We start from the raw sequence: 60948 nt of genomic DNA on the forward strand, positions 1-60948 counted from the left end.
TGCCTATCAGGAATAACCTTAAACGTAAGTGGATTAAATGCTCCAACCCAGAGTCCTAAGGTAGTTGTCAGTCGGAGACGCACGTGCCTCTGAGCACTCGCCCGGGGCTCGACCTGGAAGAACACACCTCAGGGCGGGCCCTTCAGGCCCCCGGGGCTCATTACCCACAACCCAGCTGTCGCCCACGGAGCACGAGCAGCAGACCCGCAGGATTAGACAGCAGCGGAGCAAAACCACTGCGAAACACGGGTAACAAACTGAACACCACGTAGGACTGCGGGACCGTGATACAGGCGAAGCAAGGCCTGGAAATAAGACGGTAAACACACTAAACAAAGTAACGGAAGATAGCAACGACATGAAGCAAAGCCAATAGTTCATAAAGATAAAGAGATAATATTAGATGTTAAAGTAGAGCAATGTAAATGACAACTACTGCAGATGGAAGCAGCGAGGTGGGCGGGGCTGAAGGGCGATTACGGCTGGAGGGGGGTGAGGGCCGCGGCCAGGGACGGACTCAGCAGCCCGAGGCTCAAGCGGCGGCCTCTCGGTGAGAGGAAGAGAAGCAGCCCTGGCCGGGACAGTGACTAATGGACTTTCCAATGTTACAGAAAGAGGAAGGACCTCAGAACGAAGGGCTGAGAGAGCACCAAACAGGAGCGAAAAGAACCCCACACGCAGGGTTATAACGGGACAAAGAAATGCGCAGAAAGCTCGCAGGGAGAGAACAGCCTGCGGGCGCACAGTAACCATCAGGCGGGCATCAGGCGCTCGCAGCAGCGGGAGTGAGGAACAGGGCGTCTCCTCCACACCTGCAGGGCCGGGTGAAAGAAGAGGGGTGTGCGTGTGAGAGAGAGAGAGAGAGACTCCAGGTTTTAAAGTCTAGACAATATCCACTTGGTGGGGGGATTGACATTTGGGTGAAAGAAGGGGGGGAAATCAAAAGGGCAGGTGACGGGTGTGTTAAATTAACTTGACTGTGGTGGTGATCTCACAATGCATGTGTATATTCACTTACCACATTGTACACCTTTTAAAAAGTCACATTGTACAACTTAAATTTACACAGTTTTATCTGTTGTGCATACATCAATAAAGCTGGAAGACAATTTTAAAATAAATAACATTTTTAAAAGAAAACCAAAAGGATATATGAGTGTGCTAAAGAATTTGGGAGCAAGATATAAACATTAAGATATTTAAGAAATTAATAAAGATAAGCAAACATAAGCATATGTCTTAAATTAAAAGCAACCATCATAAGAACATAATCAGTATACATAACTTTTAATCCCACATAAAAATAAATTAGTCTATCAAATGGAAAGTGAGAAAAAGAAATATACAATATTTAATATAAGTACAAAATGTGAAATGAGTTGCAAAAGTAAGTCTTAATGCACAAATAAGTTACCAATGAAAAGACAGAGGCTATAATAATGGAGGGAATAAAAGGACCAAACAACTTATTATTTACAATAACTCCACTTAAAACAAGAAGACACATAAAGGTTGAAATTAAAAGGAGGAAAAAGATTTACCAGGTGGCAAATATGACCCAAAAGAAAGTTGGGTGACGGTCTCAATAATACACAACAACAGAGAATTTAAGGTTGAAATGAAAGTGCATAAAGGACGAAAGAAAAGATTTTCCTATAATTAAAAAACAGAGCAAGAAGATACAGTAATCATAAATATATATAACATCAACAATACAACTTCACAATTTATAAAGCAATAACTAAAAGAGCTACAGGTAAAAGGACTTTTTTCATTGCCGTTGGCGATTTTAACAAACCTCTCTCAAAAACTGGTGGGTAAGCAGAAAAATAAGCAGAGATCTTGAAGAACAGAAGAGTAAAATTGTTTAAGCTCAAGCTTATCAATCAAGCCTTAATAAACAGGAACCGAAGCCCTCCTCCAGGTCAGAAACCACGACAGAAACAAGAGAACTTACTGAAATGCGTGGTTCTGGTTTGCAGGGCAGGAGGGTGGGGGAGCGGGGGGCCACAAGGATCTTTATTGAGAAAACTAGTGGAACCTGATAGATAGATAATAGTATTATATCAGTTAAATTTCCTGAATTTTCTGTGTTTCTTTGTTCTTAAAAAATGTACTGAAATATTTAGCAGTGAAGGATCATGATGTCTGCAACTTGCTCTAAAATGATTAGGAAAAAACATTAAAGAGAGAGACAGAAGCAGAGAGGAAAAGCAAGCAGACAACAGAATATTAAAGTTGTTGAATACAGACAAAGTGCCATAGGAATTCTTATAACTTTTCTCTATGTTTGAAATTATTGCAAACTAGGAAGTTTAAAATTTTCATAAATAACATTTGAGTTAAAATAAAAATTATGAAGAAAATATAGAGCCGAATAGAAATTAGAACATTAGATAATGAAACTTCTTAGATATGTTTAAAGCAGAACTTAGAGGAAAATTTTTACCTTTAAATACACTTTCAAGAAAAAACTAAATAAAATGAGCTGAGCATTCAACTCAGAAGTTAGGTTGAAAGGAACAGAACAAAGCCCCCAAAAGATGGAAGGAAATAATAAAGATAAGAACAGAGATCAATGAGAACTAAAAGCAATAAAAAGTTTAGTGAAACTAAAGCTGGCTTTTTAAAAGATACATATATATGTTGTTCCAGAAAAGGGAATAAAGAATAAAATCTACCCAGCTCATTGTTTATAAGAATTTATATTGCAAAATAAACAAGGAAATACAAGAAAAGCAAGTTTTATGCCCATGCTTTATAAAAATAAACCCAACACCCCAGGTAAAATAGTAACTAAGTGAATATGTAACTATAGGGTGGTCAGAGTTCATCCCAAGAAAGCAACGTGTTCCACATCAAAAAGTTCTCCATATGACTCGCCATTATTAAGAGATTAAGGGAGAGACTACAAAAATACGTATGAAAATCAATCAATGCTGGAAAACTTATTTTTAAAATGTCAACATCTACTTATGTTTGCTTTTTTTAAAAAACTCTTAGAAGACTATGAATAAAAAGAAAACCTACTTAATTTAGTAAAGGTTGTACATAAAAACCTATAGCAAGAACTTCTGCTTCTGTAAAGATGAAATAGACATAATTTTCTCTATTCCTCCCACTAAATACAACTAAAACCCCTGGGCATTATACACAAAACAAACATGAGAAGACCCTGAAAGGTGGAGAGAAGAAGGCAGACCCCGCAGCAGGCCAGGACCTGAGGAATGACACCATGTTGAGCTCCCTGGCTTTGCTTTTGACTCCTGTGTCCCAGATTTGGAGCTAAAGAAACTGGCAATTTGGAAAGGCCACTGGCGCTCGCGCGCACGCACACACACACACACACACACACACACAGGCTGATACCAATACCCGAAAGACCAGGACAGAGGCAGTCTTTCAAGACAGAAAACTTTTGGAAAAGAACTGCTCTATTCCAGGCAAACACCATAGAAACAACCGTAGCCCCACCCCTACTCACAAGCAATCATAGCCCCACCCCTACACTTCCACTCTCGGGAGGCTCTAAGAGGCACCCTAACATCTCCCTGCAGTGGTCCCCGAGTAGACCAGCTTGGATGCCAAGAATTTTATTTCTTCAGACCAGTAGTGAGGTCTGCCCCCCAAGATGTCAGTGGCAGAGGAGATGAGGCAGGGTGGGGAGGGGGAGATAGCCCACACCTGTCCAGCAGTAATGATAATGGGTTAAAGAAGTCATCTAAGCAGAATGAAAATGACAAAATAGGCAGTTTGGAACATCAGGAAAGAAAGAACAATGTAAGCAAAAAATATGGGTAAATACAAAAAAATTCTCTTCAGTTTTCTAAGTTACATTAGGTAATTAAAGCAAAAATTAAAATACTGCCTGATGTGGTTCTAAATTTTTATAGAGGAAATATTTAAGACAATTATATTATAAATGAGAATAGGAAAGGGGACATAAAGAGAAGTAAGGTTTCTATACTTCATTCAAACTGGTAAATGATGACACCAGTAGACTGCGGTAATTATGTACGTATAATGTTACACCTAAAAAATCCACTGAAGTTGCTATACAAAGAGATATGCTCAAAAACACTATAGACAAATAAATATCAAATTATAAAACATGTTCAAGTAAGCCACAGAAAAGCAGAAAAAAATAAAGAGAGAAATAAAAAACAAAGAGAAAAAACAGAAAAAATAAATGGCTGAAAAAAGCCCTACCATAGTACTATGGGCTGAATTTTGTCCCCCAAAATTTATATATTGAAGCCCTAATGCCTAATGAATTTGGAGATAGGGCCTTAATGGAAGTAATTAAGGTTAAATGAGGTCATAAGTGTAGGACCCTGATCTGATAGGATTAGTGTCCTTATACAAAGAGGAGAGGAGAGACCAAACTATTCTCTCACTACACTCCGAGACCTACAAGTGAGGACACAAACAGAAGGCAGCCATCTGCACGCCAGGAAGAACAATCTCACCAGAAACCAATCATGCTGGCACTCTGATCTCAGGCTCCCAGCCTCCAACCAGCATTGTAAGAAAATTCACTTCCATTGTGTAAAATCCCCACTTCATGGTATTTTGTTATGGCAGCCCAAGTAGACTAATACACCTATCAGTAATTTCATTTAATGTAAATTGTCTAAGTACATCAATTAAAGACAGAGATTGGTAGAGTGGAGTTTTAAAAAGTGAACAAACCAAACATATGCTATTTATAAGAAACTCAATTCAACTAGAAGGTTAAAACTAAATGAATGGAAAAATTATATACCATGCAATCATTAATCAAAGGAAAATATGAGTAAGTATATGACTATCAGATAAAATAAACTTCTGAGTAAAGAAAATTATCAGAGATGAATTGGAACATTTTATAAAAATGGTCAATTTACCAAGAACAGTTGGCAATCTTAAATGTTTACATATAAATAACAGCTGCAAAATATGTGAAGCAAAAACTAATAGAATTGAAAGGAGGGGGGGGGAAATCCACAATAATGGTTGTAGACTTCAACATAACTGTCAAAAATTAATAGAACAATTAGAAAGGAAATCAGCAAGGATCTAGAAAAACACAGCAATACCATCAGCCAATAGTATCTAATCCACATTTATAAAACACTCCACCCAGCAACAGCAGAATACACATTTTTTTCAAGTGCCCATATAACTATATCAAGATGGACTATATCTGGAGCCATAAAACAAATGTCAATAAGTTAAAAGAATTGAAAGCATAGAGTGTGTTCTTTGACCACAGTGAAATCAAACTAGAAATTGGACTGAAAGATAACAGGAAAGCCTCCAAACACTTGTAAAGTAAGCAATCATTTTAAAATAATCTATCGGTCAAAGAGTCTCAAAATAAATTTTAAAATACATTGAACTGAATAAAAATGAAAATACAATATATCAAAATTTATAGGGCATAGTTAAAGTTGTACTGAGAGGAAAATTCATAGTATTAAATGCATACATTAAAAAAGAGGGAAAGTCTCAAATACCTCAAGAACCTAGAAAAAGATAAAAATAAACCCAAAGCAAGCAGAAGAAAGGAAATAATAAAGATAAGAACAGAAATCAATGAAACTGAAAAGAGAAAACCATAGAGAAAATCAATGAAACAAAGAGATGCTTCTTTGAAAAGATGAATAAATTGATGTACTTCTAGCAAGACCGACAAAGAAAAAAAGACAAGATAGAAATAAATAATGTCAGTAATGAAACAGAATACACTGCAGACCCTGAAGACATCAACAGGATAGTAAGAGAACACTACAAACAACTCTACAAACATAAATTTGACAATTTAAACAAAATGTATCACTTTCTCAAAAAAGACAAATTAGTACAACTCACTCAATATGAAATAGATCATTTGAACAGCCCTACAATTATTAAGGTATTGAATCTGATATTTAAATTCTCCAGAAGGAACTCTCCAGTCCACAAGAGTTTCACTGGAGAATTCTATCAAACATGTAAAGAATTACCATCGATTCTACACAATCTCTTCCAGAATAAGGACAGGAAACACTTTCCAGTTCATTCTATGAAACTAACAAGAGTCTGATACCAAGAACAGATGAAAAAAAACTATATACCTATGTCCATCATTAATATAAGCACAAAAATTCTTAGCAAGGTATTAGCAAATAAAATTCAGGAATATATAAGAACAGTATACACTACAACCACTGGGGGTTTTCCAGGGACACAAGGTTGGTTCGATATTCAATTATCAATCAGTGTAATCTATGATATTAGGCTAAAGAAGAAAAATGGTCATATTACCTAAAGCAGGAAAAACATTTTATTTCATTTAACACCCATTCATAATTAAAAACTCAGGAAAAAATATGAATAAAGGGGATGTTCTTAACTTTATAAAAAGCATCTTTAAAAAACAAACAAACAAAAAACCTAGAGCTAGCATTATACTTACTGGTGAAAGACTGAATGTTTTTGCCCTAAGACCAGTACAAGGCAAGCTATCCACTCTCACCATTCTTATTCAACATAGTGTTCAAAGTTCTAGCCGGTACAACAATGAAAGAAATAAAATAAAAGGTAAACAGATTGGATACGAAGAAATTAAAATACCCCCTTTTTCATATGACATGATTTTATATGTAGAAAATCCCAAGGAATATACAAAAACACTCCTAGGACTAATAAGTGAGTTCAACAAGGTTACAGGACATAAGATAAGCATACCAAAAAAATCAATTATGTTTTCATAAACTAATAATGAACACATGAATATCAAATTAAAAATCAATACCTTTTAAAATTGCTCAAAACTGAAATATTTAGGTGTAAATCTAACAAAACATTGGCTAACCTTGTGTGTTGAAAACTACACAACACTGATCAAGCAAACAAAACATCTAAATAAATGGGTACACATCACGGTCATGGATTAGAGACCCAACATGGTAAAGCTGCCAGTTCGCCCCAGATTGGTATATAGCTTTATTGCAATTCCTATCAGAACCCCAGAAAGATTTTTTATAGATCTAGAAAATGGTATTGTAAAATTTATATGGAAAAGCAAAAGAAATGAAAGCCTAAAACAATACTGAGAAAGGTTAAAGTGGGAAGATTCCATTTATCTGATTTCAAAACTTATTATATACCTATGGTAATCAATACTGTGTGGTATTGGTGAAGGGACAGGCACATAGATCAGTGGAACAGAATAGAGAATAAAAAATAGACCCACACAAATAGGACCAACTGACTTTTTAAAAAGTTACCTTTATTGTTGAAAGTATTACAGATGTCCCCCTTTTCCCGCCATCGACCCCCTCCACCCTGCTCTCACCCCCTACCCAGACCTTCACCACACTATTGTCTGTGTCCACAGGTTATGCATATATGCAAATGGAAGTTTCATTTTGTTAATCTCTTCCCACCCCCACCCCCCTTCCCTCTGAAATGTGTTAGTCTGTTCCATGCTTCTATGTCTCTGGGTCTATTTTGTTCGTCAGTTTATTTTGTTCATTTGATTCCACATATGAGTGAGATCATGTGACACTTGTCTTTCTCTGCCTGGCTTATTTCACTCAGCATAATTCTCTCCAGGTCCCTCCATGCTGTCTCAAAGGGTAAGAGATCCTTCTTTTTATAGCTGCGTACTATTCCATGGTGTGAATGTCCCACAGTTTTTTTATCCACTCACCTACTCATGGGCTCTTGGGCTGTTTCCTGATCTTAGCTATTGTAAATTGTGCTGCTGTGAACATAGGGGTGCATAAGCTCTTTCTGATTAGTGTTTCAGGATTCTTAGGATACATTCTTAGAAGTGAGATCACTGGGTCAAATGGCAGTTTCATTTTTAATTTTTTGAGGAAACTCCATACTGTTTTCCATAGTGGCTGCCCCAGTCTGCATTCCCACCAGCAGTGTACTAGGTTCCCCTTTCTCCACACCCTCGCCAGCATTTGTTTGTTGATTTATTGATGGAACCATTCTGGCAGGTGTCAGGTAATACCTTATTATCGTTTTAATTTGCATCTCTAATGATTAGTGACTTTGAGGATTTTCTCATGTGTCTCTTGGCCATTTATATGTCTCTTTGGAGAAGTGTCTATTCAGGTCTTCTGCTCATTTTTTAATTGGATTGTTTGTCTTCCTTTTGTTAAGTTGTATGAGTACTTTATATATTTTGGAAATTAACCCCTTATCAGATGTGTCATTGGCAAATATGTTCTCCCATACAGTGGGCTCTTTTTTCATTTTGATTCTGGTCTCCTTTGTTGTGCAGAAGCTTTTTATTTTGATGTAGTCTGTTAGTTTATTTTTTTCTTTGTTTCTCTTGCCTTAGATGATGTGTCTGTGAAAATTCTCCTACATGAGATGTCTTATATTTTACTGCCTAGGCTTTCTTCTAGGGTTTTAATGATTTCATGACTTAGAGTTAAGTCTTTTATCCATTTTGAGTTTATTCTTGTGTATGGTGTAATTTGGTGGTCTAGTTTCATTTTTTTTTGCATGTACCTGTCCAATTTTCCCAGCACCATTTATTGAAGAGACTGTCTTTACTTTATTGTATGTTCTTGCCTCCTTTGTCAAATATTAATTGAGCATAATGGCTTGGGTTGATTTCTGGGTTCTCTGTTCTGTTCCACTGATCTACATGCTTGTTCTTTTTTTTGTATTGTTTTTATTTTTATTTTTATATATCTTTATTGATTTCAGAGAGAGGAAGGGAGAGGGAGAGAGAGAAACATCAATGATGAGAGAGTCATTGATTGGCTGCAGCCCGCAACCTGGGCATGTGCCCTGACCTGGAATCGAACCCTGATCACCTGGATCCTAGGTCAATGCTCAACCACTGAGCCACACCCAACCGGGCTACATGCTTGTTCTTGTGCTGGTACCAGGCTGTTTTGATTACAGTGGCTTTGTAGTATAACTTGATATCAGGTATTGTGATCCCTCCAACTTTGTTGTTCTTTTTCAAGATTGCCATGGGGTCTTTTTTGGTTTCATGTAAATTTTTGAAGTGTTTGTTCTAGATCTGTGAAGTATACTTTTGATATTTTATAGGGATTGCATTGAATCTATATACTGCTTTGGGTAGTATGGACATTTTAATGATGTTAATTCTACCAATCCATGAACACGGTATAGTCTTTCGTTTGTTTATATCTTCTTCTATCTCCTTTTGCAACATCCCGTAGTTTTCTGAGTACAGGTCTTTTACCTCCATGGGTAAGTTTATTCCTAAGTATCTTAATTTTTTTGTTGCAATGGTAAATGGGATTTTTTTTCAGTTTCTCTTTCTGAGAGTTCATTATTGGTGTATAAAGATGCCATCGATTTCTGGGTGTTAATTTTGTATCCTGCTCCATTGCCGAATTCATTTATTAAATCTAGTAGTTTTTTGGTGGAGTCTTTAGGATTTTCTATGTACGATATCATGTCATCTGCAAACAATGACAGTTTTACTTCCTCCTTTCCAGTTTGGATGTCTTTTATGTTTCCTTCCTCTCTGATGGCTGTGGCAAGGACTCCCAGTACTATGTTGAATAAGAGGGTGAAAGTGGACATCCCTGTCTTGTTCCTGATCTTAGGCGAAATGCTTTTAGGCTTTGCCCATTGAGTATGATGTTGACTGTAGGTTTGTCATATATGGTCCCAACTGATTTTTGACAAAGGTGCAAAAGCATTTCAATGGAGGAAAGACAAGCTTTCCACCAAGTGGCTCTGGAACAACTGAACATTACTTTGCAGAGAAGTAGGAAGAGGGGGACGGGGAAGATAGCTCAGCTTTGGACTGTAGACTTACATGTAAAATATTTTAAAAAATTAAAGAGAAGAAAGTCTTAGGATGTAAAGCTAGAGGAAGAATGGAAAAACTAATAAGTTGGACCTCATCAAAATTAAAACCTCTTGCTTTGTGAAAGACAAGCTACAGGATGGAAGAAACGTTTGAAACTATGTATCAACAAGAGCTAGTTCTACAATATATAACAAACTCTCACAACTCAACAGTAAAAATAACACTCTAATTACAAAATAGGGAAAAGAAATTAGGTATTTCTTAGAATGAAGTACACAGATGGCATATAAGCACATGACAAGATGTTCAGCAATAGCCTTCAGGGAGATGCAAAGCCAAACAGCAAGGACATATCACCACAGGTCTGTTGGAATGGCTGAAATAAGAAACCATGACAGTACCAAATGCTGGTGACGACGCAGAAAAACTGGACCACTCCGACGCTGCTGGGGCGAGCACTCTGGAAAACAGCCTGGTAGCTTCTTTGAAAAACTAAACATGCCACTACCACACAATTCAGCAATTACATTACTGGGCATCTATCCTAGAGAAATGAAGACTTGTGTCCGCACAAAAACCTGTTCGTAAATGTTTGTAGCAGTTTTATTCATATGAGCTAAAAACTGGAAACAATTGAGACACCCTCCAACCAACTGTGCTGTATCTACACCATGGACTACAACTCAGTAATAAGAAGGTATAGATATGCGACAACCTTGTGTAATCCCCAGGGAAATATGTTGAGAGAAAAGGCCAATCCCAAAAGGTTATATACTGTGTGTTTCCATTTATAAAATATTATTGAAATGACAAAATTACAGAAATGGAGAACAGATTAACTACTGTTAGAGGTTAAGAAAGATGCAGGGCAATACAGAGGTGGGTATGGATATAAAAGAGCAACGTGAGGGGTCCTTGTGATATAGGAATGTTCTGTATTTTGACTGTACCAGCTTATCCAGGTCGCGATGACGTATCGTAATCCTGCAAGACGCCACCATCAGGGGAAATTGGGTAAAGGTACATGGGATCTGCTTGTACTATTTCTACAACTGCATATGAATCTACAATTAAAGCTTATTTTTAAAAATCTACGGCAAACACTGTAGTTCATGAAGAACATTTAGTTGTATTTCCTTCGACAGTGATGCTCATTGTCACTGCCACTGTTGAACACAGCACTCGTGGTCCTGCTCAAGGCTATGAAAAAGGAAACTAAGAGTTTTAAGGATTAGAAAGCAGCACTCTCAGTGTTTGCTGATGTTATTATCTACCTAGAAAAGGAGAGAGAGAAAATGATAGAGAAGGGAATGAGAGAGAATATCAACAAGAAATCAACCACTGAAATCAGCCAGAGAGCCCAGCAAGGTTGCCCGTATGTGATCAACCTACAAAAATTGGTTAATTTCTGATACTTGCAAATCACATATCTGATAAGGGGCTACTATCCAGAATATATAAAGAACCCCTACAACTCAACAACAACAAAGAAAACCACATAAAAATACAATTTTATTTTACTTACTTTTTTTGATCCATAACACATTTTCACTGATGCATAGTTTTTCTAAAAAATACAATTTAAAAATGGGTGAAGGACTTGAATAGACATGTCTCTAAAGATGATACACAGATGGCCAACAAACATACGGAAGGATGTTCAGCATCAGTAATCATTAGAGAAATGTTAATCAAAACCACATGAAGTATCACCTTACACCCATTAGGATGGCTACTATCAAAAAAAAAAAAAAAGCAGGGATTTGAGGAGATATTTGCACACCCATATTTATAGCAGCACTATTCACAGGAGCCAGGAGGAGGGAGCAACCCAAGTGTCCGCTGATGGAAGACTGGGTAACAAAATGTGGTCTATACAGACAATGGAAAATTATTCAGCTTAAGAAAGGAAAGACAGCCCAGCTGGCGAGCCTCTGCGGTTGATCACGGTTGGTGTCCAGTCAGGGCACAGGCCCGGGTTTCGGGCTCGATCCCCAGCAGGGGGCGTGCGGGAGGCAGCCGATCAATGACCCTCATCATTGATGTTTCCATCTCTCTCCCTCTCCCTTCCTCTCTGAAATCAATAAAGACATTTAAAAATAAAATAATAATAATAAAAAGAAAGACATCCTGTCACACGCTACAAGGTGAATGAACTTTATGGACATTATGTTAAGTAAAATGGGCCAGTCACAAGTCTACAAATATTGTATGATTACACTTAAATGCAGTAAATAAAATCATCAGATTTGTAGAAACAGAAAGTAGGATGGTGGTTACCAGGGGCTGGGGAGAGAGGGAAATGGGGAGGTGTTTCATGGGTCCAGAGGTTTGGTTTTGCATGATGAAAAAGTTTTGGAGATTCGTTGCACAGCAATGTGAATATACTAACACTACTAAAATGTACATTCAAAACTGGTTAAGACAACAAGCTGGCCGCGTAGGTAACCCTGGTCCCCGCTGCCTCCCACAGCCATGTCAAAATTACAACTAAAATACAGAACAACCATCATTCAGAACCTCCTGAAATCTAGCTGGACAGAAGTCCTACAACCAGGGAACCGAAGAGGCACATCGAGACCGCAACCTTGGAAGCCACGTTCTGAGACAGGGACAAGGGAGATGAAGAAAGCCTGGATCTCCAAGTCACCGGATGGAAGGGAGTCCTCCCAAAGCTTCCTAAGGAAAAAGGAGCCCAAAGCTTTCATCAGATCCTCAAAGGGTCCATGACACAAAACAGGACTGAGAAACATTTACCTAAAGAATCATCGTCAAGATCAATGAGGCATAATTCATAAATAGTACGGAGAACACACACAGTGCACAGAACACTTGGCAAATGTTTGTGCACTTCTCTTTCTCTTTCTCATTTATTCAAACTTTTCTAAGCTTTATTCCCCCAATTATGTTACAATTCTCTTAGGGGCAAAGACTACCTTATAATTCCTTGTATGGCTTCCATTGTAACTAAGTACCGTAGAAATCTGCTACAGATTGAATATCTGTGTCTCACCAAAATTCCAAGGTTGGCACCTAATTACCAATGTGATGGCATTAGGAGGTGGGGCCTTCGGGAACTGATTAAGTCCTGAGGATGGAGCCCCTATGAATGGGATTAGTGCCCTTACAAAAGGGACTCCTGAGAGCTCCCTCACCTTTTCTGACACGTGAGAATACAGGGAAAGGATAGCTGTCTAGGAACCAGGAAGCGGGCCCTGATTAGACACCACATCTGCAGGAATCTTGATCTTGGACTTCCTCTTATAAAAAGAAATAAGACAGTCAGACAAAGACAAGAATCACATGATCTCACTTCTATGTGGAATTTAATGAACAAAGTAAACTGACGAACAAAATAGACCAGAGACATTGAAGCAGGTGACAGACTGACATATATCAGAGGGAAGGGGAGTGCAGGAAGAGATAAGCCAAAGAATTTATATGCATATAGGCATAGCCCATGGATATAGGAAGCTGGGGACAGGGTGGGACTGGAGAGGAGGGAGTGCAGTGAAAGTCTGGGGAAGGGGTGGGATGGGGAGGGGATGCAGTGAAAGTCTGGGGAGGGGGTGGGACTGGAGGGGAGGGGTAGAGGGGAGGGGAGGACATCTGTAATATTTTCAACAGTAAGATAAATTTTAAAATAAAAATAAAAATAGCTCAGCTGGGAGTGGCTCAGCAGTTGAGCATCAACCTAGGATCCAGGCGATCGGGGTTCGAGTCCCGGTCAGGGCACATGCCCAGTTGGGGGCCTGCAAGAGGCAGCGAATCAGTGACTCCCTCATCACTGATGTTTCTATCTCTCTCTCCCTCTCCTTTTCTCTCTTTGAAATCAATAAAGATATATTTTTAAAATAAATAAATTAATTAATTAAATAAATAAATAAATGGTTAAGATGGTAAATTTATGTTATGTGGTTTTACCACCATTTTTTAAAAAGTGGTTACATTTTAAAAATTGGTTACATTTCTATACATCAGAAATAACTGATTGGAAAGTAAAAGCTACAAAATGTCTAAGAATTAACTGAACATACATAGGACCTCTATGAAAAAGTGTATTTTTTAAAGCATAATAAAGAGTAAACAAGATGATTTGAATAAATGGGGAAATAGCCGCTGCTCTTACATGGGGTAACTTAATGTTAAAAAGAAATCAATTACCCCCAAATGGCTCTATAAAGTCAATATAATATCAATCAAAATTCAAGTTTAATTTTGAGAAACTCAGTAAACTTACTGTAAAGTATATGAATAAATAAAGATCCACAAAGAGACAGACAAGCCTTGGGGGTGGGGAGACCAGAAATGAGCGTCCTCCCAGGGCCCAGCAGGAAGCGGCAAACTTGGTCTTCTCTTGCTACTGAGGCCTCGTCCAAGGCCAAAGGAAGCCCAAGTTTTGTAACCTTCCCCCGAACCCTGGCTCCTTCCCTTCATATTGCAAATGTGCCAACTGTCTTCCAGCTATCCTCCCGGATCCACACTCCTCCATCCAGGTGACTGCGGGTGCTGGCCTGTAGGACTTCACAGGCTTGCAAGCTCCTTGCTTTCGGCCTTGCCCCGAAAGCCTAGGGAGGAGGGCAAGGTCAGGGTTTTTGTTCCCTTGGCTCCCTCCCTGCAAGGTCACCTTGGTTGGCTGTGTCCCTTGACTGACAAGGTGGTGACTCTATAGAGCTTGCTGTCCTGAGCTGACAGCCCCTCTAGTCCCCTGTCTCTTCAGGCCTTGGGGTGGTGAGAGCCCAGCTACTGCGAGCCAGGTCACTGTACCATCCTTCGCCCCCTTCTCTGTAAACACTTCCTTGTAAACAGACTCTCCTGGAGCTATCCTACTTGGAGTGTGCCCTGTTTTCTGTTGGGGCCTGATACAGTGAAAGCCATTTGTTTCTTTATTTGCTTTCCCAGACCAGTCTGGCTAGGGGCCCTTGGAAGCCTCACATGCAATGGAAAAGTGGGAGAGAGGGGGCTGGGAGAGCCTGCAGTGCCTGTCTGGGAGTAATCTCTGTGGGTTCGGGGCCTCTCCACTCTCTGCAGCCCCTGGGGACTGGTCTGGCCAACGGTGGCAGGGAGTACCAAGGAGGAGTCCCCTGGGCCCTGCTTTAAGGCCGTGGGAGGGCTCTTGGGAATGGCAGGCACTCCCTGCAAAACCAAAGTGGGGACAGGGTTGGATTCCACCTTCATCTGTCATCCGATTTCCCCAATTTTACTTTGCAAACAGAATTACTTGAGATGATCTAATATAATTTTCCTAAATAAACATTGAGATTAAATACTAATCCTGGTCTGTTCCTTTCACACATGCGTGTGCAGGAGGAAGGAAACAGAGAGAACCTGGGACACAGGAAACAACGCTCAGGATACACCCCCACCCTACCTCACCCCACTGCTGTATATTTGGATTTATTCCCACTGGCTTTAATGGTCAAAAGAAAACCCTCAGACTTGAATTCAACACATTTCCCTAAAGTAGTGGCACTGCCCAGAGGGCTGAAGCTCTCCCTGCAGCGCGGGAGCCCTCTAGGCGCAGCCAGCTCTTTCCCGGTGGAGAGCAGGGCTACATGCCTTCGATTCCCGCTCCAAGTTCAGCTTCTAAAACAAAACACTGAAGGGAGAGAATCGTTTGTTGTGCCACTTGGATTAGATGGCCCAAAACCCACTGTCTCTCTCCCTCTCTCTCCGTCTCTCTGTCTCTCTCTCTCTCTGTCTCTCTCTCTCTCTGTCTCTCTCTCTCTCTCTCTCTCTCTCTCTCTCTCTCTCTCACACACACACACACACACACACACACACACACACACCGCAGTCTCGCATTCCGCTATGTTCTGCGTCTCCCCCCTCACTTGCCCGCCCTCCACCTCGCGGCGGGCGCCGGGCGCTCCCTGGGCAAGGACACGCACACCCCCCCTTCTCTCCCCCTGGAACCTGGCGACCGGATCCCAGGAGATCTACATGCACTTTTCCTGCTCCCCATGTGGACGGAAAGAGCCTCCCCTATAAAACAAAACCTCAAGGTCAGGCAGAGAAGCCCGCTCGGGAGCGTCCGGAGGGGCCTGGACGCCGCGCAGCTGGCCGGCCCCCCCTCCTTCCCCTGGGGTCGTCGCTCTGCTCCCCCCGCTGTGCCCAGACCCGGGCCCTGCGGACCCGCCGCGCCTTCAAAGCCGGCCGGGCACAGGCAAGACCCAAAGCCCCGCCCCGGACCAGACTAGAGTTTCAGGTGGAATTTGCTTTGTCAAACAAACAAAAACAAGAACAGTGGGTGAAAAACTGAAAACGGAACAACACAAGGTCCGAACAGGAAGCTATTACAGAAAACACAGTCAAGTCGAGGCGGCGGATTTGCATGACGCCCAAGCTAATTAAGTGAGCCATATCAAAACTTTAAATGAAACCTAAAACTGACAGCGCGTGGAGATCAGCTTGGGAGCCTACGTTTGGCGAGGGGCGCACCGTCCCCGCCCGCCCCGGGCCGCGCTCCGAGGGACCCGTTTGGAATCCGTGCGCTCGCGCCTCCCCCTGGCCTCCCCGCCGCCCGGCGGGAGCGATGCCCGACCGCAGGGGTCCTTCGGGGAAACCTCGGGTGTGCCGGCGGTCGGCGCACGGGCCGGCAAACCCTGAGCGCCTGCTCCCGACGTCGAGGCTGCAGGAGCGAGGCCGCGCCCGCCCCCAGCCAGGCCCCTGGGCACAGAGGCTGTCCGAGGACGCCGCGCCTGGGCGCCCACCCTGCACCCACCCAGCCACGGGCCGCAGCACGCAGGACGGTTCCGCGGCCTCCTGCCCCTGCCCCATCCTGATTCTGGCCGCGTGCGCTCGCGTCCCGACGCCCGCACAGGGCGCCTCCTTAGCCCTGGCCCTCCTTCCGCCGTCCTCTGCGGGGCTGAGCCAGCTCCTCGAGGACTTCTCTTCCTTTCTGGTTTCTTCTCTTCGCCTGAAGTCCAGCGTCCATCTCTAATTCCAAACCCAGCTGCGCAGCCCTGCTCTCTGGGCGCAGCCGGCCTCGCGGTCCCTGGACACGAACAGCACCCGGCTTCTGCTGTTTGAAACCCAGCCCCCAGCAGTGGTCGCCCCCGGGGTTTGGGGCAGGAGGGAGCGGGGGGCTGGCTCTGGAGGGCCCTGTGCTCCAGCACCAGGGCCCCCAATACAGCAGTCTAGTTACTGCGCTCAGGGAGGCAAGCATGCTGTCAAGAACGTGCTCTGGGCCCTGGGGGGCAGCGCCAGGGCTGCGGGCCCACCCCCGGCGGGGCGCGTACAGGAAGCAACGGGCGAGCGCACCGGCAGGTGGAACAGCGCATCGACGGCGCGCTCCCTCGCTCTCTCCCAAGTCAATTTAAAATTTTTTAATTTCCTCTCTGACCTTAGACAGGTTGATTAACCTCTCTGAACCTCATTTTCTTTGTGTGTGACGCAGGGAGGCCGTCTGTTCCTGTGGGGTTATGGGGAGGGACAAACACGAAGCCCCCGGCCCGGCGCAAGGTCGTGATGGGCACTAAGCTACTTCCCTTCCCCACTCGGGGTTCCCAAGAAGCAGCCGCCCAGAGCTCGGGTGAGGTTCGGCCTCGCCCCCGAGTCCTGACTGTCCGAGGGCCTGGCAGGGTTGTGGCGAAGGTCGAATGAAATGGCGCGTGTGAGGCACCTGGCGCAATGCCTGGCCCAGAAAGCTGAGCGACTGAGCATAGCTAACGCCCTACTGTGCGCCCGCTTGGTGCCGCGCAGTGTTTTTAGCCAATTACAAGACTGAGCTCGTTTAATCCTGGTAAGATCCTTTATGAAGTAAAATGGCTTAGTCCCTCCCTCTACCTTACTCCGTGACTCCCTCCCACCACAGTTCAATTCCTTCTTATAAATTATCAATTTAAAAACTGCCCCGAATTCTGTCTCTCTAGGTGGAGAAATGGGAGAGGACTCCTCCCCCAGTAGGGGAGCATCAGCCCCAGCCCCCCACTCCCCGCAGGCCCGCCCAGCGCCTCAGGGAAAGGCGGGGAAAGCAGCCCTTCCACCAGCGTCTATTCCTCAGGGACAGGCCAGCCGCTCCCTGCCCTCGGTGTCAGGCAGGGCCCTCAGGGGCCTCCCTCCCCGGGTTAGATCCACCGCAGAAGTACAGCCTTGGGCAATGGCTTGATTACAGAATATGCCCGGAAATGAGGTCCTCCACGTTGCTAAGGTTTACTAGGGAGGAGACTGGGAAACCCAAAGCGCTGGATGGAGAAACCCTGGGATCCCAGACGAAGTGGACAGTTTGAGGACGTCGGGGGGCGCAGGGCACCACTGAGGGACTGAATGCCCTTCTCCTCTGGTGTGGGAGCTGCAGAATCCCTCCTCTAGGAGATGTGCCGACCTGCAGGAGAAATCAAAAGGAGATAATAAGGCTTCAAACCGTCACCCCATCATTGGTCCCTCTAACTATCATGCCAGAGCCCTTAATACAGTGATATTAAAAATTCCCAGGCCCCCTCCAGCCTCCTCCCCGTGGACACTCCACTGGGTGGGAGAGTGGGGGAGGCTCTCCTCTTTCCTGCTCCTAATCCCGCAACGGTGGCTTAAGTCAAGCTCTTGACCTGACCCTGGTAGAAGCTCACCCCTCCACAAAGCACCATTAGCTGAACCCAACGCTGACCCCTCAGGCATCACCCCTTCCGAAGGACCAGTAGGCAAACAGACAAACACAGATGTTACCTTCTGGATAATTGGACCCTGGGAGGGAAGTATAGCCTAGGAAAGGAAAATATTTGATTAGAGGAAGTCTCTGTGGATAAAAGTATCTGGCATTGTCCCCAGCAAACGAGGCCGCGCTGGGAGAAGCACTGGGGGGGGGGGGGGGGCGAGACTGGGAGTGAGAGTGCAGATGGGAGTTCAGGAAGGCCACTCACCAGAGGAGCCAGCTCTCCGCCAGCTGAGCAAACCCAGAGAGAAGATGATGAGGCCCAGGCCCAGAGTTGCCACAGACACAGAAACCTTCACTGTCTGCTCCGGGGACAGTCCAGGTGCTGCAAAACCAGAAACTTACTAGAACCGATCTTGGCTGCTCCTTCCCAGAGCAGCTTTATTTATTTCCACCGCCACCTGGCAGGTTCAAAGGTGCTTTACCCCAACCCCAAAGGTCTAGCTCACACTGCTTCACTCCTCAAAACTCCCATCCTGTGAATCTCTATTCCCAGAGTAACCCTGGGGGACCCCTAGAGTTAGCACCCTGGCTTCTAGTTCCTCTCTCATGCCGTGGGGCCTCTCTTCCTTTGCCCGGAAGGCACCCTCACCGAAGAAGAAGGCGTTGCTCCTTCCGCTGTCCATCGACCCCATGGTGACCATGTTTGCTCCCTTACTTGCTCTATCTGAGTTTTCCTATTAAAATGTCTTTCCACCTTTCCTAGCCCCCAGTGGTCCTATTCCGTGAGTTATGTGTCTCCTCCCGCCCACACCCAGATTTCCCATGTGTTCTTCCAGAACCTGCCTCCAGCCCATTCGCAGGCCCGAGCGGGTCCCCTCTAAACCCTGTCCCACAAGGCCTTCTTTCCCAGGCTAAGATGAACATGCCGCCCCCAAGGGAACTCCTTGGGCAGCTGTAAGGGGGGGCTTGCCCAGGAGAGCCTGGGGAGCCTGCGGGCTCCTCTCTGCTCCCCGTGCCCTTCCAGGCCGCCCAAGGACACACAGGCCCCCCACAGGGGAGGGCTCCTCTCGGCAGACAACCTGGGCCCTTCCCTGGCCCGCTGTAGACTCTTCCTCTTCCTCATTTCTTCGTCTTCTCTTTCCAGAGAATCCCCAGGTCTGTGTGCAGCTTCCCGGGCCCCTTCTCTCGGAGCCGCAGTGGCGGGGCTCCCGCAGAGGTGGCTCCTCGCTCTCCCTCCTGACGGGCCCGCCCGCGCCGCCCGCGCAGGGGCCCCCTTCCTTCTGCAGCCCCCGCATTCCTCCAGCCCCCATTCCTGACCCCGCAGCAGGACAGCTGAAATCTGAGGGTCCCAGAGTATTGCGCCCAGGCCAGCCCGGCTCCCCTCCCGCCGCAGCCGAGCGCCCACTGAGCCACACCCGCAGGGCTTTCCCTTCCTGAGCCCCGCGGCCGCCCCCAGGCGCCAGCCCTCCGCGCCTCCTCCAGGCCACTGCTCAGCCCCGCTCCCCCTCTCTAGCGCTCGCCAGGGGCCCAGGGACCCCTCCACACCTCACTCCCTCGCTCAGATCCTGGGGTCCATTTCCAACCGCCCACCAGCAATGGCTCCCCGCTTTGACCTGCTTCCTCCCCCTGCCGCGCGCTTACTCCAGTGCTGAAGGATGGGCTCAGGAGCCCCGACGTGCTCCACCACGCAGGTGTAGGTGTCCCCAAAAGCGGGGGTTGTGGCTAAATAGGAGAGGGTCTGGTATGTCCAGTCCCCATTGGGCTGGACAATCTTATGGGCACTGCCGTGAGGGGGGACAAGCTCCCCGTTCTTCCTCCACGTGATGGTCACATCCTCTGGGTAGAAGCCCCACACGTAGCAGGCCAGCATCACAGGCTCCCTCGTGTTGAAAGGAGTGGCTTTGGCCACTTGCACGGATGGCGGCCCTGCACAGAGGAAACCGGCGGTGAAGCAGGAGGGCCTCTTCCCCAGCCTGCCTTCTCTCCTTTAGCTCCTCACGGATTTTGCCAGACTACCCTCCCCGGGCCCTCCCCGGGCCCACCCCGGGCCCACCCCAGGCCACCACGCCTCCCTTTGAAAATAAGGAATTAGAAACTCATTCCCGCTTTGCTCTCTTCTCTGCCATTCCTCCACTGCCCTTCCTTTCCTCCTTCCCAAAATTATGTTTGATCACAAGAAGCATCAGCCAGGCCCAAACTGCAAGCGTCCCAGACAGCCCTGTATTTATCTCAAGCACAAAGTGGACAATTGTCTAGAGTTGCAAATTGGGGTTTATGTAAAGGTAGAAAAAGACTTTGGTCCTCAAACCTCATTTAACAAATTAATTTGCTAAATAAATCCCCTTTTCCTCAGATAGTTTAAGGAAATGAGCCCAACTCAGGACTCTCTCAAATTTGGATAAATGCAGTTCAAATTAATGAGACTGTTAATGTATACATTTTTTACTAGTTTATTCTCCTCGGTCACCCTCCTACTTGCCTCTATCTTGGTGCTTTTCAAACAAAATCCCAGACCTTGTGTTAAAATGCAGATTGCCTAGCCAGCATCCCCAGGTATTTTCATTCCACTGGTCTGCGGGGCTCTCAAGAGCTTGTATTTTTAAGGAGCACCTTCCCCAGGCAATTCTGAGGAAGGTGGATCAGAAATCACAGCTCAAGACACAATGCTCTTTCCTGTGGAGATCCAGTTTCCTATACCACTCTCAGGTCATTGTCAGTGCAGGGGATTAAGGGTGAGAGAGCAGACATCGTGGGAGGCTTTCGGCAGATTCCATACCTGGGTCCATCCCAGACCTGGAAGCTCAGATCCTGGTATGGAAAGGCATGCACCTTGGGGAAGGCCACTCTGGCTATTCTGACATGTCCCTGGTGGAACCGGGATCTGCCAGTTGAGATGTCTGCCTAGGAGGAAAATACTCGGACTGTCCCCTCAAGAGCTCCTTGCGGCCTCAAGCATCACCTCCCCTCCTTTATTCCCGCTCCACCCCTGCAGACCACCTTGTGTCCCCTCTAGGGTCAACCCTCCCTTTTTACATCCAGGTCCACACACTTTCTGCTTCTTTTCTGCCCAAATCTCAAACCTCTTGCCTGCTGAGGGATCCTCCCTGGCCTCCCTTCTCTTAACTGTTCCTAATAGACCCTCCGCACCCCTCTCTCCTTACTTGTCCTTTGGGTCAGCGATCCCCAAAAGGGCTGCGTGCGGTTGGCACAATCTTGGAGCCCCTCAGACAAGCGCTGGAGGAGTTTTTCCTGCTGGTTGAGGGACTCTGAGAGGTATTTGGCCAAGATATTCAGTGCCCCAAATTCACAAGGGGTCATTGCTTTCTCCTTTGGATCCCAGCAGGACAGCAAATCTTTGTTGAAGGAGACACAGTACGTGAAATCCTGTGGAATCCCATTATCATCAAGCAGACAGGTGCTTTCCACATGGGCCAGGAAGCCACCTGCAGGAGCCAGAGAAGAGGGCGGGTCAGAAGCCAGGCTCAGTGACCCCAGCGAGCTGCGCACGTTTCCCATCTTGGCAGCATCTACCGGCCAAGCTCAGGCACGGGAGTCCCCAGGAGCCACAATTAAGGGAGTCAATGGTAGCAGCAGAGGTGTTTTTAGAACTGTTTCCTCTTTATGTGAGACTAAGTATGAGGACAGGAGTGGCCCAAGATTATTTGCATGTTTAAAAATGACAATTTGCCCAGGAAAAGACCTTCAAAAAGGCACATTATTGAGTGAGAAAGGGTCAAGGGAAAGAGTCAGCCCTGTTCTGTGCTGCACGTGTTACTAAATATTCACTCTACACATGATTATGAAGCGCTCAGTGTGTGCCTGGCACTGTGTGAGCAGCTGGGGATGCAACAAATGAGACAGCTGTGGCCCTTGACTCAGTCCCGGCAGGAGGTCCCTATTACACAAATGATTACACAGCTTCACTGCTATTAAAATCGCTACACAGGAGCAGTGCAAGAGCTGCTAGAGTATATCACAGGGAAAAAAGCTAGTCTGTGTGTCCAAATCCAATGACAAAACTGAGCCCCCTTACCCCGAAACAGGAGGAGAGGAAGACAAGCCCCAGGAAGAAATGTCCTTACCTGCTCCGCTGCAGCCCAGGCTGAGGCCCAGCAGCAGCCGCAGGAGTGTGGTCATGATCTACTCTGGGAGGCGCAGGGAATTCGGTCCCCTGGCCCAGCTCTTCCAGGGGCCTTGAGTCCTTGCCTGCGCCAGAAACCCCAGCCTGGGTGGTGATCTCCAGACCCTGAGCAGAATACGGTATTTTGCAGGCCCCTTGAATCCCACTAAATAAATGATAGATTACTAACTTGTTCCTACCAGCTCATCTAAGTCCTGTCCCAAACTGAGGGTTGTCAGCTTGGCTAGGGAGCTGGGGACAAACGTAGAAACAAATCGGTAAGCGCCTCAGCCTAGCGTCATCAGTTGCTAGGTAAATCTCATCCTGCCCTAGGCTCTAAACAACTGGTCTCTTTCTTAACTCTTGCTGTGCAGCAACCATCTGTAGGTGGACTTCCCTGGGTCAGTAGAGGGAATACTCCCAGTATTCCCAGGACACATGTAGCCTGTCCTGCCAGCTGGTTGAGCTATTTCCTCTCAATGTCTTCCCCAAAGACCTACTAGATAACCTCTTTTGTTCCTTAAGGGAAGGTTACTTGGGAAGATATTCCATAACCTTTGGTCTGCCCTGTCATACAGCAGTTGGAGGACACGGCCCTTCTGGGGCAGGTGGCAGGGGCAGGAATGCTGAGAAGGAAGGAGGTGCGGGAAAGGGCAGGGTTTGCTCTGGCCTCAAAGCAAGACAGCAGAATCAGGAAGGCCACTCCACCATGGGCAGGGGCATGGCCTGAAAACCCCACCCTGGGCCTCCAGTCTTCCTTTGTCCAGCCAGTGGAGTTTCACGTCCCCCTTTCTGCTTTCTGGAGCAGAAAACCCTGTCCTCCTATGCTCTGAGCCAGCCACCTCAGGGCAGCCTGCAGTCCAAATCCACTTAGCCCCTTGATTGATAAAAGGCTACATGGGCCAGTGCCCAGAGCTCATCTGTCTGCCCCAAACTCAAAACTCCCCTGTGTGTTTCCCATCTGAGCCTGGGCAGGTACCTGCATTATGAAGCCATGAGAAAAATAAGATAAAGCTTCCCTAATTTTCTTCCCCTAGAAAAGACAGAATTTATTCAATTTTTTATTTTTTTATTAAATTTATTGGGGTGACATTGGCCAATAGGACCATATAGGTTTCAAGTGTACATTTCTATGATACAAGATCTGTACATTGCACTGTGTGCCCATCACCCAAAGTCAAATCATCCTCCATCACTACATTTGACCCCTACACCCTTTACTACTTCTCCCCACCCCCTTCCCTCTGGTAACCACCACACTGCCATTTGTGTCTATGAATTTCAGTTTTATATCCCACATATGAGTGAAATCATATGGTTCTTAGCTTTTTTCCAACTGACTTATTTCACTTAACCTAATATTCTCAAGCTCTATAGTTGTTGTTGCGAATGGCAATATTGCATCCTTTCTCATGGCTGCGTAGTAGTATCTATAGTATATATGTCCTGCATCTTCTTTATCCAGTCCTCTATCAGACACTTTGGTTGTCTCCATGTCTTGGCCACCGTGAATAATGGTGCAATGAACATAGGGGTGCCATATATCCTCACAAATAAATGTTTCCAAGTTTTTCAAGTAGATACCCAGAAGAGGGATTGCTGGGTCATATGGTAGCTTTTTCTTAATTTTTTGAGGAACTGCCAGACTGTTTTCCATAGTGGCTGTACCAGTCTACATTCCCACCAGCAGTGAATGAGGGTTTCTTTTCTCCATAACCTCTCCAACACTTGTCATTACTAGCCTTGTTCATAATAGCCATTCTAACAAGTGTGAGGTGGTATTTCATTGTGGTTTTGATTTGCATTTCCCTAATTGCTAGTGAAGTTGAGCATCTTTTCATATATCTATTGGCTATTCCTATGTCTTCTTGGGAGAGGTCCTCTGCTCATTTTTTAATTGGATTGTTTGTTTGCTTGGTGTTGAGTTGTATGACTTCTTTATATATTTTGGATATTAACCCCTTGTTGGAGCTGTTGTTTACAAATATCACCTGCTATTTGATTGGTAGCCTTTTTGTTTTGTTGTGCAGAAGCTTTTTAGTTTGATATAGTCATTTATTTTTGCCTTTACTTCCCTTAACTTTGGGGTCAAATTCATAAAATAGTCTCTCTGACCAAGGTCCATAAGTTTAGTACCTATTTTTTCTTCTATGTAATTTACGGTTTCAGGTCTTATATTTAGGTATTTGATCAATTTTAAGTTAATTTTTGTACATGGGGACAAACTGTAATACAGTTTCATTGTTTGCATACAGCTTTCCAATTTTCCCAGCACCGTTTATTGAAGAGGCTTTCTTTTCTCCATTGTGTTTTTGGCTCCATTGTCAAAAATTATTTGCCCATATACATGTGGTTTTATTTCTGGGCTCTCAATTCTGTTCCATTGGTATGTGTGCCTGTTTCTCTGCCAATGCCATGCTATTTTGATTATCACAGCTCTGTAATATAATTTGAAGTCAAGTAGCACGATACTTCTGGCTTTGTTCTTTTTTCTCAGGATCGTTTTGGCTATTTGGGGTCTTTTGTGGTTCCATACAAATCTTATGATTTTTTGTTCTATTTCGTTAAACAATGACATTGGGATTTTGATGGGGATTGCATTAAATCTGTATATTGCTTTGGGTAATATGGCCATTTTAACTATGTTGATTCTTCCAATCCATGAACATGAAATGTCTATCTGGAAAAGACAGATTTTAAATGGTAATTCATTCTCCTACCCCATTGTGAACTATACCATTGGTGGCTTTTTCCATCACAAATTTACAGCCCTAAATTGGTTTCTCTCTGCTCCCCAACAGGCTTCCAGGCTGCCTATTCTCACCTTGGTTTCTTAAAACTCTTGGATTTGATTTAATAGTGAGTTAAACAAAAAAGGATTAGGAGGGAGCCCCCTGTCACCACATTTGTCTATCATCCACCCCAAGAAATTTCTGATCTTTATGAAGAAAAATGGAAGGGCAAAAAAGCATGCACCAAAAGTAATACTAAGATGAATGAATATCAGAAACAAGACTTGTTTCATTCAACTGAAAGTGTGCCCATGTTTCCAGGCTGCCCTGGTGATAAGACTGTTCTGGATACTAACTCCTCTAATGAACCATCAAGGGCATTGGAGTGGGCAGAAGATGGGGCAGGAGACCAAAATTTGATGAGTTTCTTCTTCGTTACAAATTCTATACTAGGCAGGCCTTTTACATGCTGTCTCATTTAATCTTAAAAGACCTGTTCCTTGTCCTCACTTTACAGTTTTGGAAAAAGATCCAAAGATACACACCCAAGGTCTAGAGGTACACACACACACACACACACACACACACACAAGAGTGTGCCCACACACGGGCTCCCTCCTGGGACTGAGACAACCCTCATGGCTAGCAGTGGCTCTGCTGAGGAAAGAAGAAAGGCAAGGGCCGCGGGATCCAACCGGGCCTTGTCTCTCCCGTTCTCAGACTTCTTTCTGATCCTATAACTAATGTCTCTTCCACTTTCCCTTTCAGTGGTTTCAAACTGGGCGAGTTCTCCTACACACGCACACTTCCCCCTTACACCTCCCCCTCCCACTAGGTAGGCGGGAGCCCAACCTCGCAGGAGCTAGGCCTTGGCCCCTTACATGCTCACAAAGCCCGGCCTGGCCCAGGACCCCTCGGTGTGGCCCTGGCCCAGCGGCCCAGGCTGAGCTCCCTCCCGCCCTCCCCAGCCCAGGCCTCTGCTCCTTCGGCCAAAGGAGATGTGAAACCTGTGGGGCGGCAGCAGGAAATGTAGGTTTCACTTCCCTATTACAGAGAAGACGGGGGTGATTTTTAGAATAAAGGACAGAAAAACCCGCAGACCTACGCTCAGCGAAGCAATGCCTTCCTTCCCCTCTTCATCTTAAGCGTGCTTTGTTTTTTACAGACATAACTGTCCCCCACCCCCACTCAACCCAAAAGAATATTTCAGCTGCCCTGTCCACTGTTGGTGATCTGCTAACTATTTATGCAGCACTAGGACCCAAGAGGTTGGAGAGCCCCAGCCGGCTTCCCACAGCTGTCCCAATGTCACTGCCATATGCAGGGGCCCCAGGAGCGAGTCCTCCCTTTCCCAGGTGCTGGAAGTGAACTGATCAAGGCCTTTCTGTGCAAAGCAGTCCAGGGAGTTCCCAGAGCTGGGAGACAGGGCCTCAGCCCCACCGTTCCTCATTCACTTGGAGGGCCACTGGGGAGTGAGAATAAACATCTCTGAGGGCCCGGCCGCGCGGCTCGGGGGTTGAGCATCGACCCAGGATCCAGGAGGTCGTGGTTTCACTCCCGGTCAGGGCACATGCCCAGGTTGCTGGCTCGATCCGCAGTCGGGGGCATGCAGGAGGCGGCAGATCAATGACTCTCTCATCATTGATGTTTCTATGTATCTCTCTCTCCCTCTCCCTCCCTCTCTCTGAAATCAATAAAGATATATTTTTAAAAAAACACATCTATAAGGAGAAGCATTTATGTTAAAGCCAGTGAGCCATTAGGCCAATGGACTTAAAAGGGAAAAGAGAAATCGCCGTGGGGGGCAACAGGGCGTCCCCTCCACCTGCGGGAGGGGCGCTGGGACTGGGCGCAGGCAGTGGGCGTCAGTCACAGCGGGCATCTGCAGGGGCCTGGCCACGTGATGAGCTGCTGTCCCAGGCCTGGCAGGAGCCTGAGCCGCTCAAACAAAAACGAACTGCAACAATGTCAGTGGCACTGCACACTGGGGGAAGTCACAAATGTGCTCTCGTGCTTTTCCTGAGAGTGTGGCCATAACAATAAATCTCATCTAGTTACTTCCTAAGGCCGCTCCCTCTGAGGTCTCAGGTTCCTCTTCAGGACAGACGCTTTTAACTCGAGCCTCCACTTTAGAAACAAAAATCGCTCAACCCATCAGTTATTAGTAATCTAAGCCCAATAGCGTGGGACCACATTTGTGACTTCCTTCAATGTCTTTTCAAAACTACACACACCTGCACCTGCCGGGATTACACTGCTCCCCAGCCTGCCCGGCCTCGCCCACCCCTCCTCCCGCTCCCTCTCCCCTACCGGGATTCATGCTCCAGAGTCTAGACTCTGACCTTGGGGTTACAGTTGCTGTAACTACATCGTCCTTCCATCCTTCAGCCAAAGTGCTCGAATTGCCAGACGATATCCTACCTGATTTGCCACCACAGCTCTTGAGGAGTGAGTGTTATCTCCACTTTAACTATGAGAGAATGGAGGCCGAAGGAGGTTAGTGTTGCCCAGACTTACCCAGATACGAAGTAACAAAGCATAACTTGAACTCAGGATTTATGATTCAAAATCTTATACTTCTAATAATTGATTAAAATAATTGAAAATTGCCAACCATTTAAAATAATAATAAAAGCCATAATATATCCAGAAATTAACATAAAAGTATAAGAACTTTATGAGGAAAAAAACCTTTATTAAATTACATAAATGAGAAGTAAAGAGATATATGAGAGTGTGGCCATAACAATAACCTGAGAGAGGGCATCCTAACATAATGAAAAAGTCAATTGCCCCCATATCTTTAACTGAAATGATGCCCCAACCAAAATTATAGTAGGATTTGGGGAGAAATTGACAAGTTGATTCCAAAATGTACATGGAAATAAGGTCCATGAATATCTTAGGCAATTTGGATAAAGAAGAGCATATTAAAGAGCCATAGACAAACCCATGCATATAGGGAACTTGGTGTAAAATCCTTGGGGATAAATGGAATATTTGGTCATCTGTACTAGAAAGATTAATTTACTATTTGGACGAAAAGAAAATTGTATCCTTACACCAAATAGAAAAATTCTAGATCAATAAACATCTTGATGTGAGAGGAAAACAATCACGCTAATTACAGCGCAGTGGAATATCACAGGCAGCCAGATAGATGTAAGGCCAACATTTTTACCCCAAATTACTCATCAGAAAAGAGGGGATCACCTCATATGGAAGTCCTTAGGGTTTTTCATTCCAAATTAAGGCCACTCCAAAGCTATTTGGAGAAGATACATTACCTTGAAATGATCTCAATTAATAAATTCATTAGAAGAATTAGAATAAAATTGTTTTATGAAATGTGAGAGTGAGAACAGCAATATGCATACATTAATATATTACATTAGAAAATGTGGTTTTAAATTTGTGAGTTGGTAACTAAATAAAGGTAGTTTGGCTATTTGACTATTTCCCTATAACTTCTATATCCCTAAAATTGTATATACTAAAATTTGTCAAAAAAATACTTTTAAAATGTTCTCACTGAGAAAGTGGAGTATTTATTACTTTATCACTTTATATTCCAGCAAAAATTGTCACTTTATTGCCATGTGGTTGGAAAGGATTTCTTAAGATCATAAAAGCACAAACCACAATGGTTTTGAAGATCAAAATTAAACCTATTCAGGGAAAAACTGTATAAATTTAACTGATGAGCAGCAAATGGAAGAAGGCATTTGCAATATTTATACTGACATAAGATTACTATATGGAATATATTAGATTCCCACAAATTCACAAGAAAATGCAATTTTTAAATAGACAAAAGATATGAATCAGCAACTCACAGAAGAGCGAACCCTATGAAAAGATGCCAGCCTCACTAGTAATGAGAAAAGGCAACTTAAAACCAGGCACCGCCTTACACTCACCGAATTGCCAACATTTGAAAGCCAAATAATCTCAACTGTTAGTGATGACCAAGGAAAATGAGAACCGCCTGGCTCTGCTGGTGGAAGCGTAAACTGTTTATGGTCCCTGAGTGCTAAAAATTAGAAACTAGTTGGGTGAAAAAGTTAACATATGAAACAGGCAGGATATCCTTGAGCGTAAAGCCTGGGTTGAGTGCTTCCAAGAGTTCGGTGAAGGCCGATCAGGGCCGCAGGATTAGGGAGAGGTTCGCAGAAGGGTGAACCTTGAGTGCCTCCAGCGTTGGTTAAGATGGGAACAAGCAGAGCGGAATGAGGAAGGTGTTCGGGTGAGAGGAAAAAGCCTGGGCTAAAGCGAAGACAGACATGATACTGTTGGGGAAGAGGGAGAAAACACACTCACTGAAGAACAGGATTCCTGCTGGGAAAAGTGGGTGATATTTTTTATTAGAAGCGGGACCCAGAGTAGACAGGGTCTTGAGTGCTTCTTGAGCATTATGAGTGACAGTCTAACAGACAAAAAAAAAGTGACAGTCTAATAGGATTCTTGATCAGAAAGCACCTAACCTAAGTCCATCATCTTACAGGTGACGAATTTGAGGCTCAGAGAGGGGATGTGACTTGTCTAAGGTCACACAGCATAACAAAAGCACCTTCAAGGTTTGACTGGAAGGAACTTCTGGATAAGTTGGAAAATAGATAGAAATCAGGAAGTAGAAAGCAATAAGAGATAGATGTAGAATGGTAAAGTGAAAAGAAAAACATCTCAAAGGGAGAAAATATAATACTTGAAGGTAGATTCAAAGTAGATTCCAGAAAAGAGAAAGAAGTCAATGGTGCTGCTATGCTCCCCTGTGAAAATCTTGGCTAAGTTATTGAGCAATTTTTCTATGTGCCACTGTTCTAAGCCTCCATCGGATAGTAACTTACATAAGCTTCACAACAATCTTATTAAGGGGGTCACTACTATTATCATCCTTCTACTGAACATGCTACCAAGGCACAGAGGGCTTAAGTAACTTGCCCAAGAGTACACGGCTAAAATTTAAGTCACAGTTGAATTCCTAGTAGCCTGATTCCATAGCCCATACCCTTAACCAGTGTGCATGCTGCTCTTAGAAATGACGTGGTTCAGAGAGATTCCAGCTCCTGGAAAGAATTGGTATTTTCCCTTAGATTCTGGTACAATGCAAACAACAGAGATTCCTTCACCAAAACCAAAATAATTTCTGGTTAACCTCAATGCCACCCCCTCCTTCAAAGCAACCTCCAGACCCTAAAGAAAGCCAGAGGCAAAGCATATGCAAAGCAATCTAGCCCTGGGAGGCAGGTGCCCTGGCCCAGCCCACTATCAGCCCAGGACAGCACTGTCAGTTCTACTTGGAGGAGCGGCTCAGGCCAAAGAACAGCCCATTTGGAAGGACACGTGAATTCAGGAAAATAGAAATCCAGGCTGTTCCAGGGCCCTTCCAGGCTGTTCAAATGTCACTTCAGGAGTATGATTATACTGTTTTCACAGAACTGACCTGTTGAAGTTAGAATAGCGTCTGGCCTGGCCAGCGTGTGGCTCAGTTGGTTGGCAGTCATCCCGTGCACAGAGAGGTTGCGGGTTCGATTCCCAGTCAGGGCACATGCCAGGGTTGTGGGTTTGATCCCCGATAGGGGGCATGCAGGAGGCAGCCAATCGATGTTTCTCACTGATGTTTCTATCTCTCCCTCTCCCTTCCTGTCTCTCTCTAAAAAAAAAAAAAAAAAAAATCAATAAAAACATTAAAAAGACTAGCTTCTGAAGGCTTCCTTTCCCCACTCCTGCACTCCTGTTTCCCAGCTAGGGCGAAGGGGGAAGGGAGATACATACTTCTCCAGGCGGTGAAGTGCAAAAATACCCACAAGCAAAAACGTCACCATTTGGTGAGCTGGTGATCGGAAAGCAGCTCTGCCTTCATTTCTCACGGTCTGCACACAGTGACGGAGCGAAAGCGACAGCGCGGTGCTGAGACCAGGGAACAGGAGGCAGCTGAGGGGGCAGGGGGTTCCCAATTTCCCTCCCTGAGGACAAGCTAGGTTCGGGTTAAGGCATGTGACATTGAATGTGACATGACAACGCACTCAAGTTGAGATATCCAGAAACAAACACCATGAGTTAAAAAAAAAGGCCACAATAAAAAGTAATGAGATTTATTGCCTTGAAGTGGGAAGGACTGTGGTCATGATAGAAAGGCCACTCTGGGTTCTCTGGGATGCAAGCCCCGGATAGCGGAGCCCCCAGCTGAGAACCTGCACACACACACACGCGCACATGCATGCACACGCGTGCACATGTGCCCACGCACACACAAACACGCGTGCGTTCACACGTGCACACACACGCATGCACGCGCACATGCACACATACGCACACACACGCGCGCATGCGCACACACCTACACACACGCATGCACATGCATGCATGCACACAGCGCAGGGGAGCCCCAGGCCTTCTGCTCAGGGAAGCAGCGATGCTGGGCAGCCCCTGCTAGCGAGGCCCGAAGGTGTTGGCCTCAGGCTCTGACCAGGAAGAATCAATCTGAGGAGAGAAGGGTGGAGGGAAGCCATCAGGGGGAGGCCTCCTCCCCAAAGGCCCCCTGCCTGCGGCAGCCCTACAGAAGTAGCTCTCTCCTTGTCCCCAGATCATCCCCGCACCCTTCCTGCGGCGCCCATCATCACTCCTCCGCCACTCGGGGCCATCCCTGTGACCCACGACTGTGTGTGGGAACCAGGACCCCAACCAGGCGGATGCCCATGGAGCCCATGCAGCCTTCCCCCGCGGGCCTGAGGGTCCCCTAAGTCCCCCGCAGGCCCGGGAGAATGCCGGCAGCCCACGCAGCACCGCCTGTGGCCCCCGCCGGCTGCCCCGCAGGCCACGAACCTGAACAAGGCCTCCGGAAGCAGACTATGAGCACCAAGCCAACGACGATGCCCAGCACACCCAGGCCGAAGGCCAGGCCGCACAGCACATTCTCCAGAAGATCTGAGGGCAGCGGGTTGTGGGGCACTGGACACAAAGGGGAGCAGGTGGGCCCTGAGACCTGGTTAGGGAGCCCCCCACCCTGGGGAATGACCTGGGTGTCTGGGATGACAAGGGAGAAACTGGGCATGGAAGACTGAGGTTGGCTCAGAGTGGGAATGGACTAAACAAGGTCCAAGTAGAGAAAAAGGGCTCTCCCGTGGGTCTATCCTTTTTTGTCCCCAAATGAGCCAGGCTTCCAGGGAGGAGCCTCTCACCCCAGTAGGCAATTGCTGTGTAGCCGTCGATCTCATGAGTCACGAGGCAGGAGAAGAGGTCCGAGGGTGAGGGTGTGAAGTTTAAGTAAGAAAAGGCCTGGAAGCTGAGTCCATTGATGGCTGAGACAAAAGTAGGCCCCGCGCCTTCCACAGGGGCTGCATGATGCTGCCAGGTCACCGTCAGGGTGGGTGGGAAGAGGTTACTGACAAAGCAGACCAGTGTGTTGGGCTTGCCGAACTCCAGGGGCTTCAGCGTGAACACCTCGGCAACAGGAAGCCCTGGGGCAGGGTGGGAAGGAGGTGTGAGGGAAAGAAGAGTCTTATTTAGATGGTACCCTGGTGTTTGATGGGACATGTCATACAGAGGGGAGGGCAGACAGTCAATGGGGATGGGCTTTGAGGGGAGAGATGAGGGGGGCCTTGGGCTCTGAGGTCTTCTTCTAGGCAAGAGCCAGAGCTGGACCTAGAGGCAGAGCCAGACCCAGGCCACCCTGCAGCCATCGGCCCTGACTTCCTGCAGTCTTCCTGTCTAGACCCCTCAGCGACATCTGATCACAGCTGTCTGACCATGAAAACACGGGCACGTCATCAGGCACATCCCCTCTTCTGCTGAGCATAGTAACACAGCGCTCAGTCACTAGGCCTCAGCTGCTCCTGCTGGCTTCATCAAGTTGAATAAATAGCTTTGAATGTCGCCACCTCTAGACCTGCCCTCTGACCCAGAGAAGCAGGGTTCAGCCCAGAGGTGGGGGGCTGGTGTGAAAGGGAACAATTCAGTGTATAGATTAATGAGGGTAAGAATGCAGTTCCCATCCCACCCCCAAAAAAGCTCTGACCTCTAGACACTGGGATTTGCCCTTCTAATTTTGGGCCTATTTCCCGGACCATGGCTTGGCAGAAGGCTTTATCAAAGAAAATGTTGGAAGAATCTCCAGGCTTCTGGGCCCAGTCAGCAAATTCAGGCAGGCGAGGAACTCGAGTGTTCTGGGAAAAGTCGAAGGAGAAAAGCAGGTCCTCATCGTAAGCCTCCGAGAGTCCGATGTTGGGACTCCAGTCCTGACAGTACATTGTGTGCTGGAACGTGTGGTTCTGTAGGTCTGGCCACCCTGCGGCTGGGATACAAAGGAGATAGGGCCCAGTTCAGGACCAGGAGCCTCCTCCCCCTCCCCCTCTTCCTCCTCTCTAGCTTAGAAAAGGCCAGGCCTGCTGCAACCAGAGGGGCAGGGCTGGGATATAACCAACCCCCCCCCCCCCCCCAGTGCCTGTTATTTGGGCTATCCCACCCAGTGGAGGTGAAAAAGAAATTACTGGGATCTCTCCAAACTACCCCTGCCCATAAAAAGGCCAACTGTCTGAAGCTGTGAGAAGTAAAACTGGCTGCTGTCTGAAGCCTGCAGCGTTGGTGGGGTTTGCGCACTGCTAGAGGCAGAAACCCAGCCTGACTCTGCTCCAGGCCACGGTCCGTCACAGGCTGCATCCACCCAGGGGAGGCCTTTGTCTAACTCACAGGCCACCGTAGTGACCTGTGGGGGGCCTGGATGGGTTCCCCAGTCTTAGAAGGGAGGGCGAAGGAATGGTTACCACCACCCCAAGCTATTGATGACACCACTCCCTCCTCTGCCCAGATACGTGGTGAACTGAAAAGCAGTCTCCGGGCTTCTTCTCAGCCTCCCTGGAAACGTCTTCCCCTCTCTCAACCGTCCAGCCCTTGCTATGCCAGGACTGGGGGAAATGAGCCCATAACTGCACGAAATAATCCCTTTTCTTTGAAACTTCTGGCAGGAATCCCCCCAGTGAGCAGGAAACCTACCCAGTCAATACCCAATACTTCGAATAACAGACATTTAGAGTAAGAGGGATCTTCCAGATTATTTTCCCATTCTGCCCCATCCTTCTCCGAGAAGGAAATTAAGGACCAATGAAGACTTTTCAAGAATTGCAAGGTGAGTTGATGACCGAGTGCAGAGTGACTCTTGCATGCAGAGTGACTCTTGCATGCAGCAGTGGAAATAACATTTGCTTTGTTAAATCCCAGCGCTACCACCTCCCAGTGTGTGAACTTGCACCAGCTACTTTAAACTGAGTTTCATTTTCTTCAACTGGAAAATGGATATAATAATCTCTGCTTCAAGAGACTCTTAAATGAAATGTATAATATGCCCCTGACACTGCCATCCATCCATAGTAGCTTTGTCCCAGTTCCTCTCGTCTCGACCACCCAGCAGCACTTCCCACCACTTACAAAGCATGGGGCTCTCTCCCAGGGCTGTGGGTGGGCACCCTGAGCTGAGCCCCCGCAGGACTGAAGCAAAGGCGAGGTGCTGTCATACCTTGAGGGGCGGTCTGGGCGTGGGGCAGCAGCCACAGGAGGTGTAGCAGCAGCGCTGGTCCTGGGCCCCCCTCATGATCCATGGCTGCACCCACACTGCGGGCTGGGAGCTGCCACCAGCTCCCCAACTCCCTTCCAGACCGTGTTCCGCCAGCTCACTTCCAATAGTGTCCCTGCCATTTGGGCTAAACCAATCACAGGGGCGAAAGCTTTCACGTCACCAGTCACCGGGGAGAGGCCTGGGGCCAGCCAGCCTCCTCGGGAAGAGGGCCCTTGGTCAGGCCGGAGCGGGGCGCGGACCTGGGCCGGGCGGGCGCGCGGGGACTGCGCCCCCTGGCGGGGACCGCTCCCGGTGTCCCCGCAGCCTCAGCCGGGCTCTAACCGGGGCCGGGCCGGGCCGGGCGCGGGGCGGGGAAGCTCCCGGTCCCGCAGCGCACTGCGGGCCCTCCGGACCCCGCTCCCGCAGAGGCACTCCCGTCGCCAGCAGCTCCAGCGCGCTCCGCGGTGCTGGCAACGCCAAGGTGAGCAGGGCACGCTCCCGCCTGCAGAGAGCGTGGAGTCTAATCGAGGGGGCGGTGGTAACGGATAAACTGGACAATGTGACGTATTTGAAATGTATTTGAATAAGAACGCGCCGAGTGGTTTGGAAGTAGCAATTTTATGAAGTTGAAGGAATGGATGGGACATATCAGGATGGCCCCTAAGAGTCTTGAAGAAAAAAACAATTTGATTATATGGACACGGACAGTGGCGGGGAGAGGGACTGTGGAGGGGTATGGGACGGGGTGGAACGGGTCATTGGGGAGAAAAAGGGACATCTGTAATATTCTAAACCAAAAAAAATTTTTAAAAAAATTTGATCAACAGAACATGAGTGGAGAGAAAAGCGGTCAAGGGATCCGCACGTGTGTACAAGTCAAAGGCACCTGAGCTCCTTGCTGCCGAGCCTCCCCCGCGGGGAAGTTGGGTGCGGATGTTGTGGAGCCGGCTCACGTGCTGTCCAGAGGAACTAGGAATTTAGGCGAAAACAGATCATATAAGCCCCGTTATGCCGCAAGGAGGGGCCAGCTTTTCTTGGCAGATGATGGAGATACTAAAACTGAGGCAGAGCCATCATTTCAACCTTTGAAAAGAATTGTTCCTATATTTCAAACAATGAATGGACTGGAGCTTAGAAAGAATTGAGGCAAAGCTGCTGATCAAGAGTCTGTAGCATATGACATCAAAATTAAAAGTCTCACACACACACTGCCCTTTTGTAACAATATAGCAATGGTTTAGGTGAAAATGTTAAGATCCAGAGGTAAGTCAGGAAGAGAGGCGATGGGGGAATGGAATATTGAGGTAATCAGGAGGTAGACTCCAAAGGGCGTGGCTACTGATTAGATGTGGGAAGGTCAGATGGAGGGTCAGAGATAACACCCAGGTTTCTGAATGGGTGGCAGGGAGAGACGTGAGTGATGGACAGATGAAAGGGATGAATTCAGTTCTGTACAAGTTGAATTTGAGATGCCCGTGGATCAGCCACGCAGGAGTGAGGCGTATGCGTGTGGATTTCAGCTTTGGGCTGAAGAACCTTCATTTGAGAGTCACCGGCACAAATGTTGAAACAGAGGTGGTAGACGAGATCACCCAAGTGAACTGCGCAGAGATGAGTGGGTGCATGAGTTCAGACCCCAGGCCTCACGCCCACCAGGATCCAGGACCCAGGACCCAGTCAGAGCACATAGTGCGCTAGGTATTCAGACTGAGACATTTACCGCAGAGAATTCATTGCAAAGGCAAGAAGTGCCAAAGGGATGGAGAGTGGCTGGAGGTGCACAGAGGAGCGAGGAATACCTGGAAGTCAGAAGCTGCTGTGGCCCCTGAGCGGGAATCCATGTCTGCACCTGCTGTCGCCCTGACGGACAGACTGTCATAGTTGGTGCTGAATCTCCTGAAAAGCTGTCATCTCCAGCAAGGCGGGCTCACTGAGAAGGTACTTCCTCTGCCCAGCAGGCGCGAGTCCAGAGTCACCTGTTCTTGCTGCTGCTATAACTCCCTGCTATTGCCAGTCTTTTAGAGACAAGGCAGGAAGCTTCTCGGTTTCTCCTGTCTGCTGAGCTGTCTCCTACCGAGAGAATCTAACAGGAAGCCAACCGCCAGGAAGCTAGAAGTACACGCCTCGCAGACCCCGAGGCCAAGCAGCCCAGAGCCCAGTGTAGGAGGGGAGCCAGGCACTGACGCCGTGTGCTAACCAGTACGCTGAAATGCGCTAACTTGGGAGAATCTGGTGGCAGCAGGAGCATCCAGAGAACGAGAGAAGGAAGAAACAGATTAAGAGGAATGGAGGTGTCCCACGAAGAAGGGCAAGGCCAGCATTATCAAGTGCTACTGGAGAGTGTCCCTGCATTTGGCAATAATGAGATGGTTGACGGATTTATGGAGAGCAGTTTCAGTGTTGTGGTGGGAGCGACTCCAGATGGTGGTGGGCTGAGAAGTGGGAGGTGAGGAAGAAACTGTCAGTGTATAGCTGCAAGTTTGATAGAGAAGAAGAGAGAAAGACAGAAGGGGTGGGGGAAGGTGCAGTGAGAAAGCACTAATGTGGCAATTAAGTAACCTTAGAAATTAATCTATGTGAATCGGTGGACCAGACATGTTTCTAAGACTTTCAAAATCCATACCCCTTTTCGAAAGCAAAAAACAGCAATAACAGCACCCCCAAAATAACTCAGGACCTCCTGGATATTAAGATTTGTGTGGGGGTGGGGCTGGGGGTGGGAGGCAGAGTGCCAGGGCTAGAGTAGGGTTTGGAAATGATTGTATTACCCTCCAAAACATGGAACATTTTCCCACTGTCTCTCCCTTTGTGGACTAACCCATGTTAGTTGCTGTGGTGGAGATTCAGGCCCCTAGGAAAGTAGAAAGTCTGTGATATGCCCAGGCCTGGAAGGGGAGATGTATGGCACTCAGCCACCCAGGGTGCCATGAAGGATCAGATAGTAAATATTTTCGGCTTTGTGAGACACTCCATCTCAGTCCCAGTTCCTCAGTCGGGCTGCCCAACAGCCCCAGGCAGCATGTGAATGACAGAGCAGGGCTGTGCGCTCCCTCCTGCTCCTCTCCCACTTCTCAGGCCTCTCCTCACTCCTTCCCGGACTTGCTCTCAGCTATTTTTTAAATACTGTTGTTCCTGGAGTTTTGTTCTTAACCTTCTTTTGACTTATGGACTCTGAAATTTAAATTTCATATAACTCTTGTAACTCACAAAATATATATATTTTTCAACCATTTAAAAATGTAAAAACCATTCTTAGTTCTCAGGCCGTATAAAAACAAGCTGGATTTTGCTCAGACCATAATTTGCTAAACACTGTTCTACGCATGTGCCAGAATTGGGATGGGGGACCCAAAATAAACCCACCCTCCAAAGAAGACCCCCACCGGCCCGTGGGGATGACAACCGGTTAATGAACACATTGTGCCGCAGATACAGCGGGTGGTTTGGAAAGAGGTCTGGGTGGGAGGGCTAGGAACACATGCAGCAGACACTGCAGCTCCTCTGGGTGGGAGGGTGGCGGCAAAGACCCGCGTGAGAGCTATAACCCCATCACCAGGGCAGGACTGAGGCGTGGTTAACTCCTCTCTCCTGGTGTAAATGCAAAAAGTTCAAACACTTGTAACTGCCCCTCCCTCTGTGTAACCCTTCTTCCCATCAGGACTCTGCAACAACCTCCACAATAGATGATCTCAAAAACAGTCTTTCATCAGTTGGGGGAGTGATAATCATGGGCAAGAGAGGAGCAGGCAGCCAGTCTGGCCCCCCAGAAACTGTTCACTCTGGTCTTCAGATATGAATGCCTCTGAGAACACCAGCATGCCCACGGCTGACGCTCAGCTCTCCCATCCTTTTTGTCCTGGCAGAGCCAAATTTTCTAAAAAAGTCATGGCAACCATCTCTCCACTTTCATACTTGCCATTTAATACTTACCCCTCCACGGTGGGGCTGTTCACTAGTATTCTGGTGTTGCTAAGTCACATGGACTCTGCAGTCTCTGCAACATTTGACACTGTTGGCCCGGCCTCCTTCCAACCTTTTCAGCATCTGGGCAGCGCTCTCTCCCGGGGGGTTCCCCCCATTTCCCTGGCATTCTGTCTCCTTTGCGCACTCCTTCCTTTCAGTTACCCTTTAAGTGCTGGTGTCCCTGGAGGTTGGTCTTCAACCTTTTCTCTTACATTGTCCATGTCCTGGATGGCATTTACTCCCACACGCCTTCCCTTACCACCGACTGGCTCAGCTCTACTCTGCTCCACACCCCTTGTCCCCAACTGCCTGTGTGTGGCTTCGTGGGGGTGTCAACAACAGCAGTTCTCAAACCGTATTCCCCACAGAAGTCTCCCTCAGGAAAATTTTTTAAATGTATTTTTTATTTTTAAATTTATTTCAACACTAAACACATTTACATAATAATTATGCAACACTTTATTATATTTAATAAGGCTATTTTGGTTGTAAGCAATAGAAACCAATTCTGGCTAACTTACAATTTAAAATGGCAATTTATTAGGAAACTGAGTGAGCTCATGAAATCAAAAGAGTGGAATAAGCTAGCCCCGGGAAGGGGAGCCATGGGGCCTAGCAGCGGGGTACACTGCCATTAATATGCGACAGCTCCAAAGGCACACTGCTGGGTGAGGCAACCCAACTGGCTCAGCTTGTATGAGGTGTGCACCTCGATATCAATGAGCTGTGGCCAGGCACATCATCACCCCTATGCATTAGAGCTGTTTCCAGAGACGGGAGAATCATCACGAACCTAGAAACCGCACCTCCCTTGAACTTGTGGCATCCCAGCTGCCTGAGACCACCTGAGGCATGAACAGGCAGAATCTGCATTCATGCTCAGCAGCAGTTCCCAAGTAACTGCCTGGGTGACACATGTGATCTCCTTGATGCTCTCTGGTCTGTCACAAGTCTGGCCACAAACTCCAAATATACTTATGATATGACCTGATGTTGATTAATTAATAAAAATATTTATATTCACTAACTGATTTCCTTTGGACCTATAATTAAAAGGATTTTTTTTTTAAATCCTCACCCAAGGATATTTTTTCCATTGCTTTTCAGAGAGTGGAAAAGAGAGAGAAAAACATCAATGTGACAGAGACACATTGATTGGTTGCCTCCCGCATGCACCCATACTGGGGCCAGGGATCGAGCCTGCAGCAGAGGTATGTGCCCTTGACCAGAACTGAACCCGAGACCCTTCAGTCCCAGGCCAACGCTCTAATGACTAAGCCAAACCAGCTAGGGCTAAAAGGGTTTTTTAAAATCTCTACTAGAAAAATTTCAAACATACATAAAAGAGAATAATAAACCCCTATGTACTCATAAATTTCAATGATTTTCAACCTTCTGAAAGCTTTCTATTCTTGTTTCATCTATTCTCCTGTTCCACCCACTTTTTTTTCCTGTATTTTTTTCAGTAAATGTTTTTAATATATTTTTATTGATTTCAGAGAGGAAGGGAGAAGGAGAGAGAGAAGCATCAGTGATGAGTCATTGATCGGCTGCCTCCTGCATGCCCCCTGCTGGGGATCCAGCCATGTGCCCTGACTGGGAACCAACCACAATCTCCTGGATTCTAGGTCGATGCTGAACCACTGAGCCATACCACTGGACTCCTGTAGTATTTTAAAGCAAATTTTGTCATTGTATTCCACGAGGAAATATTTCTATGGGTGTCTATAATAGATAACTTTTCTTTACAATAACTATACTACTATCTCCAATAACATTAAAAACAATTGCTTAACTCCATTTAACACAATATGTGTTCGTTTTTCCCTAATTATCCAAAAAATGTCTAAAAGGTGTTTTAAATGAAAAGCAATGTCTTATGGTTTCCCAACTGTGCTTTCATTCTTTAAAACACTGGTAAATTTTCTATTTTATATTGTCTCATAAACTCCTCTCGATGGTTCAATAATTGTAATAGACAAATTAAATTTAGCAATTACTACTCTGAATGTACCTCCATCTCAAAATTTACAAAACCAAACTCATCACCTTCCCTTCCCAACATGTTCCAACTCATATTCAAGACCTTAATAAATAACTATCCAGCCAAATTATCAGAGCTACAAATGTGTCAACCTTGACTTCATTTTCCTCAAACCTTCTCACTCCATTGTTTACCAAGTCCTATCAATTCTACCTCTTAAATAGCTCTTAAATCTGTCTTCCCTTTTCTTTCCATTCCCACTAGCTCAGGCCATCATTGGTTTGTTTCCTCGATTACTACAACTTTCTTATAAATTGGCCTCTGTCTCCAATCTCATTCTTATTTTCCAGTACTGCCAAAGGGACATTTTTATTATGCGTATTCAGTCACATCATACTTTTGATCTGGGCCCTACTTAAGCAACTTATATATTCCTTTGAGATGAAATCTCACCTCCCTCAGGAAGCCTTCTGGGAACTGAACAGAGATTAGTGCATAGCATCTTCAGGGTGCTTCCACAGCACCTGGTGCCTGCCATTGCCATCATTTTTTAAAAAATTTATCTTTATTGTTGAAACTATTACAGATGTCTTTTTCCAATTGACTCCTTCCACCCCTTCCACCACCCCCCCTCCGACCTACCTCACTATTGTCTGTGTTCATGGGTTGTGCATACATGTATATTAGTCTTTGATTAACCTCTTCCTGCTCCGCCCCCCACCCCTTCCCTCTGAGATCCCTCAGTCTGTTCCATGCTTCCACGTCTCTGGATCTGTTTTGTTCATTGGTTTATTTTGTTCATTAGATTCCACATATGAGTGAGATCACGTGACACTTGTCTTTCTCTGCCTGGCTTATTTCACTCAGCATAATTCTCTCCAGGTCCCTCTATACTGTCTCAAAGGGTAGGAGATCCTTCTTTTTACAGCTGCGTAGTATTCCACGGTGTGACTGTCCCGCAGCTTTTCATCCCCTCATCTCCTGATGGGCACTTGGGCTGCTTCCTGATCTGAGCGATTGTAAATTGCGGTGCTGTGAACAGGGGTGCGTCAGTTCTTTCTGATGAGTGTTTCAGGATTCTTAGGCTATGTTCCTAGAAGTGGGATCACTGGGTTAAACTGGACCATCATTTTTTTTTCCTTTTCCTTTTTTTGGTTAATCCTCGCCCAAGGATATTTTGTGCACTGACTTGTTAGAGAGTGGAAGGGAGGGAAGGGGAGAGAGAGGAAGAGAAACATCGATGGGAGAGACAGCGACTCGCCGCCTCCCGCCTGAGCTGCGGCTGGCGCAGGGCGGGAACCGCAGGCGCTGGGCGGGCGGGGCGGGCGGGGCGGCGCGGGGCGGGCGGGGCGGGCGGGGCGGGCGCTCTAACCGCGGGGGCCGTGCGGGCACCTGCCCCGCCCGCGCCAGCCTTGCTGCCGCGCCTGTCCGCGCCTGCTCCACGGTCACCTCGCCTCCGCCGCAAGGTCCCTGAGAGATCACATCGTATTCTTCCTCACCTTCCCGGCATCCCCCGAGGTCCCCCGAGTGACCGCTCACTGGGTGAATGAACAGCCGCCAGCGGCCTGGCCGGTGGGCTCAGCTGGCTGGGTGTCAGCCGCTGCACTGAAGGGCCGCCGCTCAGCTCCCAGCCAGGCGCATGCCCAGCTGTGGGCCCATCCCCAGCTGGGGGGTGGGAGGCAGCTGATCAGTGATTCTCTCTCACATTGTTTTTTCCATTTCTCTCTCTCCCTCTTCCCTCCTCTCTCTCTAAAATCATAAAAACATATTTAAAAAAATAAAATTAAAGTAAGTGGGCTGCTAGTTACTGAAGGTGTTGAAGCTGAGCCACAACAGATCATCCCTTCTAACAGAGATTTCAACAGTAAATCTTACCAGAAATGTCTCTACTCTAGGAACACCTTCACCCCCACTGCCCTCCCTGTGCGCCCCACCACTCTTCCCACTCCATCCTAGGTCCTTCCCAACTGCCACTTTCTTCCTACTTCCACCTCCTACTTCAGAAATCAAACCTAGCCACCCAGCTCCCACATGTACCTTCATTCCCAGTTCAGTGTGTCTCCTCATGTCCATAGTCATCCTCTCCTTTCACTACATTACTAGGACTAACAATCCTCTCAATTGCTCTACAAGGTTGGCATTTATTATCCCCACTATATGAACAAGGTCTGTGGCTCAGAGAGGTTCATTCAGTTATTTATTTCAGAAATATTTGCTGAACACCCTCTACGTACCTGGAGGTATGCTGGACACCACACACCTACCATCAAACTTGTAACCTAATAAAAATAAAGAGACATTAAACAAACATACAAATCTATAAAAGCAAATTGTAAAAAGTACTATGAAGGAAAAGAACTATGATTCCCTAAGAGAGACCAGCTGGAGTTGGAGACCTTCTGATATTGAAACGGAATCTGGAGGGCAAGTAAGAATTAGGCAGGCAGGGTGGGAAGAGCGCCCGACGGAGGGAACAGCATGTGTAGTGCCCGGAGGCAGGAAGGGGCTGGCTCCTTCTAGCAAATAAGGAAGGACCAATGTGGCTGGAGCAGTCAGTGACGCAGTGAGGCCAGAGGCAGGCGGAAGCAAAGCCAGCTGGGACCTTGTGGACCAGGGTTTTGGGTTCTCTTTTAGTGCAGTCAGTCCTGATGCTGCACCTACTTTATTCTTCAGCTCATGTGTGCCTGTGCTAAGGTTGCTAACTGGCCCACCTCCAGCCTCTTCAAAGCCAATCCATGGGGCATGCTGTTGCTAAGTAAATCTTCCCACAAAGGTAGCTCTCACTTCCCCAGTCAAAAAGCTTAAAATAGTCCCCTCCTTCCTACTATAGTCAATCTGAATTGCTTGGCCTGGGTCCCCTGCACTTGAGTTCTATCCCCATGTGACAGAACTGCTCTCCAGTATCAGTAGTGACCCCAGAGCCAACTAATGGTTGCTCCCCTTCTTTATTCCCCCAAACCCATCTGTGGGGTCTCACTGCCTCATCAACCAGAACAGGGCTCCTTAACCTGCAGTCCCATCATAAAATTCAGGGGTCCATGAACTTCGATGGAATAAATAAGTCACTTTGTTTTAGTTTTATGAATGTAGTTCAGTTTTATGATGGAGAAAATAAATCTTTGTAGTACTAGCAGTACATTAATGTTGTCATCAATAGAAATCATCAGTTCATATTTTCATATCACATATACAGACATCTCTAAATATTTCTACAATTATGGGAGTTGTGAGACCTGCCAATAAATCATTTTATTTAATATATAAGAAACATGTATTAATAAGAAAACACATATTGCTCTGGCCAGTGTGGTTCAGTTGGTTGCAGTGTCATCTTGTGCACCAAAGGGTCTCGGGTTTGATTCCCGGTCAGGGCACATATCCAGGTGGTGGGTTCGATCCCTAGTCGATGTATCTCTTTCCCATTGATGTTCCTCTCTCTTCCTCTTTAAAATCAGTTTTTTAAAAAATCTTTAAAAAAAAACCCAGACATTTTACTAGACCATCACGCATTTCTTCAAATATTTTTATAATTATTTTATTTATGCATTTACAAATATGATTGTTGGACAAGGTCCAAAGTGCCACCAAACTGCCAAAGAAGTCCATAGCACAGACAAGCTTAAAAACTCCTTTGGCAAACATGAAGTCCTCACTGGAGCCCTCTCCTGTTCTGCCTTACTCACATTCTGTTGTTTGCTCTTCCTTCCTGACGCTCTTCTGTTGGTTCCACTTTCTATTCTTGCTCCCTGGGGAGCAAACCGAAAGCTCAGTCCTTGTCCTACAACTCAATTGTTTCCTACTTCCTCCCTTATAAATCTCACCTACCTGCCTGCCTAATTCAAAACCTGCCTCAAAGATGACCCCAAATCTACCTCTGCTAATCCTTTTTTCTCCAACTTTCAATCCCGGGTCTTAAAATACCTGCTGTGCTTAGCAATCAGAATAACATACCGTCCAGGGGCAGACCACCTGGGTTCAAATCCCAGCTTTGGTCACGTACTGAAAGTGTGGCCGTGGGCAAATTATTTAATGTCTCTTGCTTCAGTTGCTTCATTTGAAAAACGGGGGGTGACAACAACAGTATCTACGTTACAGGGTTATAATGATTAAGAGAGTTAATACATGTAAAGTACTTACAACAGGGCCTAGTAAATTTCAAGTACTCAATAAATGTTAGCTATCACCAGTCTCATCTCCTTCCAACCGCACACTTTCATTTTTAATTTTTTTATTGAATTTATTGTGGTGATACTGGTTAATAAAATTATATAGGTTTCAAGTGCACAATTCTGTAACACATCATTGTATACTGTATTGTGTGTTCACCACCCAGTCAACTCTCCTTCCATCACCACTTCTCCCCCCTTTACCCTCACATTTTTTGTTTATTAACAGGTATAGTTCTAGCTACCAGAGATATGAAGATAGAGTTCCTATCCTACGACATAACCCTCATCAAGTCATTGCTCAAAAACTTGCAGTCACTCCCCAAAGTCCAAACTTAACAGCACTAGAAATCCTTCGCAATATCACCTCAAATCAATTTACCTTCCAGTCTTCCCTCCTTCAGCTTTACTCTTAAAGCTTTTATTCTCTTCTGGCCAGACTGGACTGCACTGCTCTCTGTAAAAGTGACCTGTGCTATACTGCTTTGTCTTTCCTCACACCATCCCAGTGTCTCAAAAATGTATCTGACAGCAATGATTGTTTCTTACTATGATTATTTCCCCAATACTATGGATAGTGCCTCACAAACATATACATTACAATCTTACCTAAGTCACATACTTACACATCAATTTCCTTCAACATTTGCTCACTTTGTGAGCACCTCATACTGGCAGGTACTATGCCAGGAGCCGGGGATATATACTGGGGCAGGGGGCAAAAGGAGTGCGACATGGCCCTGTTCTGAGGACCAAAGTCTAACAAGGGAGAGGAGCATGTAAGCACATAAATGCCATTCATTGTGAAAGGTGCAATCATAAGGACACCAAGGAGTGGGCAGTCAGCTGAATTTGGGAGGCAAGAGTAGGCTTTTCAGATGCTTTGGGGGCTTAAATGGATTGGGGAAAAGCCTATTATGTGTTAGACTGCAGTATGTGTAAAATACAAAGGCATAAAACAATGGCATGTCTAGGGAATAATTCATTATGGCTGGAGTATAGGGCACAAAAAGCGGCTAGATTCAAGGCTGAAGAAGTAGCAGACCTTTCTGTCAAGTGCAGGAATTTGGACTTTCTCTCACAGAAAATGAGGAATTAATATAGGGTTTAAACACTAGCACATGACCAGAGTTATACTTTGGAAACCTCACTCCTAACAGAACTGTGGCAGAGGCAGAGAGAAAAATCTAGAGCAGCGCTGACAACAGGGCTTTCTGCAATGATGGAAATGTTCTCTAACCTGTGCTGTCCAGTAGGTCAGCCATTAGCCACCTGTGGCTAATGAGAACTTGAAAGGTAGCCAGTGCAACTGAGGAACTAAATTTAAAATTATATTTAATGTTAACTTAACCCTTTGTGGTTGTATTAAATTTGGACATGGGTGTCGTACTGGTCGGAATTAATTTCCATTGAAAGAGCAGTGATACATAACATGCAAGATTATGAAGGATAAACAAGAGAAATTATGAACTGATACATGAATGAACAGAGTTAAGATTCGTATGGTTCCTTGCTGTGGTGACTGAGAGCAGACATACGACCAGGACGGTAAAAAAGCTTTGGTGGCTGAGAGTAGACAAACGACCGCAAAGGGTTAAATAGCCACATGTGGACAGAGTGTCATTCAATGGATATTTTAAAGGCAAAACGGTAAGTCTAGTAGATATAAAGCTGTGAGAAAAAGAAATCAAGAATGTGCTCCCAGATTCCAGGTTTTGTGACTGAACAGCTGCCATCAGCCAGGCTAACAGAGGAGCAAGTCTCATGTGCATACAGACTGCATCAATCTTGACCAGGTTAAAGTATCTGAGGGTTATCCAAGCAGTAATATTTAGTAGCAAGTTAAGCTCTGGAGAGTTGTCTGAACAAAAGGTAGAGATTTGAGAAGCTTTGAGTCACTGAATGAAATTAGAGATGAACAGAACTAGAAGCAAACTGAAGCAAAATCCTGGCAAACATCAACACGTAGGAATAAAGCAGAGTCCATGAGGAGACTGGAGAGAAACAGCTGGACAATAGGGAGAGAAACCAGTGAGACTGGTCACAGAAATCAAGGGTGTAGAGAATTCAGGAAGGAAGCTTGATCAAGTGTCAAACGCTTCAGAGAGGTCACTTAACTGAAAAGTGCTTCCTGCCTTTGCCAATCCGGAGGTCCTTGGCGACATTTGCCAGAAGTTTCAGTAGTGGAAGAAAGGGGCAGAGAGGAAAATTTAGGTAATTTCAGGTCTTGACTGTGCAGGGGAGCTGAAAGGTAAATATGAGAGTATATAAAGGGATACAATAGTGATAAGGTTACTTTCTTTCCCTTTTTTTTTTTTGTGGGCTGGGAGTAGAACAGAGAAGTTTAAAATGCCAGTTGGTAGAAAAAGGTTAGCTTCAGAGTAATAGATAAGGTCGAACATTTTAAGGTATTTCCTTAAACAGGAGCGGACTTCCAGTACAATGGTAGCAGACGTGGCCGTTTACAGAAGGGCGAGGGAAAGCGGAGAGTCCTGCAGGTCGGCCTTTCTGCTCTGTTAGCGGTGGGGAGTGGGGCTTATGGACTACGGAGCGAACACTGTGACTATACGCCCACGGTCGAGGAGACTGTCCACGAACAAGTAAAAGGTCTGCTTTAGGTAGCAACTCAATCACTCTAACACCCCTAGGTTCTATTTTTATGGGACTGAATCAAGATCAAAAGAGTGAGGGCAAAGCCTTAGGGAAAACTATGTTTTAATTTCAGTGGTCGATGGGTAAAAAAGTAAAAGTGAGCAGAAGGCCGGTAGGTTGTGTAGAAGGCCGGAGTCCAGGGACTAGCGGGTCTCGATGAAGTAAGGAAGTGTAGGTAGGGTCAGGGAAATGAGAAGTTGTAAAACTCTAAGCCAAAGATGGAAACAAAACGCCCACATCTAGCGTCCGCACCGCATCTCCCCGCAGCAGGCACCGGCAGGATGACAAGTCCCTACACCGGGCAAGGGGTCCCACCGGGCCACCCCTCAATCTGCAGATCCAGGCCCCGTTCTCCTTCGCGGACTACAGCGCCATGGCGCGCATTTCCGCTGGACTCAGGTCAAGACGAGTCGAGCGTCTCCTAAAACCTGAGGGAAAGGGAGAGAGAGAGGCCGCCGGGCGGGCTCTGGGGAAGGGGAGCGGGAGGCCGAAGGTCCCCTCGCCGCGCCCGCTTCCGCCCCACCCACCGCGCGCGCTCCCGGAAGCGCCGCGGGAGCTCCCACGCCTGCGCCCTGCTGCTCTCGCCGCGGCCTCCGGGGCTCCTTCCCCTCCCCCAACCCGGCCGCACCCTTGCGCCTGCGCAGTGCAACATTCCCGGGCTGCGGTAGCCATGCTGAACCCGTAAGGAGAGGCGTGGGGGGGACAAGGTCGGCGACAGCGGGATAGGAAGCCGGGACTATAGAGAAGCAGCGGCATTAGGGCTCACTGAGCCTCTGGAAATAGGCCTGGGCCATGCAGTTCCCTTGGCGCCTTGTGGCGACCCCCAGGAACCTTCGGAAATCTGGCCCCCGTGGACGGGAAGGGGGGGCGCTCGGCACGTGACCCGCGTCAGCCAATCTGGGTGTTGCTGACGTGTCCGCGCGGCCCAGATGATTTCCCCACCCCCCTACTCCATGGAGAAGGGAGGGGCTGGGGGCTACGCCCCCTCCCCCAACACAGCTTCAGTTTCCGGGGTGGGGGGTGACACCCCGGATTACATCTTCCCCCCGCACCAAGCCAAGGGGAACATTGGATCCCCCCTGGAAGGTTCCAGGATCCAGGTAAGAAGGGGCCCTTGGGCGGGGATGTTGCCAGTAATTTACGTGCTTAACCAATGGTGGGGAGTCCGGGAGGGGGATTCTTGGGGTTCAGAATAGAATCCTGAGGGTGGGTTTGTCCTTCAACTATTTCACAGCCAGTGGGAGCGTAAAGGGGGGCAAGCTGGAGAAGGGCACCTCGGATGGGGGAAGGGAATGGCCAACCTCATGCCTCCATATCAATGGGAGGGCAAAGGGGCTTGGGGCGGTGTGCCCCCCCATTCTCTTCGTCCCCTCGGGGGTACAGAAGCCCGGAGCCAGGTGAGGTTTCCTTTTGGCGAGTGGGGTGCGGGGGGTAGTGACCTAGTGGGTTGAGGAGTGGGAGTGGTGACTAGTCCTTATTTGTAGGTGTGAAGGTTTAGAGTGGGCAGCCCGGGGTGTGAACTGAGATTGTTCCCAGGCCCCCACTCCCTTTCTCCCCAGACTCTGGAAGGAGCATTTCTGTGCGTCCTTTGTGTCAGTAGTGGGAAGCTCGCAGTGGTCACCTGGCATACTGGAGTTTACGCTTCGAGTTGCTTATCAAAATTGTGTGCATTCACGTGGACACGGCCTGTGGAGCCTTCTGCACAGACCTTTGCCCCGTTGGGGTCTTAACTGAGCATGTGTCTACCCCAGGCTGGGGAGGGCTTACAAGCTGAAAACTCGGGGTCTGCTTGGGAGCAGAAACCAGGCCCAAGGTGGGTGCAGGGAGGGCAGTAGATAGCGTGGTCTGAAACTGGAGGGAGTGAGGCTTAGGACCTGGAATGATTTCACAGCTCACAAGGTTTCGGGTTTCTCCAGGGTGGTGTCGTTCGCCTCCATCCCCTCCCCCACTCCTAACAGTTCTCTCCTTGTGTATTGCGGGGGAGGGAACGGAAAGGAGGGAAGAGTTACTTTTCCAAATTACTGAGTAGCTGTAGTCTCCAGGGTGACTCATGTGGGGGAAGGGAGGATTGGGAGGGAGCGGCGGGCAGTGATTTTCCGGAATGCGGGGAAACAAGCCAGAGTAATGTCTGGCTGCCCTTTCGCTTTCTAAGGCCCAGTATTTTCTCTGACCTCCTAAATTTTTCTTTCCCGGCTGGCCTCTGTGCGGACTTGCATGGCCCCGGGTTGAAAAAAGCAGATTTGGGAGGCTGGGCCACTGGGGGAGGGGAGAAGGCTTGCAAAGTTGCTGTGTCATTGCCCTCCCTGCTGCAGCCACCGGGCGGGCCCGTTGGTACTGTCGGGCCGAGGCCTGGTCTCTGGTGGCGAATCTTCTTTTCAGGGGCGCACTTCCCCCGCAGGGTTGCCCGACTAGGGAGGTCGTGAAGACAGGAGGTTGACGGCCATTTTAGACGCAGTAACCAGGTTGAGGCTCAAGAACTGCAGAGGAAGGGTGACGTGTTTGGAGCTCAAGGATGTAGGCCCCCAGGAACCTTTCCGAGGGGAGGGGGCTCTTGTATTTGTTGACTTGCATTAATTTCCTTTCTGTTTTCTTTTTTGGTGTCCAGAAAAGGGGAAATGGTGGGGCGGGATTTACTCTCCCGTAAGGGGACGGGAAGCCCCAGAAATGATGGCTTTAGAGATCCTGACCGAGTTATGCTCTCGCTCTATTCATTCGTAGTCTAACCCGATTCGGATAGCCAGCTTGTGGGGACGACTTAGGTGAGTGGGTGGGGGGAGGGGGCGAAACCGAGCTCCCAAAATGGCTCCTGCCCCTCCTCGGAGGCGGACGGCCCGGGGGGAGGGGAGAAGGGGAGAGGAGGGGGAGGGCTAGTGAGCCGCAGCGGCCGCCTCCTCCGCTCGCCCTCCTCCCTGGCGCTGACCGATGGACCAGCCGCTCCGTGGGGAGGTCTACGGACCCTGGTGGGGGGATGGGGGGCCTCCAGCTCCCACGACGGAGGGACCCTAAGGGTGTGCGGGCATGCCCTTGGGGTGGGGGAGGTGGGGGAAAGTTCGAGCTCTCGGCTGTGGTGTTCAGTGTGATTCGCCCCTCGCAGGACTTGTTTTTTTCCGCTCTGAGCCAGACACCGGAATGAAGTTTGGGGAGGTGGGTTTCATACCTAAGTGTGTTTGCAGGTTTTGTTCCCACCTAAGGGCTGCCGAGGTTTTGTCGAGGTTTTGCCAAGGTATTTGTATTGATACAGTATGAGTGTGTAGGGGTCGGAGATGTGTTTGGGGTGCAAGTTTTTGGAACGAATTCTAGGTTTTATACCTTGTTGATTCAAGATTTGGGGAGTTTTTTGCCTTTGTCTTTCTGTTGTTTGACCTGGGGAGGGGCAGGGACGATTTTAAGACCGGCCAGCCTGTACTTTTTATTGTGGAACATGGGGCCGTTAGATCCCGTCCTCGCTACGTCCGGGAGCCTTTCGCCGTTTGCCAGATACCAGGCCGTGCTTTTAAGATGGCGTCTTCTTCCTCATTTCAGGTTCTTCACTGCGGCGGCCTCGCGGTCGAGAACAGTCACCCGCCGGGCGTCCTGCGGCCACACCCTGGCGGGCCCGGGCTGGCTACGCCCACGCGGCCCCCAGCAGCCCTGCCTGCCTGGCCTGTGGAGGAGCTACGAATGGCACGACCTGCCCGAGCTTGGCAGTCGCCAGTCGCCCTGGGCCTGGAGGCCTGGGAAGACTTTGTTGGAAAGGGAGGTGGGGAGAGGGTGCTGCACCCTGCCAACGTCCTCGTCTCCCTGGAGTCGCCGGCCCACGGCGCGGCCAATTGGCTCAGTGGTACGGCGGGTCGCCGCTCCCCCGTGGGTTTATGCGGCACTCTTCTGCCCGGTGACTGACGCTTTGGAAACGAAGTTTATGACATAATCGCTTCAGCGGACCAATAGAAAATGCTCCCGCGGAGAGGCGTTCCTTCGCCTTCGACCGGACTACTTCTCGGGCGCGAGCGAGCGTGCGCGCGCGCAGGGGGTGGGGGAAATTTCGAGCACGGTGGCGCGCATGAGCGGCGAAGCTCCTCCCCTTTGCCTATATATAAAGGGCTGGCGCGGGGCTCGGCGGCGCCATTTCGCGCTGGAGTGGAGCAGCCTCTAGAACGGGCTGGAGGATTCTGCCTACCGATACAGAGCCTTCGAGTCGCCGGGGCCCGCCATTGCAATCCACGTCCATCCGCTTGGAAATGGCCTTCGTCTCGGCCTATGAACGTTCCCGGCGGACAGTACAGACCCCATAGAAGCCCCCGAAGCTCCCCTTTTTCGGGCCCCGCCCAGTCCTCGGAATCTGTCCACCCCCTCTACTCCGCCCTCAAGAGGATTTCAAAGATGGAGGCGGCGGCTCCCTAAACCACTTTCCGTGTTCATCCGCCTCCATCGAGATCGAAACGGGACCTCGTCCGCCTCGGACAGTCCCCGCAGGAAGAGGGGATTCTTGCATACCAACAGCGGGCAAAATTGACGACGGTGTCTGGGATCGGGGGCCTTCCTAGGGTTCGAAGAGTCCGTCTCCCTCGCTCGCCCGCCTCTGCTGAGGTCGACGCCATTTTCTCGCTGTCCGCCTCCTGTGGAGCGCGCCAAGCTGCTGGGAGCTTTCCGTGAAGCAACGGAAGACTGCTTTCGTGCCTGCCCGGTGGGGGGGGGTTGTCGCCTGGAAGGCAAGGGCAGCGGCCCCCCCTACTTCCCGGGTTATGCTGGACCGGGCGGTAAGGGGAACGGAGGCCACCCGGACTTGGAGCGGCTGAGTGCAGTGCCGGTTCCCCGCGGTCAAGATGCTGCAAAACGTGACTCCCCACAACAAGTACGTGGTCGCGAGCTGGAAGGGGACGTTGGGGGGCTGCAGCACGGGGGAGAGGCACGTCGGGTTCGGAGGGAATGCAGAACTGACTCTGGCGCGTTGCTGTTCGGTGGCGCGACTGTTGACTCGGGGCTCGCGGAGGGGCTCAGCGGCGGTTTTGGAGGCGAGGTGCAGTGTCCCAGACTCCGCGTATGGAGGGAGTGCAGGCTGTCAGTGTCTGGATTACTCTCCCTGTGGTGGCCCAGTCTTAACCGAGTCGGACAGAGCTAGGTTGGCGGCGGAATGTAATGCGAGGACATTGGGCTGCGGGTAGTGAGCCTGGTGTTTAGCGACGGTTTGTCATATAGTCCTTTTGAGGTGTTCGTGGCCACATCTAGCGCCTTATAGGGTTGCCATGGTGACAGAGCTTCAGGGACTGGCAACGGGAATTCCCAGAGTAGGGTAGAGGGATTATTGTTTTAGCCGGTGGGTTCCTGGTGTCTAAGCTAGGTTATTAAACCCCCTGCTTGTCTTTCAGTAACAGGGTCGGTTTTGTGTTGGGGTGTTGTGTGTGTTTGTGTGGTGGAGGGGACGTTTTGATATCCTTGAGTTTCATTCAAGGCGGGAGGGTGGAGCTAAGGATTCTAGTCCAGCTGTTTTCAGGTGTAAATAGTAAGATCTCGGAGTAGTGATTTTAATCTTAGGCCCTAGGAAACACCTGGTCCAGAGGAGCACCAGAGAGAATGTAAACTTGAACCACTGTTGGCCTTCGATCTCATAGTTGATGGTACAGTGAGAATGGTTGGAATCTTGTTTTTTGGCCAGGTTGGGGCAGGGGGTCTCTCTCTAATGAGAGAACTTGCTGACCTTGACTGGGCATCTCCATTTTTTGAGTCCCTTGGAGAGAGAAGATTAGATTTGCAAAAATTTCTGGGAGCTGGCAGCTGGATTATTCCAGGCTGTGAAGTCTGTCAGCTCTCCTTGCTGGTTTTTTTTGTGTTTTGGTTTTTTTGTTGTTGTTTTTTTTTTTTGAGTTGGTATGGTTTTCCCTTAGATTTCTGGTCCATTTTCTGCTTCGAAGTTAAATTTGCAGAGCATGTGGAGGATGTTCATCTTTTCTGCCCAGGTGAATCTTAGTTGTCTCATCATTTTATGAAATTCTTCCTATTTTCTTCCCTTCCTCTTTTCATCTGCTTCCCTTAGGCTCGACCACCATGGCAACCATCAAGCCCCTAGTGGATGGGGCCCTCCTCAGGCTTGGCTTGAGTTTCTAGGCTCCACCCATTTTGCTTAAGTTTTTCCCCCATAACCTGTGGTTCTCAGTAATTTCCTATAAGAAACCATTTGGGAGCTTTTTTTCTCCTAAATAATTTTTTAAAAATAGATGATAGTCTATCAGACTCAGAAGGTGGGACCTAGATAAGTGTGCTAGAAATAGGGAAACAAAAACGTGGGAGTAGGGGACAAACAAAATATCTGAGAATGTTTAAATACTTGGTAGTTAAGCTTGCCTACCTCTCACTAGGTCCCAAGCCTGAATTTACTTGGTATATAGTTTAAATTGCATTCTCCCTAATTTCTGTGAGATTACATCTAATTTTGTTTCCAATTTCCACAGGCTCCCTGGGGAGGGGAATGCAGGGTTACTGGGGCTGGGCCCAGAGGCTGCAGCGCCTGGGAAAAGGATTCGAAAGCCCTCCCTGTTGTATGAGGGATTTGAAAGCCCCACAATGGCTTCAGTGCCAGCTTTACAACTGACCCCTGCCAACCCACCACCCCCGGAGGTATCCAATCCGAAAAAGCCAGGACGGGTTACCAACCAGCTGCAATACCTGCACAAGGTGGTAATGAAGGCTCTGTGGAAACATCAGTTTGCATGGCCCTTCCGGCAGCCTGTGGATGCCGTCAAACTGGGTCTGCCGGTGAGTTGAGAAGTTGGAGTGGGGAGGTGTGGGAATGAACAAGAATGTGTGTGAGTGGGGGTGGGCTATCTAGTATAGGTGCTGCGGCCCCTAGGTATTTCCCATCTCTCCTGCATTGGGCAGATAGCCACCAGATTTCTGGATTTTTGGTCCTTTGTCATTGATCCAACCGTTTGCTATCTTGGCATCTCTTATTGTGCCCTCCATGTGTCCTTCCTTAACTTTTGTGCCCTGGCTCCATTTTACAGATTCCCACCCCGGGTTGGGAGAGGACCACGGTGGCCAAAATTCTTAGCTTCTTCCTCTCCCTCATGCAGCCCATGGATAGCCAGCCCCAGAGGTAATGTCACAGGATGGGAAACCTTCCAGAGTGGGTGGGAGGTGGGTGGTTAGAGAAAGACAGTAGGGGCCTCCTGTTGGGTGTTAAGGATACTATTCCATTTTTTTTTTCTGTCCTATAGCTTAATTGGGGCCGCAGTTTAGGAAACTATGTACTCCTTTGACACGGGGTGTGTGTGTGTGTGTATGTGTGTGTGTTGGGGTAAGTAGTTTGCTTAGGAGAACAGGCATGCATTTTTCAGTGGCTCTGACCTAGTTTGTTTTGTTTTTAGGATTACCACAAAATTATAAAGCAGCCCATGGACATGGGTACTATTAAGAGGAGACTTGAAAACAATTATTATTGGGCTGCTTCAGAGTGTATGCAGGATTTTAATACCATGTTCACCAACTGTTACATCTACAACAAAGTGAGTTTTTCTCTGTGTGTATTCATTAATAGGGAAGGGGAGTGCTTTTATTGCTAGTCTTGTCTACACAAAGTCTAAGTCTTTTACTATAGGAGGTATTCTCAGTAGTCAGGATCTAGAAAACCTGAGCTCCAAAGTATACCACTACACACAGTGATATGGTTTCAGAAATTCGGGGTTAAGGGTTGTATAAAGTAGAAAACTCTTCATACTTGGGGATGGTGGCACTGTCAGAAATTCCTAGATGCCTGAAAAGAGCAGCATATTTTTTCCATGTGAGATCTTCCCTTAGTTTTGAAATTTCTTTCTTGGTTGTATTTTGAGGGACAGGGTTGACAAAGAAAGTGGGAATTAGTGGCCCAGTGTAGTATCTTGCTGGTATTTAAACCTTTTTTGTTTTTTATAGCCCACTGATGATATTGTATTGATGGCACAAACGCTGGAAAAGATCTTCCTACAGAAAGTGGCGTCAATGCCACAAGAGGAACAAGAGCTTGTGGTGACCATCCCTAAGAACAGCCACAAGAAGGGGGCCAAATTGGCAGGTAGGAAGAGTGGGTGTTCTGCTAATGGAGAACGAAAGATGGGAAAGATGACCAAACTAACCTTTTCTTTTTTTCTAGCACTCCAGGGCAGTATCACCAGTGCCCATCAGGTGCCTGCTATCTCTTCTGTATCCCACACAGCCCTGTATACTCCACCTCCTGAGATACCTACCACTGTCCTCAACATTCCCAACCCATCGGTCATCTCCTCTCCCCTTCTCAAGTCCTTGCACTCCGCTGGACCCCCGCTCCTTGCTGTCTCTGCAGGTCCCCCAGCCCAGCCCCTTGCCAAGGTATAGATCCGTGGATTTCTTTTGGACAATGGGGAGGGAAAGCTTGATAGAGGTAGACCTGAGGTAAAGGCTTTTGTCTTGTTTTTCTTCGCAGAAAAAGGGGGTAAAGCGGAAAGCAGATACTACCACCCCTACACCCACAGCCATCCTGGCTCCTGGCTCTCCAGCTAGCCCCCCCGGGGGTCTTGAGCCTAAGGCAGCACGGCTTCCCCCTATGCGCAGAGAGAGTGGCCGCCCCATCAAGCCCCCACGCAAAGACTTGCCTGATTCTCAGCAGCAACACCAGAGCTCCAAGAAAGGAAAGCTATCAGAACAGTTGAAACATTGCAATGGCATTTTGAAGGAATTGCTTTCTAAGAAGCATGCTGCCTATGCCTGGCCTTTCTATAAACCGGTGGATGCTTCTGCTCTTGGCCTGCATGATTACCATGACATCATTAAACACCCCATGGACCTCAGCACTGTCAAGGTACCCACTGCATGGGGCAGATGGGATGCTCAGGCAGTGATTGGAGCCTAGGGATCAATAAAAACCAACAGTCATTTCTTACAGGCACACAGCATTCTTTGGTTCTTAATATTTTACTTTAACAAAATAGCAATGTGGCAATTGGTCAAGTATTTGTTAAGAGTCCCTAATTTCTGGAGTTTGAAACTATATGGTGGGTTTTGTCTTCAGAGCAACACTATTCACAGTTAAGTCCTACTTATTGGGGGTATTGGGTTAGGGAAGTTAACAGGTGAAGGGTAGGTTGTCTAAGGCCACTGACCCGCCCCTGTTACTTAGAAATGATTTTTTTCCTAGACAAAGATATTTCTTCAACCCACCCAAATTCCTTTGACTTCACACTTGTACCCCAGGGCACAGATCATTAAAGTCATCCCCACTGTGCTCTTGAGAGGGCTGCTCTTGCAGTGTCTGGGGTTGGCAGGGAAAGGTGAGTCTCCCTGCCTGTGCAGCTTCTGATGCTGCCTCCTTCTGCAGCGGAAGATGGAGAATCGTGATTACCGGGATGCCCAGGAGTTTGCTGCTGATGTGCGGCTTATGTTCTCCAACTGCTATAAGTACAATCCCCCAGACCACGATGTTGTGGCCATGGCACGAAAGTTACAGGTAAGTGTCAAGGTTGGAGTTTGGAAAAGAATAAGTAGGTTTGGGGAGAGAGGTTTTTATCACCTGCGCTGCACAGTCTTAACATGAGGCTCTCCTAATCTTTACAGTTGCAAATTGGAGCCGTATCACCAGGTGGCTGGGTACAATCAGGGCACTATCCCCCAGCATGGTTTTGAGTCTGCCTCTCTTTCTAGGACGTATTTGAGTTCCGTTATGCCAAGATGCCAGATGAACCCCTTGAACCAGGGCCTCTGCCGGTCTCTACTGCCTTGCCTGCTGGCCTGGCCAAATCATCTTCAGAGTCCTCTAGTGAGGAGAGTAGCAGTGAGAGCTCTTCCGAGGAAGAGGAGGAGGAAGATGAAGATGAGGAAGAAGAGAGTGAAAGCTCTGACTCTGAGGAAGAAAGGGCTCATCGCTTGGCTGAACTGCAGGAACAGGTATTTGTCACTGTTCAGTTTACTAAGACATTCTTGCCTGCCTGCACTTTTTTCTTTTCTTGGTCTTTTTAAATTGTTGTACTTGGTGTGTATTTTCCCATTTTACATCTTGATTATTTTTTCCTTTCTAGCTTCGGGCAGTACATGAACAACTGGCTGCCCTGTCCCAAGGCCCGATATCTAAGCCCAAGAGGAAGAGAGAGAAAAAAGAGAAAAAGAAGAAACGGAAGGCAGAGAAGCATCGAGGCCGAACCGGGGTAGATGAAGATGACAAGGGGCCTCGGGCACCCCGCCTTTCTCAGCCCAAGAAGTCCAAGAAAGCAAGTGGCAGTGGGGGTAGCAATGCTGCTACACTAGGTACCCCTGGCTTTGGACCTTCTGGAGGAAGTGGTACCAAGTGAGTTGGAGCAGGAGGATGCTTTCTCCCATTCCTTACAAAGTTCTTCTATAAGTGGCCAGGTGACAGACAAGGACTCTGAGGACCACATTGTCTCTCAAAGCTACTCAACTGTGACAGTACAGTATAAAAGTAACCATAGGCGATAAAGATGTGAACACTAATGTATGTTGCAATACAGTTTTATTTACAAAAACAAATGGCAGGACAGATTTGGCTCCAGGGCCACAGTTTGACTACCGCCTCTAAACCCATGACTCCATACTTGATTTTTGTTTTCCGTGGTGGGGTGGGTTAGTAGTGCTTTGGGGAACAAAAAGATGTATTCACGCCAACCAGCATACCTATATCTAGTTCACAAAGCCCCCCAAGAATGTGAAGTGGTTGGCATTCCCTAAAACAAGTGTCCCAGTAGCCCACCTCTGACTCACTTATTTGCCTTAATGGCAAACCAGGCTGCACGCCTGGCAGGAATCCAAGTTATTGGATTAAAGAGTGGGAACCTATTGGGAGAGATTAAGGATGCTTCTCTAATCGAGAGTTCTTTTTGCCCATAGACTGCCCAAAAAGGCCACAAAGATGGCCCCACCTACCCTGCCTGCAGGCTACGATTCAGAGGAGGAGGAAGAAAGTAGGCCCATGAGTTATGATGAGAAGCGGCAGTTGAGCCTGGACATCAACAAATTACCTGGGGAGAAGCTGGGTCGAGTTGTGCACATAATCCAAGCCAGGGAGCCCTCTTTACGTGACTCAAACCCAGAAGAGATTGAGATTGATTTTGAAACTCTCAAGCCGTCCACGCTTAGAGAACTTGAGCGATACGTCCTTTCCTGCCTTCGAAAGAAACCTCGGAAGCCCTACAGTGAGTATGAATGGGGTTCACCAATCTTCCTGAGATTCTCAGGACAGTTTAAAAAAGGGGTGTTCAAGAAAGGAACTTGGTAACGCAATAAAACTAGGATGTTTATGGTAATCTTACTCCTGATATGTGTCTCTCTCTAGTCATTAAAAAACCTGTGGGAAAGACAAAGGAGGAACTGGCTTTGGAGAAGAAGCGGGAACTAGAAAAGCGGTTACAAGATGTTAGTGGGCAGCTCAATTCCACCAAAAAGCCCCCCAAGAAAGGTGAGTATCCTGTACATCACTATAGATTCACTGCATTCTGCCCTCTTGACCTTTTCTTCACAAATGGAGGTCAGACTTCTACATCTTTAACCTTTAACTTTGTTCTGCAGCGAGTGAGAAAACAGAGTCGGCATCTGCTCAGCAAGTAGCGGTGTCACGCCTCAGTGCTTCCAGCTCCAGCTCAGACTCCAGCTCCTCCTCTTCATCTTCGTCCTCTTCAGACACCAGTGATTCAGACTCAGGCTAAGGGGCCAGGCCAGATGGGGCAGGAGGCTCCGCAGGACCGGACCCTTAGACCACCCTGCCCCACCCCTTCCCCCCTTGCTGTGACACTTCCTCATCTCACCCTCTCCCCCCACTGTAGGAGAGCTGGCTCTGCAGGGGGGAGGGATGCAGGGACATTTACTGAAGGAGGGACATAATGGACAAAATAAGGTCGAGTTCCCAGCCCCATTGAGAATGACCTCTTGAGTATAGGGCCCCCATTCAAAACAACTGGGACAGGGCAGGGAGTGGGCAAAGACCCTGATAGGGGGTTACCTGAGGCCATAGTTGCCCTGTTCACTTGTAAAAGCCCAGTTTTGAGGTTGGTTGGTTCTAATTTATTTTAAGCTAGGTAAGGGTGAGGCGTGTGGGGCCACGGTCCCCTTGGCCTCCGTGGGGAGGGAAGAAGGGGGAGCTCATTTTTTACGTTGACATTTTTCTACTCTGTTTTCCCTTTCTCTTCTCCATTTGGGGCCCCTGGGGGTTTCTGTCATCTCCCCATCTGGTCCCCTGGATTGTCTTTCTTTGTCTGTTGATTCTAACTTGTAAATAAAGAAAGTATTATTCAAGTTTTGAGTTACCTTAACATTTGTTTCCGTGGTACTTCAAAAGGAACATGGTAGAACTGTCTGAATTTTGAGGAGAGAAAAAGGCAGAGCCATTCTATAATTGGATTATATCCTGGTTTTTATACAAATCCGTAAGCTATTGTGATAAAGTAAATGCATCTACCCCTTATAAAGTAAGTCTTTCAGAATAACCTTTAGGTGCATGATTTGCTGTGGTTTAGATGATGAAAACAAACCCTCTGGCTTCTGTGTGCCTTAGTCATGAGGTTAGAGCTCGATGGTAGGCGCTGAGGTTTTCGTCTGCAGTGCTGTGTGGATTGGCTCTCTAACACACAGCGAATGTGAAGGGATGGGAGGTAGCCACAGCAGGTACTTGGCATTGAGCATCTACCTGAGAAGGTACTTGTGCCTGCTTTTGTAATTTGCTGCTTTGGCTTCAAATTACAGATTGAAAGGGCCCTGCATAGTTTATTAGTAGAATGCCAATTCAGAACATTCTGGCAATTCTTCAAATCACGACACTTCCACAGTCTTAACCCCTTGTCTTTCCCTAAGGGGAGAGGGACTTTATACTTAGGGAGGTGGGACATGCTGGCTCTGGAATTTGGGACTTAAACTGTAAAATGACATTTAGTATAATGGATCATAGTAGGAAACCTGAATTTTGAAATAAAGGCTGTGAATTGGTAATGTAGAACAAGTGGTTTATTCTTCCATAAGTAATGTTGGAAGAAACAAGGTATAGGATGGAGTCTGGTGGAGATAGTAGTGCAAATTTTAAAAGTGACTCGTCAACCCTTGTTACATATTAGGACTCCAGCAGAGCTTTTAAAAGCTGCAGTTTTTTCTGGATTCTATGGTTATGAATTCTCAGCAAATTGGGGTCTGGGCAATAATTTCCGAAAGCTGAAGAGATGGTGATATGCAGCCAGGACTGAAAACTACTGTTTTGCAAAGTCCTTCACTTAGTTTTAACAGAGAGGAGACCCCAGTTGGGCATTTTGGCCAACTTAAATGTGGAGCTCTGAGCGACCTCAGCTCCCTTTGAGTTCTTGTCCTCCTAAGTGTTAGACAAGAGTTTGGGAACTAGAGGTAACTCGATAGAGGTCTGTGTTAGTGGGATAGGAAGGAGTAAATGTCTAGGTTACAGTTTCATTTAGATGCATGTCTGGGACTACAGGC

The 60948-nt window shown here is 47.4% G+C and overlaps 3 protein-coding genes across 5 annotated transcripts; 1 reads left to right on the forward strand and 2 right to left on the reverse strand.

Annotated features, from left to right (window-relative positions):
* Window positions 1-17857: 17857 nt before the first annotated feature.
* On the reverse strand, window positions 17858-22520 carry LOC107542674 (HLA class II histocompatibility antigen, DM beta chain). Its single transcript, XM_016220104.2, has 6 exons — window positions 22460-22520; window positions 21539-21820; window positions 20019-20303; window positions 18643-18759; window positions 18449-18484; window positions 17858-18110 (listed from the first exon to the last, which is right to left on the reverse strand). Exons 1-6 carry the CDS (start codon window positions 22512-22514, stop codon window positions 18094-18096), a joined length of 792 nt encoding a protein of 263 aa, XP_016075590.2. The 5' UTR covers window positions 22515-22520; the 3' UTR covers window positions 17858-18093.
* An 8788-nt stretch (window positions 22521-31308) lies between these two features.
* LOC107542672 (HLA class II histocompatibility antigen, DM alpha chain) lies at window positions 31309-34837 on the reverse strand. Of its 2 annotated transcripts, XM_016220102.2 has the most exons (5): window positions 34741-34837; window positions 33247-33522; window positions 32411-32689; window positions 32055-32180; window positions 31309-31712 (listed from the first exon to the last, which is right to left on the reverse strand). In XM_016220102.2, exons 1-5 carry the CDS (start codon window positions 34820-34822, stop codon window positions 31708-31710), a joined length of 768 nt encoding a protein of 255 aa, XP_016075588.2. In that variant the 5' UTR covers window positions 34823-34837; the 3' UTR covers window positions 31309-31707. The 2 variants fall into 2 exon arrangements, with proteins under 2 accessions (XP_016075588.2, XP_016075589.2); XM_016220103.2 differs by lacking the exon at window positions 32055-32180.
* A 15737-nt stretch (window positions 34838-50574) lies between these two features.
* Window positions 50575-59783, forward strand: BRD2 (bromodomain containing 2). Of its 2 annotated transcripts, XM_016220110.2 has the most exons (13): window positions 50575-50688; window positions 51067-52375; window positions 53970-54273; window positions 54885-55022; window positions 55429-55567; window positions 55646-55860; window positions 55955-56329; window positions 56846-56974; window positions 57169-57411; window positions 57543-57808; window positions 58366-58670; window positions 58811-58933; window positions 59044-59783. In XM_016220110.2, exons 2-13 carry the CDS (start codon window positions 52347-52349, stop codon window positions 59178-59180), a joined length of 2403 nt encoding a protein of 800 aa, XP_016075596.1. In that variant the 5' UTR covers window positions 50575-50688; window positions 51067-52346; the 3' UTR covers window positions 59181-59783. The 2 variants fall into 2 exon arrangements, with proteins under 2 accessions (XP_016075596.1, XP_016075598.1); XM_016220112.2 differs by lacking the exon at window positions 50575-50688 and having other exon boundaries at window positions 55709-55860.
* Window positions 59784-60948: the final 1165 nt, after the last annotated feature.

This window comes from Miniopterus natalensis, chromosome 5, assembly GCF_054644295.1.
Source record: "Miniopterus natalensis isolate mMinNat1 chromosome 5, mMinNat1.hap1, whole genome shotgun sequence".
In the NCBI taxonomy this organism is placed as follows: Eukaryota; Metazoa; Chordata; class Mammalia; order Chiroptera; family Miniopteridae; genus Miniopterus; species Miniopterus natalensis.

What these genes read in the sequence shown, in the direction of transcription:
- LOC107542674 (XM_016220104.2), bottom strand. Translation starts at nt 22,514, where the DNA reads ATGACCACACTCCTGCGGCTGCTGCTGGGCCTCAGCCTGGGCTGCAGC. An exon ending in CCTGGGCTGCAGCGGAGCAG is followed by an intron (nt 21,821 to 22,459) that starts GTAAGGACATTT and finishes TGGCTCCTGCAG; the next exon opens with GTGGCTTCCTGGCCCATGTG. An exon ending in GCGGAGAGCTGGCTCCTCTG is followed by an intron (nt 18,485 to 18,642) that starts GTGAGTGGCCTT and finishes TTCCTTTCCTAG; the next exon opens with GCTATACTTCCCTCCCAGGG.
- BRD2 (XM_016220110.2), top strand. Translation starts at nt 52,347, where the DNA reads ATGCTGCAAAACGTGACTCCCCACAACAA. An exon ending in AACGTGACTCCCCACAACAA is followed by an intron (nt 52,376 to 53,969) that starts GTACGTGGTCGC and finishes CAATTTCCACAG; the next exon opens with GCTCCCTGGGGAGGGGAATG. An exon ending in TGGCTGAACTGCAGGAACAG is followed by an intron (nt 57,412 to 57,542) that starts GTATTTGTCACT and finishes TTTCCTTTCTAG; the next exon opens with CTTCGGGCAGTACATGAACA.
- LOC107542672 (XM_016220102.2), bottom strand. Translation starts at nt 34,822, where the DNA reads ATGGATCATGAGGGGGGCCCAGGACCAGCGCTGCTGCTACACCTCCTG. An exon ending in GCAAATCCCAGTGTCTAGAG is followed by an intron (nt 32,690 to 33,246) that starts GTCAGAGCTTTT and finishes ACCCTGCCCCAG; the next exon opens with GGCTTCCTGTTGCCGAGGTG. An exon ending in CACAGCAATTGCCTACTGGG is followed by an intron (nt 32,181 to 32,410) that starts GTGAGAGGCTCC and finishes CTTTGTGTCCAG; the next exon opens with TGCCCCACAACCCGCTGCCC.